This window comes from Camellia sinensis, chromosome 14, assembly GCF_055761805.1.
Source record: "Camellia sinensis isolate YWXY chromosome 14, ASM5576180v1, whole genome shotgun sequence".
NCBI lineage: Eukaryota > Viridiplantae > Streptophyta > Magnoliopsida > Ericales > Theaceae > Camellia > Camellia sinensis.
The window spans coordinates 32014547-32086635 of NC_138974.1; the positions used below are offsets into that span (position 1 = coordinate 32014547).

Below are 72089 nucleotides of genomic sequence, written 5' to 3' on the forward strand. Positions count from 1 at the left end.
CCCCGAAAACTAGTCTACGAGCACAAAAAGTGGTCTACGAGAGAAAGGTGGTCTATGGCCACAAAAAGTGGTCTACAGACCTTTGTTGCCCTCTAGGAAAAGGCAACAAGGCATGGTCCAAAAACCAGGCCAAGAGGAGAACGTTAAGAGGTTCCGAGACAAGGCGCTCGGCCGAAGGCTTCGGAAACCGGAAACTAGTCTACAAGAGGGAAAAGTGGTCTACAGACCTCTCTCTCCCTCCAGACAAGGTCAACAAGGCATGGTCCATGAACCAAGCCAAAACACAAAGAGTTCAGAGGCCCGAAGGCAAGGCACTCAACCAAAAACTCCGAAAACTCGAAACGAGCACAAACATGCGCGATCATCGAGCACTCAATCGATGACGTCTGAGTCTTAAAGTCGGTCAAAAATGGGGTGTCTACAGTGCCGCTCAAGCGTAAAATGTTAGCTCCCAGAAGTTTTGCAGACATTGATGTTCGCTCGAGCGAGAAGAGTTACGCTCGAGTGTCCAGTCACATGTTTAACTCTCAGCTCGAGCATTCGAAGTCAAGCTCGAGCACAAAAATGAAGTAACCAATACTTTTGCATACCAAAAGGGTCCGATCAAGCAGAGGGCCCTGTTTCAGAAATTTTAAAAAGTTATTTTGTGTTTCATTTTCTATTCTCTTCCATTTCTAAGCACTCTTAGGCATGCATTGAGCTTTGTATATGACCTAAAACAATAAGAAAGAGGCCTGAGGGAAAGAAATAAATTTAGAACGGATTGAATCGTTTGTGACCCAATATGTGTTATGTATTATGTAAGGTCGAGCATAAGAACAAATCCACCAGCAGAACACTGTGAGTAATATCTTAATAAAGATATTTTGAAGTATGCTATTTGTCCAATTGGTTACTCCTATTTGAGTTTCATAGGTTTGTTAATTTGAATTGTGGACAAATATTCGTTATGCCATATGATTGGATAAGGCCGTTGGATTACAATTATGATTATGATGTGATTGTGATCTCAAGTACAAATGCGCATTTCATAAATGATTGAGCCAAAGTCCATTTGACATAAATGATGGGCCAAAGGCTGTTTGACATGAATGATGAGCCAAAGGTCGTTTGACATGAATGATGGGCCAAAGGCCGTTTGACATAAATGATTGGACCAAAGGCCGTTTGACATGAATGATTGGGCCAAAGGCCGTTTGATGGGAATGATTAGGCCAAAGGCCGTTCGACAATAGTTAATTGGGCCCGAGGCCATTTTACATGAATGAATTGGGCTCGAGGTCGTCTGTTAGGAACAAAGTGGGCCAGAGGTCGTTTGATATATTTGGGCTTGAAGCCGTTAATGTACCAGATAGAAACATGGACGGGCCCAAGGCCGTTTGATACGTCTGTTTCAAATTTCATTCATGTACCTTCTTCATTTGATATTATTCACTAGGCTTTCGCTCACTCTCATTTATGCGTATGTAGGTAAGCAAAGAGATGTCCAAACCCAACCTCAGTGAAGTATGTGAGGAATGTCAAGTTTTGTGGAGTCAGCTCGAATGTTTCACGCACGAGACACTGTTTTGCTTCTTTTGGTTTGCTCTTTTGTTATCTTGGTGAACATGTCGCATCACCTTTGTATATAAGCTTTTGGTTTGGCTAACTATGATTTGAATGATCATGTATGTGTAAAATCCTATGTTATGTTCCCAGTGTGGGTTATTAACGAGTATATGTAAGACATTATGATGTGCCATGTAAACACAGCTCTATGGACAAAATTTTAAGTTTGTTTCTGTTTTGGCCCCTTGACTCTATTGAAATATGTTTCATTGGGTTTGAGGCCGTAGATAATCTCTTGATTACTGGTCGGTTATGACCTTAATCCATAGGGGCGGGTTCGGGTCATGACAAGTAGTCTCTAGCAAGCTAAAGTTTTGGCCCAATGGGAGATTGTGAATAAATGGATGTCCAATAAAAGGCAAGGCAGTGCATCTTGGTATGATACACGCTGCCCAACTGAATTGAACTCCTTGTGTGCCTAGAGCAAGAAAGCCACTATACATTAATGGTAATTTCCCGTTCTTTGGAGTTGCCTTGTGTGAGTGTCCGTCCATGCTGGTGTCTTTGATTTAATTAGACACTATACATTTCCTTTGTTTTGTTCATTTATTTAGTTATGCATTCGTTTTTGCAAGGAGTGTATTTGTAGACCGCCCGAACTTCCTCTGCGCACCCCCCTTTCGAAGAGGGTGCGAATTGGGTTCTAGCTACTACAGTTCGGACTCCTGTCACGGTTCTGAATCTAATCTCACAAAGTGCAATGTAAGACTGATAAATCACCAAAGAGTCCAAATCCGACAAATCGTTTTAGAAAATCGATTTTAATCAAAAAGCGCCAAACATGGACTACTTTGCCAGATTTCGGAGTCGCCACCTAAATATTTTATTTTGGGAAATTTAGGAAACCCTGACTCGTGCGTAAGGCCACGTGTCCGTCATCCACAACATGATTTTGCCACTCCGCAAAGTGGGCTTAAAACGCACATTTTGATGAATTGTTCCAATTCAAGTAATGAAGCCTTCATCCACAGGCATTCAGACAATTATAGCAATTAAGGAAATAGCCTCATGGCAAGCATGCTATCATAGCAGTTACTTACACACATGCAAGGATGCTAAAGCATAAACACTTACAGTGCACTCCGAGCCAAAACAACAACTAGTTAGAAATCAATGTATGATCCTAACTATGTTAAGTGCCTAACGCAACACATGCAAAATGTAACTAAATGGGCTCGGCTATCTAAGATGGAATATGAATGCAACGAGTTGATACATGTATTCAAATAGGTATTGAAGTACAATGCAGTTTGAATGATGCGCCGAGCCCGGTACATGCAAGACAAATGGATAATGCACACATGCAAGCATAAGGTATGCTAATCGAAAATATGCCTTAATCTAACCACTAAAAGCGAATAAATAAAAGGGAGAAAGACGTGGGGTTGGAAGATATTCACACACACACACACTTATTACAACATTTGCCCTCTCGACGGAGGGTCTGAATAAATAAGAGCTAAGCTAAGCTACTTATTATAGATCAATTAATTAACTATGCTAAGCTAATTAATTACAAACCAAATTGAAACTAGCTATGCTAAGCTAATTAGAATATTACAATAGTGAATTAAATTAGCTAAATACATTAACTAATTAATTAAAAAAATGACAAGCCAACTAGCTAAACAAAGCAGTTAAAATGGCCTCGAGGGGAGGGAGATATGCATGCTCGGTTCGCTTCGCCCGGAAATGCATCGCCTTGCCATAAGTTGTCTCCATTTGCACTCACGGTGACCTCGGAGCATCGAACACACTTTCAGGTTGCATCTGCCTCAAAATAGGAGCATTTTGGAAAAATTTGCTGCAAGTGGCCGGTCGGCCATTTCAACTGGTCGGCAAGCTACTACAACTGGCCTGCAGGCTAGTGTAAGTGGCCGGCCGGCCACTTTCTTTTCCAGAACCTCAATTTTGCTGCAACTGAGATCAACAGAGGCACAACAAAGCATTTACAAGGAAATGTGTGTGCAACCACTCTCATCATTTCTCAAGCTCAAAGGAGCGTAGTACTCGACTCTCAAGCCACCAATCACACGTCTCAATGCATGATGGCCAAAGAGCCAAGCTCGCACAATATTAGTGAATGCATAAACAACACATAAGAGCATCCACCTCTATCATGCATGATCAAGAGGGTTGGCGACCAAGAAACGCAACACATTTCATCACTTTGAGTATGAAACGTGCCACATTCCTTGTGTTTGGATTAACATCCGATCCAAACATGATGCAAAGCATACAACATGTCTATCTATCAATGCTAAAGTGGCACGCACAAGACTCTATCATGCAAGCAATGCATGCAAGACATGTTTAGAAGCTAAGGCATCAAAGGTAATGAAGTACATTACACATGAGGCATGCACTGCAATGCTTAAGTGATCAAACCAGATATGGACAGACCTAAGATGCTCCAAAATAGTGGCCAACACACTAAGATTTATGCACAAAAAGGTGAGAAATGCATGCTCATTCGTTGGCTCACAAGCAAGGCACAAAGCTTAACTTTCAAACGCATTGAAAGAGTGACATATATGGGAGCATAGCAGAGGTACAAGCACTGAAATCATATGCCAAAAGATGACATATCATGCAAACAACACAAGTATGGCATGCTAGAGTCCTTAAGCACGAAAGCTAGTGAAGTACACAACACTAGGGCTATAGAGTACAATGCTCAATGGACTAAACCAACCCTAAATAGACCTCATGCATGCCCAGTGTCACGACCCGAACCCGCCCCCATGGGTTAAGGACATAACCGGCCAGTAATCCTTAGATTACCTACGGCCTCAAACCAACCAGACATAACTCATCAAAGTAAAGGGGCCAAACGGAAGCAATTTCTAAAACTTTATCCATAGAGCTGTGCTTACATGGCACATCATAACAAACCATACATATACATATTAATAACTCACATCAGAAAATACACTAACATAAAGTTCTGTACAAACAGGATCATTCAAGTCTAGGTCAGCCAATCAAAACTATATACAAACGTATCCAAAGTCCTCACCAACATAACAAAATAAAACAAGATAGCAAAAGGGCGAAGACTGGTCTCGTGCGTGAAACGTAAGGGCTGACTCTTCAAAACCTTGGTTGTTCCACGCAAACTTCACTGAGGCTGAGTTTGGACCTCTCTTGGCTCACCTACAAACACATGAATGAGCGTGAGCGAAAGCCCATTGAATAATATCAAATAAAGAAGTTACACGAACGGTACACCAAACGACCTTGGGCCCAATTCATATTTCTATCTAATATATATATATACATACATAGGTCAAGTAACTGCGATTCCAAACACATCGAACGGCCTCGGGCCCAATCTATTCATGTCAAACGGCCTTCGGCCCATTCGTTCTTTCTTTCATGTCAGACTGGCCTTTGGCCCATCATTTCTCTCATTCGTGTCAGAATGGCTTTTGGCCCATCCATTCTCTCATTCGTGTCAAACTGGCCTTTGGCCTATCCATACTTTCATTCATGTCGGCCCATTCATACTTTCATTCATGTCAAACTAGCCTTTGACCCATTCATACTTTCATTTATGTCAAACGGGCCTTTGGCCCATTCATGCTTTCATTTATGTCAAACTGGCCTTCGGCCCATTCATACTTTCATTTATGTCAAACGGGCCTTTGGCCCAATCCTTCATATCCAACGGCCTTCGGCCCAATCATTCATGTCCAACGGCCTTTGGCCCAATCGTTCATGTCCAACGGCTTCGGCCCAATCATTCATGTCCAACAGCCTTGGGCCCAATCATTCATATCCAACGGCCTTTGGCCCAATCGTTCATGTCCAACGGCCTTTGGCCCAATCATTCATGTCCAACGGCCTTTGGCCCAATCGTTCATGTCGAACGCCCTTTAGCCCATTCATTCATGTCATACGGCCTCTGGCCCATTCATTCATATCAGACTATCATTCGTATCAGACGGCCTTTGGCCCAATCACATGGCATAACAAATATTTGTCCCCAATTCAATGTAACAAACTTACAAGGCTTATATGAAAGTAAGCAATTGGACAAATAACATACTTCAAATATCTTTGTCAAGATATTACTCACAGTGATTGGCTAGATGATTCTCCCTGGAGCTCAACCCTACACATTCCATGAACACAATGGGTCACAAATAATGCAGTCTGTTCTTAATTCACATATTCCTCTTTAGGCTTCATTCTAATCTTTTTAACTCATTTACAATGCTCAATGCATGCCTAAGAGTACTTAGAAGTGGAAGAGAACAGAAAATGAAACACATAACACATTTACAAAATTTCAGAAACAGGGGTCCCCGCTCGAGCGGACCCATTAGGTCTGCAAAAGTTCTGGTTACAGCTCCAGCACGAACTTGGACACTCGAGCTTAAGGTCAATCTACATAGCTCCCCGCTCGAGCGTGAACTTACCTGCTCGAGCGGACATCATGTTTGCAAAGTATACTGGGAGCCCGTATTTTACGCTCGAGCAGCGGTTCCCCCGCTCGAGCGGACGTCGAGAATTCTGGGTTTTCCAAAACTTGTTCTTAAGCTCAAACTCGACCTCTAAGGTTCAAAATTCGTAATTTTGGGTTCCAAAACATGCATTTACATTATGGATCATGAGTACACAAGCAAGATGAGGCCAATTTCTCAAAATCATGGTCCAATTCTTCAAAATAAAACAACATTTCTTGGTATAATCAATGCTCATGCACTCAAATCTCATATGAGCTCCATATCTCCAATGATCAAACATGCATGTCAACAATATGGTGCAAATGTTGTTCATTCTCATGAAACTCAACAAAAACATGCTTGCATGTATGATCCAACTCTCAATCTTTTATAATTTACATGCTACATGTTAGATCATGAAAATTTATGGCAATTCATAGCAATTCTATGCATGCATGTGCATATCTCATCAAAACCAACACAACTCATGATCTAACTTATCAATTAGTCTTCAATTCACAATATTACAACTCAAACCCATGAATCAAGGGTTGATTACTCACCTAGGAGCTTTAATCTTCCAAACTTATGCTAAATTCTTGAATGTAGCTTCAAAATCCTCAAACTTCTTGACCAACCCTTCAATCTCCTACACTCTCCCTCTCTAATTCGGTTCTCTCACTCTCTAGAGAGCCAAAATCAGCCAAAATGAAATAAAAGAGAGGAATTGAGTGTTTAAGGGTCCTTTATATAGGCTCCCATAAGCACAATTGATTAAGATTAAATAATTAAGCACTAAAGCACCAATTTAATCTATTTAATTTGATCCGAATCAATTTTCAATTAAATTTCACCGTAGGCTCTAAAAATTACGCCCATCACAATGGCGTAGTCAATTTCGGGTTCTGCGGCCGATAGGGCCTTCAATTTAAATTCCGAAGCGGATAATCAAACAGATATTCCTACGATGAATAGATAGAAGTTCAAAACCATATATTTTCACATAAATGGCACACAGAATCATATCAAACACGTAATCGCATTCATAATAAGGACCAATTAGCATAATACGGAACAGGATTATCACACTAAGACAGTGGCCAAAATTCTCTGAAACGATAGCATGAAAGGCAAGCAAATGATGCTCATGCATTGACTCATCAACAAGGCATAAGGGTACAACTCTTAAACACAATTAAAGAGTGATAAACATGAGAGTTTAACAAGGTATATGCTCTGAAATTATGTGTTTAATGATGCCATATCACATAAACATCACAAATAAGGCATGCTATGAGGCCTAGGGCACAAGGCTAGTATAGGGGACTACACAAGAGGCATGCAATACATGGCACAAATGATTAAACCAGCTATGGACAGAGCTCAATTAGGCCAAAACAAAGACCAAAACATGTTGAAATGGTAGCCCAAAAGCCTAGACAAGCATGCATACGTGTTGGCTCATAAACAAGGCATAAGGCACAACTCACAAAAGCTATGAAGAGTGGAATATGTGAGAGTGTGACTATGCTATACACACTGAAATCATGTGAGAAATGAGGCTAAGGCATGCAATCACCACAAGTAAAGCATGCAAGAGGCTTTGAAACTCAAAGCTAGTCAAGGCCACTTAAACTACAACCATGCACAACAAGTCTCACATGGCCAAGACCAACCATCCAAAGTTATGGTGTTTCAGTAGGTGTTTGTGTGCAAAAGTGTGAAGAAACAACACTTTAAGCCCAATAGCACAATATAGTAAGAGAAAGTGAGAATTCTAGAGAGAGGGGATATTTTCTTAGCTCTGGAAATGTTAAACCCCTCTCAAGGGGGAGGAGGCTCCCCTTATATAGGCCAAGCAAGCCAAAAGGCTTGCTCAATCCCTCCATACACGTGTATGAAGGATGAGTTCAGTGAGCCACAGCTAGCTCAAAAGATCTATAAATATCTAAAAAAGGAGAAAAAGTGGCTGCCAACCAGTTAAGTGTCCAGCCGGCCACTTCCTCTAGCCGACCGGCCACTTAAAGTGGCCTACAAGGGACAAAAGTGGCCAGCAAGTGCCACAAGTGGCCGGCGAGGCCCTCCTCTCCCCAAGGCAAGAGGCAACAAGGGTTGGCACAAAAAACAAGGTCAAAACATAAAGTGTTAAGAGACTCAAAGACAAGGCACTCAGCCAAGACCTTCGGGCGCTCGAAACAAGCACAAACATGCGCAATCATCACGTGCACAAACGATGACATCTGAGTCTTAAGGTCGGTCAAAAATGGGGTGTTTACAGTACTCAATTAAGATTGATGCAGAACAAGGAAATGTATAGCACTTATACCATTTTAAAACTTTTTGGAAGTGTATTTGAATCATTTATTTTATTTTGGAAATCTTTGGTGTTGTTATATCTTGGTTTTGGAGGAGTGCAAATCGATTGGAACTTGTTGGAATTGTTCGTTCACGCTTGTTTACGTCGAAAAGTTGTATGGGAACTTAAAAATCTTGTTCTAGGGTCGATACCGGTCTTGGTGGTGTTGACACCTGCCTTTTGTTGTTGGCCTCAAGGGTCAACACCAGTGTGGGAAGGGTCAACCTTTGTCCTGGAATTGCTTGCTGAAATTTGGTGTCGACACCAGTCTAGGAAGGGTCAACACCTTGCCTGTTGCACTATTTGTTTTTCTGTCTGAAAGGTCGACACCTCTGCTCGAAGGGTCAACACTTGCGTGTAATTTTCAGCTTTTTGGGTTGGTTTGGGCTCTACTTTTGGGAGTTTTTGACTTGTCCTTTTATATGACTTTAGGGCAATTTTCTACTACTATAAATAGACCCAAACCACTTTACTCTCATTACTCTTTCCTCCTCTTTTCTTCTCAAACCGTGATTTCTCTCTTCTCTCTCTAAAACTTGACTTTTCGCACCTGGATCTCTAGATCTACTCACCTAGAGTGATCTTTTCACCATGGTCCTTTGAGAAAGATTGTAGATCTCGTCAAGGGCTTTCTTTTGATCAGAATAGTTCATGGTTTCGTCGACGGTCAATTTTGGGTTGTCATCTTTTCGCTTCAAGAGGTAGGGAGTTCTTTGCTCCTTTCTAATACCTCGTCTATAGATGGATGTGTGGTAGATCTTATTGCATAGAAACCACATTCATTATGGATTTTTTTGAAAGCCATGAAAGGGGATCTAAGGTTTGATATTTGTGATTGGAATTGTTGAGTTGTTTGTTGTTTGGGTTAATTGGGGAAATGATTTAATATATTTGTGAAGAGAGGGAGGAAAGTCCTAATTTAATATTATTGATTTAATAGATTTAAAAGGGAAGGGAGTTAAATAATCTTTGTATTTTGCTAATATGGGTTGTATAATCATGTTTATATCAAAAGAAAATAAAAAGAGAAGTAACCATGGTGTTGGTATTGTTTTAGACTAATCGTGTGAAGTTGAGTTGAGTTATGGTTTTGATACCAATGGAATTGGTTTTGTAAAATAAAGAGGATGGATTTGGTTTCAGTTTTGGTTTTGTAAAATGACGAGAATGAATTTTTAAAAAATGGTTGGAGTTGTGTGGATTGTAAAATAAATAAATAAAAAAAGTGGTCTTTTTGAAAGAAAATAAAATCATCACCCTTTGTAAATTGATAATGAACTTGAGGTCGGATTTTGGAAATTTTACATATTACCATTGTTATTGGACTGAAAGTCTTGCGAGAATTGGATTTTTGTTTTCGTTTCGTATTAGATGTAGAAATGAATAGATATGAGTGTAAATGGTGGAGTTGGATATTTGTCATCTCTCACCTATGAAAATATGGATAGTTTATCTATTTTGGAGATTATATATCTGTTTAGAAATATATGTTTTGGGCTATCGGTGGAGGATAACTATGACTGTTGTAGAAAGCATGAGGATTAGGTGAATTGAAACTAATCTCTTGTTGGTTGTCATTAAATATGATCATGTTTTAAATACATTGTATATGTATGATGTTTGGAAGAAGAAGGGGGATGTATTCCATGTTTGGGGGGTGATAGGAGACGGACTCTATTGAAATTAAGTTGGCCGGAGTATCTAGGGTGAAAGTCCCGAAACCGCGCGTATATATATATATATATACGCGGACGAAATTTTCGTAAAATGGCAAATTAAAGTGTTTGTGTAATAATTGTGTTGATTGAGAACCACTGAGTTGTAGCTTCAGTTGGGTGTCTAAAATGTAATGAATTGGCTCATGACTTGAGATGAAATAAATTAACTTGAAATAAATTGTCATGAAATGAAGTAAGACTAAAATGGCTTGAAGTATATCTTTGGCCTGGTATTTCGTTATGGGAAGGTGTATCCTTGGTTTACCGGCTTAAGGCAGGTAAAGCAGAACTTATTTATCATTATTATCTCAGTGTATCTGTGTATATTATGGGTTATGATAGTTATGGTTCTGGAAGGCCGAGTTGCCCCATTCGTTAAGTGGATAGTTGTTGGTTGCTTGTTGTTTTCCCTTTGTACTGAATGTATATATGTACAAATGTAAATGTGTTGAAAACAAACGTAAGTACTATATTGAGATTGTGAATAATGTGAAGGACATCGGATACTTGTGAACATGTTTCAAAAAGGCAAATCAAGTGTAAGTCCAAAAAGTGAGAGACAGCGTAGTGGGCTTGTGAAATTGTTTTCAAGAATTTGTTACTGTCATATGAGTTTTGGAAAAAGGTACCAAGAAGGAAGAAAATTAAATTGCTTATGTTGTTGAACGAAGTGAATGATTTTGAGAAGAGTTCTTATATAAGTGTGTTTCTGTGTAAAACGTCACATTATGTATATGTTATGATTTAAATCATTCATAATCATATCTATCTGTATGTTGTTATTATTTGGGATCCCTACTGGATTTTATGTTCATCCCACGTTGCTAATCCTTTTTTGGTGAACGGCAAGAAGTGTTTCAAGATCGAAGATCTTCTTTATGTGTTGACCATGGAGCCCTTTATTTGTGGGCAAAATGCCATTGATGTAAAGGGTTAAACCCTTTCCTTTAATTTAAAAGATGTAAGCCTATGAGCAATTTATTTATTTATTTATTTATTAACTCATGTTGCATTCACTTCATATTCGAATGAGAGAATCTTTAATAATGGTACTCGTTATTGTATTGAATTTCCGCGCATGATCTCTGAAATTGTGTTATAACAAAGAATTTGGTAATGGTATCCGTTGGCATAAAAAGTGTGTCACAACCCGCTCCCCATACCCAAGGGTTAAGCATCGTGATGACTAGTAACTGAAGTTACCTCCGACTAATTCTTAAACAAATTAGTAAACGCAAGCGGAAAAATATTTAAGTAAGGGTACCAAAATAATCATTAGAGCTTCTATTTTTATAACAAAATTTATTGACCAAAAGGCCGATATTTACATATAAAAATACCACAAAAGTGTCGTGTGTGTCTATTCCGCCGTCCCACGTCTAAGACTCTTCTGACTTGTATTGTTTCCTGAAAATTGGAAACAGCTATAAGCACATAGCAGAGTGAGAAATATGATACTAAGAGCATAAGGGCATAAAATCACCATGGATAATTATTGGCTAAACAAAGCTCGATATTAAAATACAGAGTATATAATACGAAAATCATTTGACAAAAATCATATAAACAAAATAATCATAACCACGGTACAAAACCGAACAGAACAAATGTATGGGCTCAAGAGGTGGCTCGTACGAACTCTAAAGGTGGCTTCCACCATAGTGTAGCAGTTAGCTCCGTACAGCACTTTGCTCCACACCAGAAATCAGTGTCAGTGGATCCATGACAGACAGAGGGTCACAAAGTGACTAATCAGAGGGCCAATAGTTATTTAAGTCCCCCAATGCATGAGACCTCCATGGTGGTACTTATAAAATAATTACTCAAAAAATATTTTAATAAACAGTTATATCCATGGGTTTTCCTTATTATATAAAATAAGGTTCATAAATTAAAAATGCTAATATAATTTATGAATCATAAATTGCGTAGAATAAATTATGGTAACTCAAAACATATGTATAATATATAATGGTAACTCAAGGTATAATATAACTCACCTTAAAATTAATACCTCACTTTTTTTTCTTTACTTCTAGTATTTCTTCCCCTTTTCTTGCTTCTGTTTTTCCTTCTTTCCATTCGCAACCCCACTCCTCCTTTTATACTAAGTTTAATACTTGCTCAACACGTTTGGGTGACACGTGGCCTCTGTAATTGCAACCATCATCATGCTATGAATCTTAACCATCAAATGGTAAGTGTAAATTAGTTCCTTATTTATACTTTGACCCCTAAATTTCGTACTAATTACATTGTTTTACAAAATTACACATAATAATACAAATAAATCGTATATTTCCCAATTGTAATTAAATAATAATAGTATCAATTTTAAAGAATAATTAAAATATGGGTTGTTACAAAGTGGGGCATGACAACTTGGTATCAGAGCGAGTCGGGGTTTGAATACTTTAGGCTCGTGGAGAGTGGTTTTTACCACATCGGGCTTACTATGCTTGGTGAGGACATTGCCTATTGTTAGGATAAGTCTTAGGATTTATATGTTGCATTTGTGTGAGCATGGGATTAAGTTTCTTGGATAGTACGTATGACCAGTGAAATTGCTTTGAGATTTTATCGGAAACACGCCTGATCAACGTAGTTTCTGATAGGAATTCCTTGGGAGTTACGGGATGAGTGTCTATTCTTGAGGAGTTGATTCGATTATACGCTTAGGTGTTTAATTGTTAGAAATTGCATGTTTTAGGAGGCAAGCGTATCTTGCAGCCTAGAGATGGCGAGTGCGTGCCTTAGGAAAGGTCGTTGTGTTGAGTATTAAGCTTGGTTTTGTTTTTGGATTTTATAAGATGTCTACACGAGGAAATAGAGGTCGAGTTGGGAATAAGAGTGCCGGTAGGGGCACAACGGTTCCTTTAGCACCTGTCGTTACAGCATCGGTTGTCGGTCAGGAAGTTGTACGTGAGATTATAAGAGCAGTGCAAGAGGCTCTAGCTCGCAATGAGGGTAATGGCAGGCATACCCTCAAACTTACTATGGAGTTTCTTCGCTCCAGTCCGCCGGAGTTTTGGGGGGAGGCTAAACCGTTGGAGGCGGAGGATTGGTTGGAACAGATTACCAAGACTTTTGATATGCTCAGAGATGAAAATGAAGGATTGAGGGTCTCTTTGGAAACTTTTAGTTGAGAGGAGATGTGAGTTATTGGTGGAAGTATGCTAAGAACACAATAGGTAACATGCGGGTTGCTTTCACAAAGGCCTTTTGGGCCAAGTACTTCCCTCCTTCCGCTCGGGAAAAGTTGAGGGAACAGTTTGTTGAGTTGTGCGAGAATGCTATTCTTTTGGCACAATTTGTGATACGGTTCACTAGTTTGTCAAGGTTTACTCCAGAGTTGGTTGCAATAGAGGAGCATCGTTGTTATGAATTTGAGAGGCGGTTGTGTGATGATATCCGGAAGAAGGTAGTAGGATCTATGTGGAAGAATTACTATGGTCTAGTTGAGTAGAGGTCGTGGTTATGAGTGTTGGTCAGATTAGGGAGGAGGCCACTTTGGCGACTCCTACTGTTCATAAGCACTCTAGGCTTAGTAATAAGTATATGCGAGCGCATGCTTAATTGCAGGCTCAGTCCTTGTCTTCGTCAGGAGTTTCGAACTCGTCAGTTGGGAGGCCTAGTGAGATTCAGGCTTCAAGTCAGTTGCAGAGTAGGGAGTCTCGTGTTTGTTTTAATTGTGGTCATTTGGGGCATGTTAGACGTTTATTCCCTTTGCGTGTGAATGCTTCTGGTGTTTTAGAACCTAGTCGGACTCAATCTCTTCAGTCTAGTCAAGGACGGTACAGATACCAGACCCGTGTAGGCCAGGCTTCGAGAGTTTCGTGAGGGTCTACTTTTCAACTAACACAGTGGTATTACCCTAGAGAGGGACTTTTGTATTAGAGGCCGGTGATTCAATGTGTGAATCTTTTGTTGTTGACCGGTGTATTATTGGGTGTTGATACACCGTGATTATCTGTTGTATATGCATATGTATTGTTGTTTGTTTACTCTCATGTATTGAGGTCATGCAGTGAATCTCGAACTCTCTTTTATACGTGTAACGAGAAATGGTTCATGGATTGATAATCTTAACAGTGTGGTATACGTGTTATTGTCTTATGAGATGGTTATGTGATGTCCTGTGAGCCCTGTTTTGTTTGGGAGTTAACTGTTGAGAATGGGTAACCCGTGGATTGGTGTAGTTAGTGGTGTTGTGCAGTGAGAATGAAATATAAGGCTTGAATGTATTGAGTATAGAGGAATGTGAGATTTGGATTCCTGGGTAGTGAGGATGGTACTGGTGAGTGTGGTTTAGTGTTTTAGTTTGTTAGTCAATGAGTTTGTCGTGATCCTATAGATCTTGTTAAGGATAATGTTTGCATTGTGGTTGTTATGAGTTGGTATGGGTTTGCAGTGTTATTAGATATTGGATGGAGTTTACGAATGTGAGGAAAATTTAGTGGTTAGATACTAAAGGTATTCTTTTGAAGGAAGTAAGGTTGGGTGCTTAGAGAACAAGTGTGGCATTGGTAAAAATTCTTTTGTGTCCAAAATTAGGTGTTTGCCATTGACCATATCGGTCTTATGTTTGAGAGGTGAAGGGGTATTTTCCATGTAGGCATATGAGTGGTGGTTTCCTTAGAAACGATGGTGGTTTGGCCAAATCTTGAGGAATCTGGTGAGATTCAAGGAATATGAGAACTTGTGTGTGGAACTCCATCTTGGAGTAAGTGGTGTTAGGTATCATGTCGATGTTTGGTACCGAGTGCAAAGTTTTATCCAGCTGGTTAGTCAGTTGGTTGATATCGGGGTTTGGTTAACACGTGGTCACCTTGGGAATGGCTTGGGTTGGTCTGCGAGGTTGTAAGGTTGTGGGTGCATTAGAGTGGATTGGCGAACAATAAGTCTCGTGTAAGTGGTTGTGAAGATTGTATGTAGATTGTCTTGAAATTATGAAAAATCTTCTGGTTTGGGTAACGTATTGTGAACTCTTCATTTTGCGTGTGCTATATGCCTTGTGTAGCTGAAAACTTATGGTGATGATATGCCGGAATGGAATTGCCAGATTGTGGATTCCTTTGTTTGGTGTTTGTGTCTTATTGTGTTGTAATTTCTATTAATTGTTATTATAGAAATGTTATGTTTATGTTGGTTGTGAAATCACTATAAGAGTGATGGGAATTGTTGGGTGATTATGTTGAGAAACGAACTCAGAAGATGAATTTTTCCTTGTATTGTAGCCTCGGATGGCAATGTTGAACTATAATATCTTGGATTTAATCTAAGTGTTAATAAAGGATTTCGATGCGTAGTTTATTTGATTTAATAATGGCTGAATTTAACAAAGTGTGATAATGTGAATGATTCAGTGTTCGGAGTAACACTTTATTTTATTATTGGAAAATGGTTGCAAAAATTTTAAGAATTTACTTGGAAATCGAGAATGTATTTTGGTTATGGAAACCTTCAAAGAAAATGAGAAAATGTGGAATTTTTTTTTTTTTTTACATGATTGTGTTGTAAATAATGTCACCTTTTTGTGGTTGGTTCACCTCGTGTTGCGTTGTGTTTTTAATTTCGGGGATGAAATTTCCTACGGTGGAGAGGTTGTAGCACTTGTACCCTTTTAAAACGTTTGGGAAGTGTATTTGAATCATTTATTTTATTTTGGAAATCTTTGGTGTTGTTGTATCTTGGTTTCGGAGGAGTGCAAATCAATTTAAACTTGTTGGGATTGTTTGTTCACACTTGTTTACGTTGAAAAGTTGTTTGGGAACTTAGAAATCTTGTTTTGAGGTCGACACCGGTCTTGGTGGTGTTGACACCTACCTTTTGTTGTTGGCCTCAAAGGTCGACACCAGTCTGGGAAGGGTCAACCCTTATCCTGGAATTGCTTGCTGAAATTTGGTGTCGACGCCAGTCTAGGAAAGGTCGACACCTTGCCTATTGCACTTTTTGCTTTTCTGTCTGAAGGGTCGACATCTCTACCAAAAGGGTCAACACCTACATGTAATTGTCAGCTTTTTGGGTTGGTTTTTTTTTTTTATCAGCAAAGAAAAATTTCATTAATAGCATGAAATTAAAGGTACAGGAAGATGACATGCATCGAGAGAGATTCGTAAAGTACAAAAATACCCCTACTACTACTACTCGCATCCATACAACCAACCCCTTGGCCTCACGATTTTTTAAACAAAAAAAGTTAAGAAGGACTTAACTCGAAAATAAAATACATGACTCCCACAAATTCAACCCACCAAATCACCAAAACCTCTTTTATTTTGGGTCCTACTTTTTGAGGGTTTTTTACTTGTCCTTTTATTTGACTTTAGGAAAATTTTCTACTACTGTAAATAGACCCAAACCACTTTCCTTTCATTACTTTTTCCTCATATTTTCTTCTCAAACCGTGATTTCTCTCTTCTCTCTCTAAAACTTGATTTTTCGCATCTAGATCTCTAGATCTACTCACCTAGAGTGATCTTTTCACCATGGTCCTTTGAGAAAGATTGTAGATCTCGTCAAGGGCTTTCTTTTGATCCGAATAGTTCATTGTTTCGTCGCCGATCAATTTTGGGTTGTCATCTCTTCGCTTCAAGAGGTAGGGATTTCTTTACTCCGTTCTAATACCTCGTCTATAGATGGATGTGGTAGATCTTATTGCATAGAAACCATATTCATTATGGATTTTTTTGAAAGCCATGAAAGGGGATCTAAGATTTGATATTTGTGATTGGAATTGTTCAGTTGTTTGTTGTTTGGGTTAACTGGGGAAATGATTTAATATGTTTGTGAAGAGAGTGAGGAAAGCCCTAATTTAATATTATTGATTTAATAAATTTAAAAAGGAAGAGAGTTGAATAATCTTTGTATTTTGCTACTATGGGTTATATAATCGTGTTTATAGCAAAAGAAAATCAAAAGAGAAGTAACCACGGTGTTGGTATTGTTTTAGACTAATCATGTGAAATTGAGTTGAGTTATGGTTTTGATACCAATGGAATTGGTTTTGTAAAATAAAGAGGATGGATTTGGTTTCAGTTTTGGTTTTGTAAAATGACGAGAATGAATTTTTAGAAAATGGTTGGAGTTGTGTGGATTGTAAAATAAATAAATAAAAAAGTGGTCTTTTTGAAAGAAAATGAAATCATCACCCTTTGTAAATTGATAATGAACTTGAGGTCGGATTTAAGAACTTTTACATATTACCATTGTTATTAGACTGAAAGTCTTGCGAGAATTGAATTTTTGTTTTCGTTTCGTATTAGATGTAGAAATGGATAGATATGAATGTAAATGGTGGAGTTGGATATTTGTCATCTCTCACCTATGAAAATATGGATAGTTTATCTATTTTGGAGATTGTATATCTGTTTAGAAATATATGTTTTGGGCTATCGGTGGAGGATAACTATGACTGTTGTAGAAAGCATGAGGATTAGGTGAATTGAAACTAATCTCTTGTTGGTTGTCATTAAATATGATCATGTTTTAAATACATTGCATATGTATGATGTTTGGAAGAAAATGGGGATGTATTCCATGTTTGGGGGGTGATAGGAGATGGACTCTATTGAAATTAAGTTGGCCGGAGTGTCTGGGGTGAAAGTCCCGAAACCGCGCGTATATATATATACGCGGATGAAATTTTCGTAAAATGGAAAATTGAAGTGTTTGTGTAATAATTGTGTTGATTGAGAACCACTGAGTTGTAGCCTCAGTTGGGTGTCTAAAATGTAATGAATTAGCTCATGACTTGAGATGAAATAAATTAACTTGAAATAAATTGTCATGAAATGAAGTAAGACTAAAATTGTAACAACCCTCACTACAACTTAGTCATACTTGCATACATTTATGTATGATCTTGTTTTGTTGTATCGCATTTGCAAATCTTGCCTTGCTTTGCTTGAGTGTTGCTTGCATACTTTGTTCTTGCCTGGTGTGTTGTCGAGGTCATCTTAAGCCTAGTCACCTTTGAACCCTTTTTACACTTAGAATTATCTTGGAATCACTTTGGTTGACCTCCAACTTCGCCCTGGCATATTGGCTGAGATGTCACTATCTAGGCCGAGGTGTGCAGCATCAAGGCCGAGATGTTGTCCTTGCACCTAAGTGATTTTGTTCCTAGATGGGTATGACCTAGACCGAGGTGTGGCACATCTAGGCCAAGGTGTGGCACAGCTTAGTCAAGTGTTGTCCTTCCAAGCCGATGTCACTGTTACCCTACTTGCCGAAGCTTTGTCCTTAGCCGAGATCATCACTTGCCGGAGTGCTCTTACCGTCTGAGCTTGTTGAACACACTTTGTCATAGTCTTGTCTTGTCTAGTCAGTCACCTTTTTGGAGAAGAGCCAACCAGCCGATGCCACGTGTCCCAGCAGAGGGTTAAGTCTGTGGCTGTCGAGAAAAAAAAAACATATCATTTTTATTTTGTATTATACCCCTTGCCTTTAGAGAGAGAAGCTCTAGGGTGAGGAGGAGAAGTTTTGAGTGAGAAAGTACACTCTCAAGCTTGATCGTTAGAGTTCGAACCGTTAGATTCGAGTTTTGAGGTTAGAATCTTAATCTACTCTTGTTGTTCTTATTGATCATTTAGTTGCATTGTACGATCGAATCTGTTCTGCATGCCATGCATTGATTTAAAGTTGGTTTTAGAAACATAAAATGGTGTTCATGTGTTATGGAAGAAAAGTCTTGTTTTGATCTGAGAGTTTGTATCAAGAACCATGTTTTTGTGTTTGTTTTCTTAAGATCTTCAAGTATGGGTACCCAGGTCTATGTTTTCGAACTCATAGCATGAAATCTCAGATTTTGCAATAACAAGTTATGATTTAAGCATGCATGTTCTTCATCTCCTTTTTCTTCATGTTCTTCGAAGGGAAACCCAGATTTTCCCAACTTCGCTTTTGACTGTAGCTGTCAGGACCACACCTCGGCGAGAAGGTGTGGAACCTCGGCCAAGACCTGGTTGGTGCCCAGTATGTTTTCCTATGATGAGAAACAGTGTTTGTTGTGGTTCGACTTAGTTTTAAGGAATGTCGGGATCATTACATCCATGTAAAGCTTATTTTGAGAATGCATTTCACATCCATCTTTGAGCATGTCTTCTTGTCTACTTGAAGTTCCTTCAGTAGTATTTGCCATATGATTGTAGGTCCTTGATCTTTGCCTTGAGCCTACACCCGAAGAACTAGGTGAGTGGTATTCTTAATAAAGCTATGTTATAATGTTTTGATAAAGCTTGCTTCGCTTCGTTTTGATAAAAGTATTTGTCAAGCATAAATGATTGTCCCTATTTTGTGTATCAATTATTAGCTTTGTTTTGGATGACGTTCTTGGAAAGTCCCTTGCACTGGAGGACTCTAAACTTTCGCAGTACAAGTCCTTTTCGTGTTAGAGGACTTTAAGCCTTTGTAACATAGGTCCTTTTGTGCTAGAAGACTCTAAACTTTTGTAGCACTCTTGTTTGAGATATCTCCCTTGCCACCGACGGCCTTGTGCGAGTGGGTTCATTTAATCGATTCTGGGTCGATTATTCCCTTGTTTTGCCACTGACGGTTTACCACGTGGGTTTGTTGTTCGGTATGTCACCATTTTGTATTATGTTGATGCTAGTAAGCATCCCTTGGAGCTTGAAGATTTGCTAGATGAACGTGGTTCATCCCTTGATTTGTAAAGTTTGATGTGTATTGTTTTGAAGTGACCTCGCCTATTATTCATGCAAACCTTTATTACTTGTACCATTCACTGAGTATCCAAGCTCACCCTCTCTATATATATGTAGGTGATGAGCAGGACGGCGGCGACGCCTAGATGTGTTTTACAAGCTTGTTTTGGATTTCCTGTTATGTCGGCTTGACTAGTTTTTGTGTCGGCAATCTTGAAGATTATGCTTCTCGACTTGTAATACTTGTATTCTACATACGTCGGCTTGAGAAGCCTTTTGATCAAGATGTAACATGTATTTTGGTTATTAATCAACTGATTGTAAAATCATATTATGTATGTCATCTCATTTGATCTATGCACAGTTCTTATGGACCACTTGGATTTTGATTTACTGCTTCCGCATTTGTAAGACCCTTATTTATACTCCGCGAGTGTGTGAATCCTCATAAGAGGCCTTGGTAATCTCGGATTACCGGCCATCATGGCACCATCCTACTAGGGGCAGTTTGGGGTCGTGACAAAAATGGCTTGAAGTGTATCTTTGGCCTGGTATTTCGTTATGGGAAGGTGTATCCTTGGTTTACTGGCTTAAGGCAGGTAGAGCAGATCTTATTTATCATTATTATCTCAGTTTATCAAGAAGGCCGAGTTGACCCATTCGTTGAGTGGATAGTTGTTGGTTGCTTATTGTTTTCCCTTTGTACTGAATATACATATGTACAGATATGAATGAGTTGGAAACAAACGTAAGTACTGTATTGAGATTGTGAATAATGTGAAGGACATCGGATACTTGTGAACATATTTCAAAAAGGCAAATCTGGTGTAAGTTTGAAAAGTGGGAGAAAGCGTAATGGACTTGTGAAATTGTTTTCAGGAATTTGTTACTGTCATATGAGTTTTGGCAAAAGGTAACAAGAAGGAAGAAAAGTAAATTGCTTATGTTGTTGAACGAAATGAATGATTTTGAGAAAAATTCTTATGTAAATGTGTTTCTGTGTAAACCGTCACATATTATGTATATGTTATGATTTAAATCATTAATGATCATAGCTATCTATATGTTGTTATTGTTTAGGATCCCTACTGAACTTTATATTCATCCCACGTTGCTAATCTTTTTTTCAGGTGAATGTCGAGAATTGTTTCAAGAACGAGGATCTTCTATGTTGGCCACGGGGGCTTTTATTTGTAGGTAGAATGCCATTGATGTAAAAGGGTTAAATCATTTCCTTTAATTTAAAAGATGTAAGTCTATGGACAATTTATTTTTATTTTTTTTTAAACTCATTTTACATTCACTTCATATTCGAATGAGAGAATCTTCAATAATGGTACTCGTTATTGTATTGAATTTCCACGTATGATCTCTAAAATTGTGTTATAATAAAGGATTTAGTAATGATATCCGTTGGCATAAAAAGTGAGGCGTGACAGAAGGTAACCATACCTGGCACTGTGGATCCACACACGATCATAACGTTGCTGGGGAAGGCTGGAAAGAAAGTAGAGCTGTTGTCGGAAATGAACAACCAGAACCAAACTATGCAAGCTGCTTAACCCACGCCAGTTCAAGGCATTGATCAGCATAAGGATGCCAAACGGCACAGCTTCTTCAATTGTCACAAATTAATCGCCTGAAACAAGTGGAGCTAACCAATTCCAAGAACATGAAGATGACCTTCAATGACCACAACTACAATTTGGGTCGTAAAACTGACACCACCAAGAGTAAAAAGATAGTCATGGATGATGTTCAGGGGCATCAAAAGCACCATTGTGGGAATGGTGGATCTGCTGCCGCTGCAGCTCTTGCATGTTGTGGTGGTTATGATCATGTGAGTATCTTGTGAGTTGCATCTTTCTGTCTTCGGTTCTTGGACTTTGATCTTCTTTTCTTTATTTGTTTTGACCTATTTTAAAGTCATTGTTATGAAGTTAATATTGTAGAAGCGGAGTTAATTTTATTCAAATCACGAATTTAACTAATATGCAATAGACAGAATATATTATAATTTTTAATGTTTGAACATAATTTTTTTTTTAAATATTACTTTAATATTTTAAGTCTCATTTTATATTCTTATGTGTAGATAACTCATAAATAAAATCAAATTATTTCATTGGATACGCCATAGGACTCAGTCATATTGACTAGGGGTGGGCGCGGGTCGGTTGCGGCCACGGAATCTCCAATCCGCCATCCGTCCGCCAGATTGGCGGATTGAAGAAAATTAATCCACATCCGTCCACCAATCCGGCGGATGTGGATTGAGCGGATTGACGGTTTGGCGGATGGATGCAAATCGGTTTGGCAGTTTAAAATTTTATAAATTTTCAACATAATTCAACTTGTGCACTTCCTCAAAAAAAAAAAAAAAAAAATATTGCAGTCATTGACTTAAAAAAGTATTACAATCACTGTATGTCTTATTCGAAGAAAGAAAGTGTGAAACTTTAAAACATCACGATCACTGCATGCCTCATCCACATATTACAATCATAGCATGATTTATCCACATAAAGTATTACAATCTGTGATTCTTAAAATATAATAACAATTTAAACCACTAAAACCATAAACAGAGCAGTATCTACATATGTTTTTGAAAATAAAAACCAACCAGCATATATCATATTTTCTATTTACTATTTTTAGAGTTAGATTTAAAAACTAAAAAATATAGATGAATAATACGTTTATTTTTTTCAATTCAAAAAATATATTTAAGTTGAAAACTTTTTTTCAACAGAATATTTAAACTCTTTTTCAATTGAAAACACAAACATAATATTTAAACAAATTGAAAATACAAAGTCTTATAAATTATTAGGGGTGCTCGCGATTTGGCGGTTTGGCGGTTCGGTTGCGGCCACAAAATCTCAAATCCGCCATCCGTCCGCCAAATTGGTGGATTGGAGAAAATCAATCCGCAACCGTCCGTTCGTCATCACACATCCGTCCAAAATGCTGCGGATCGGTTTGGTTCGGTCGGTTTTGGCGGATCGATATATCCGCTGCTCACCCCTAATATTGACCATTATGATTTATGTCCATTTATCATTCCACATGTGGTGTTTGTCTCGTCCGGTCTAAGTGATTTACCTACGCATTATATATGACCTTTGTGTCGGTGAATTGGAATCCAAGTCATATTTTTTATTATAATATATTTATTATCTATTTAGGCTTAGTTTGGGAAGACTAAATAAGTGTATTTTTTTATTTTTTTTGTATTATGTGTAAAAAAAATAGAGAGGAGATGTTGATTGATGTGACCAAAAAAAGATAAAAAGATAAAATAAGTGCACTTTTTTCTTTGTAGCCAAACTTGACCTTAGAGATCTTTTGAAAAGATTCACATGTACACATACACAGCTGGATTAAACTTTATTTCAAATCAGCTAGCAAACATAGATAATTTAAGATTTGACTTTAAGATAGATGTTTTCTTCTTACTTTTTAAAAATTAACTTTCTTTTAATTGAGGTAGCATAAAATGTAAAATAATTTTGTTACTTTTATATTACGGTGGTACTATATGCACTAATTAATATATACATTAATATATTAATATTACAAAAAATTAAAATTTTAGAGATCAAAATTTAGGAAAAAAATCATTTTTTAGGGACCAAATAATTTTGTTACGAAAAGTGTCATTATTTATATTTTTAGCAATAAAAATTAGACATTAGTGATGAATTATTATCTTTTTGGGACCAAATATTTTTGAGACCAAATTATTTTGTCCCTAAAAGTCTATTTATTAGTGACATTTTCAAATTTTGTCACTAAAAACCTCATTTTTTACTTTTCAGGACAATTTTTTAACGACTATCCTCATAACGGTAAAAATTGATCCCTAAATGTCTTTTCTAACAAATTTTTTACTTTTAGAGATCAAAATATTTGATCTCTAAAACTCTTATATGTTGTCGTGCAACTAGTATTATGATATCATTAACGATCTTATTTATTATACAAATTATAAATATTCAAAATTTCTAAAATTATGTCATATCATCGATTAGTATACTAATGCATATTAATTAATATATATAATATTATTCCTTACACTAAAATAAAATGAAATAAATTATCCTCAGCACCACCTCCCTAATACCCTCGCTATTGGCTCTCTTTATCAACCCTCGAGCAGTTGTGGTATTCTCATGAAATTTGAGTAACAAATTATTGACCAGTTCTTTAGCTTTGAATTTATCAAAAAGTCCAACTTTTTGCTGGGTTACACTACAAGAATTTACACAATTTGCGACCACTTTTGCCGACCAAAAAAATTTTGGTCGCAAAAAAATTCCATTTGCCGACCAAAACTAAATTTGGTAGCTAAAAATTCAGATTATTACCGACTAAAATTTTTGGTCGCAAATGAGTAATTTTTGGCGACCAAATTACACTAGTTGTCGCCAAAAATCTGGGCGGAGAATGACATTTAAAAGGGAGCTGTGTATGCTACTTTAGCGACTAAAAAAATTTGGTCGCTGATACCAAAACGACGTCATTTTGGTATCAAAATTCATTACCCGACCATCAGTTTGGTAGGGGATAAATTTACTAATTCAAACACACAATGAAAAATGCTATTTACGCGCCTCTTTCACACCTCAGGCGAATTCGATCAAACCTCATTCGCGCCAATCACCTCACTTTACCCTCAACCTTGCCATCCTCGGTCAGCGCCTCCCCACCATCTGCGCCTCCGTCCCTCTTCGCCATTTCTGTTTCGTCTTGGGGATTTCTGATTCATCTAGGTATTTTTTTCAACTTATAATAGTTTCTCTCTGTTTATATATCTGTGTCTCATTTTTTCTATTTGATTCCTCATACGCGTCTTGTTCTACAATCACTCACCCACCAGGGCCCTCACCATCGCGATTTGTCGGAGCATCTCCTACTCGCCCTAAAAATCAATTTCAGGTATAAATCCTCTGTATCACTCTCATGAACTCAGTCTCTGCCTGTGTCTCCCTCTCACTGTCAATGTTTGTGTTGATGTTTGGTACTGGGATATGTTGATTATAAGATTTCGTGTTGTTGTTTGTGAACTCCCCCAATCTGTGATGTTGTAGTGTTTTTTTGCTGCTATTTCTTTAAGTATCCCTGTTTAAAATATACCTAATGAGAATATAATTTTTTGGGTGCTTTTGTAAGTTATTTGTAATTTGATTTCAGAACAAATTAGTTGGTTAATAGAATTTATTCCTGAGATTTTTTAAGTACCCTTAAATGAGGCACAGGCTGTACAAGGACTTACCGTATATACCATCCTTTAGAAGTTGGAGTTGAATTTTTAAGAAGAGACTGGGTAGCACATCTTATTTTAGCTTATTAATTTCCATCTGATACAACCCCAATTCATCCAAGTTCAACCCTTTCGCAGTAGTTGTGGTGGTGGCAGAAGAAGCAGAAGCAGTGCAAAATGATCCATTAATTGGTAGAGATATATTCCTGTAAATACAATGTAAAAGATAATAATTAATAGTTCATTTTTCATGTTAATCAAATCACACCAAAGAAAAAGCATTTTACGTATAAAACTCGAATATATAGAAAACACAAACCTTGCAACATTTGGAGGTTGAGTGACACTCAAGCTCTTGCTACAGTAAGGATTACCACTAGCAAACCAATTCCCATTTTTGTGGTTTGATTTAGATTGAGCCAATGATATGACAATGTCTTGCTTATTCAACTGGTGTTCCCTTTATTTGATCAGTAATTCCTTGAAATATGCTTTCACGAACCGCGGCACTGTTAAGACTATGATAGTTACTCTCCTTGAAATTTACTCGGCTTTTCCTTTACTTTTCAGTCATATAGAAAAGGAAAACTGACTAAAAGTTTGAAACAAGGCTTTGAATAAAGGCATGATTGGTAGACGAATCAATATTGAGAGTCGCAATGAAAATATGAGGAGTATCAAGTACTATGTATCTTAATCGGGTGATGCAATGATGAATTTTAAAAAATTCATCAGCCATGAAGAAAGTGTTTTATAGCAGCCAAATTAGCTATGATTGAGTTGCTAATATGTTATGAACATGAATTGGCTGATATGAAAATAATTTAAATCCCATATCAGTATCAAGAGACCAAAAAAAATAAACTAATAATATCAACCTACATGTCTATCGCTACTCTAAATTTGATCTTATAAAACAATAATTAATGTAGGGGTTGATTCTTGTTTTTCTTAAAGATCAGTGAATGGTTTAGGGTTTAATAGATTGTTAAAACAAGACTTCTTTACTAGCTAAAATTGTTGCCTCATGAGCAACCACTTCCCTAAATTATCAAACTTCTAGTGATCGAAAAATTGTGATGACATTTAAGGGGGGAAAAGGACTAGGACACAAAAGGTGTTAAGTAAATAGTGAAAATCAATCGCCATTAAGTTGTTGATAACATGTAAACCTGTAAGGACTAATCCAAGGATCAAGTTGCATTAAAAGCTGCCTAGAAGGAGGGCTTTTTGGAACCCAACTCAGATCCCTTCCATCAATGTAGCATGAAAGTGGCATACCGCCTTGGTTCTCCATCTCCACCTAATCAAGATTGATGTTGTTAGATGTAGTATAATAAATTATAGCACAAAAAATTTACGCACCCAAGTAGAAACCATAATTAAAAGATGATGGTGCAGTGCTCAAATTTATAATTTGCACCTGAGTGTTGGGTTGGCTTTGTAAGGAAGAATAGCTACCACTCAATGCATTCTGGCGAAAAAAGTAGACAAAGAATCAATTGCAACATTCTGAACAAAATTTGACTAAGTGGTATCATATGAACAAATATTAGATGTAATGCTGACACCATCCTACTTGGTATCATAGGAGATTAATGTGCACGAGCAATGGAAACTCACTTTTCTTCCTACCACTTTTTCCAAAGACTGTTTCAAGTTTCTCTCGCACCACATGAGTTGATGTAGAGAGGGTTCTTGCTCTGGGAGCAGTTCATAATCCCTACAGAACATCGAAAAAAAGAAGGGATCAATATCACAATATTAAAAGAAATGGAAAAAACAATTGTTAGAATATCTACACAGAGAGGAACCTAGTTCTGATGAACCTCACCTGATATTAGCCTCCAAAATTTGTAATTCTAATGTCCTTTTTTTATTTGTAGCTCAAGGTTCTAAAGTAGAAACACAATCAGAGTTAGTATTGAACAAGTTTATCCTAAATTAAAGATATTGTGTGTATATGTGTGTGTTGTAATGTTGTATGTATATATGTTCTGGTGAAGATTTACTTACTTCAACTCTACATTCAGTAGATTGGAGAATCCATTTGGTACAAGAAAGCAACAATGCAACATAAGCCCATAAAATTTAATTAGAAAATATTCATTTAACAAAAACAAAACAACACAAAAGTGATTTACAAATATGAATCATAAGCAACATATTAAACATCAACAAGATTTGAACTGACCCTTGGAAATCCAATTATACTTATTGCACCCTTAAATTTAGCCTCTTATTTAATTATTTAATTTGTTTAAATATTTAATGAATTAAAATTATTGACTATTTTTCATACTTGAACTGGATTATAATTATTTACAATCTGTTTGATTTCATATCTTTCTATCTATAGTAGGATTTGAATTTGATTTTACTAGATTCACATTTAATTGGACTAGGTTATAGCATGTCTCTCAAAATCTTAAAATTATGTTGATTTAAAGATACTGTTTTTCCAAAAAACAAAGAGCACTTCAAATGTCAAGATTTTTTTTATAATAATTTTTATTATATAGAAAACGCGAAAAACTAAATAAATAAAACTCGATACAACTTTATAAATCTATCGAATGAATTAAAATCCTTCCTTTGTTTAGCCATCAATTTGGACCATCATCCTGGTAACAATTTATATATATATATATATATTTTGTAGATGGGACAATTTTTATAATTAATGAAACTAAATATGTATGGTTTTTAAAAATTATAAAAAAAATAAAAAATAAAAACAAAGAAGGGAATGTTCCTATTGTTTGTCAAACAAATTTGTAACATGAGTGAACAAATAAGATCGGTCTTGTTGTTTATTTATAAAAAACAAAAACAGACATGGAGAAAGAGAGGAAAAATTGTGTTTCTTACAACTTAGTTTTGTTTGACAACGCATGAAAAACTAATAGTCGAAACGATGTTAATTAGAAATCTTAAAATTATCATAAATAAACAAATAAATAAGAATTGTAAGAGACAAAGACAGAGAATCTAACTGTTTTTCAAGATATTGAAGCTTGCTAGTATCGCCTTTAATGCGGTCTAGTTGGTGTATCTTTTCCTGCTTCTCCTACATGAATATGAACAGGTGATGAATTAAATTACACAAAAAATAAATAGTAATAATCCATTTTAGATCTGCAAGACATCATAACTACCGAAAATTATAAAACAAAATCCAATTTCCAACCCTAACATAAAAATCGGAACACAAAACAAAACTAACATAAAAATCCTGGCTACCTTTGACAATTTTTTTCAAAAGTATTATTATTATGTAGCTCTCTTTTGGATCCCAGAAAATGGTTGGGTTATGTGTCTCATTAAGAGCTTTGGGAAGACAATTGTAGCAAGATTTAATATATATATTATGAGCCATTACTTTACATCTCATTTGGGACATCTAGACAAGATATATAGTTATTATTTATTTTGCCTCATAAGTAAGAGTTCAACTTAGACCATTTTGTCGTGCTTTGAACCGGATTTGACATATTTATATATTTGTATTTTTCATAGCCATTCATAATCTCGTGCTCTTGATTGGTTGTTTTTTATTTTTATTTAATGTGTCGATCTTCATTTCTTAGTTCAAATAAAATGATACGAAACATGATACCAGCAAATTAAGTGTTATGAAGATAATTTTTTATATGCATATTACCTATTTACCTCTTGTAAACTCTCTCTATTGTGAGTGGGAGTTTTGTACACTTATAAAGTAATTAGCATCTATGTTTTTTCGGCTGTGAAGCTGTGACTTTTAGGAAATGATTGCATGGGTTAACAAATAATAATAATCATAATATGTAAAAGAAAGAAAGGAAGTTCCAATAAGATGCATGGAAGTTCCAAGCTTCCTTGCTTATTACACACTAATATTTCCTATAATATGCGACACATGTTACCTCGACCTAGATTTGATTTATCACTGGATAATTTTTCTTGTGTTTTTTTTTGCCTATTATGCAAATCGGCACAACAAAAACCATGAACACACCATATTTACAAAAATTTATGCTAATGATCACCCAATGATTAGTATTAGTCTTGATATACGTGCTAAATATGTATCAAAATATGTAAAAAGTGCTTAGTATTCTAACTATTTTGGTATTACCTCCCCCTAAAGACAGACCATAAGTTGTCGTTAGCATGATCCGTTGAAAAATAAGAGTGGATCTTATTATTTTATATATATGATAGGTCCTATATTTATACATATGGTTCGTACGTAGGAGGTAAAAAGAAAGGGGGGTAAATATTCATGTATCATTGTCTTTGTCATCAAACCAAGACATACTCTATGAGGATGAACTGTCTAGTACAAAATCTGACTCCATTTTCATTTGGCAGACTTAGCTCTAACAGCATTACACTCTGGAAGGATGTTAGCAAGTTCTGACTTAGCAAGTTCTTTTGAGGAATATTTAGCAAGTTCTGACTTAGAAGGATGAACTGTCTATCTGTAAGGATGTTAGCAAGTTCTAAAATTCCAAATTTTTACTTAGCAAGTTCTAAGATAATTATATTAAATTCCAAGTTCTAAAATTCCAAGTTCTAAAATTCCAAATGTTAGCAAGTTGTAAGATAATTATATTAAATTGAACAATCATAATTTATAAATAATAGACCAAAAATAATCAATCTTTGTCTTTCGCATAAATTGAGACCTTGTAATTAGAAGTATGTAAAAATTTTCAACTAAGCTAGTCCACTTGATTAATTGTCATAGTGACTTAAACATGTTACTAGTCACAAGGGCATATTAGTTATTTTGAGGAAAGCAATGCCAATGGTCCATTTGGGCACACCAGGAAAAGAATAGGTTGTGAAAGCAAATAAAGCACAAACACTTGTGTAAAAAGAGATTGGTATCGTCATACACTCATTTTCCAAAGGCACAACAAAGAAAATGTGTTGTTCCAAAGAAACACTTGGTAGCTTGTTCTACAATGTTTCCAGCTCCTCCTTCCTCCTCTTCCTCTTCTTCTACTTCACCTCCATTTTTCTTGCCAAACTCTTCCACTATTGTGGCAGTCCAATCTTCCACTATTCTGTTCTGCTGATCTGTTTCCCCTGCTGTTGGGTTCCTCTGCTATGTTGATCCATAAAAGAAAAAAAAAAAAAAACTCAGATTATTGCTGCTACCTTTGCTAGTCTGTTAAAAAGAGGGTCTGAGGGTTGAAGCTGTTAGTCCTGGTAATTGTCTGCTAGTCTGCTAATAGTGTTGCTGATCTGTTAGTTTGCCAATATTCTTGGAATTACTCTTCCATTGAGTGTAGCTGGCTGCTTTTGTTGGGCTACTTGAACTAAATTCTCGACATACATTAAATGTGTTTAGTCTAATTATATGAAATTGCTGAGATATGTTGTATGTTTTCCAAATTAATAGTGTAATTTATTTATTTACAACTCAAATGTTGTTCATGTATGTAGAATCAGCTCTTTTACTCTGCTGATTTTCAACGATTCGCTGTCCCTTGTTGGTCTGAATCTGTCCTTCCTGTTACTGTTAGCATATTTCATTTTGTAGTTTCTAACACTTTCTGTAATATTATGTAGATTACTTATTGTAATGGTTGTCTTTAACCTTTCAGATGGCCCAAATAGACAAGGGTTGGATGACAATAAAAAATAGATTAAGTAGTAGGGAGTATCAAGAAGGGGTGAATTCATTTATTGAATTTGCGATGAGAAATGTAGGCTTGGAGGATAAGCTTCGGTGTCCATGTATTGATTGCTTGAATGACAAAGAACATACGATCCACGTTGTTAGGATTCATTTGATTCGAAGAGGGATATCTCTTTCTTACAAGACCTGGGTGCACCATGGGGAACTTGTTCCCGTGGTTGAACCTCTCATACCGAATGAAGGTCACCATGACATATATAGTGAAATTGTAGGCGAAGATCAGGATGATGGGGATGATTTGGCTACTATGTTGGAAGAGGTTTGTAGGGGTTTTGCATTGGATGATGAACGGGATGAATTACCTGCTACTTTTGAGAGTGTGGATGGGTGAAACTTTGATAAGTTATTTGAAGATGCTCAACGTAAACTATACCCGGAATGCACAAGGTTCACTGTGTTGTCATTTATTATTAAGATGCTTCACATTAAGGTGTACAACAAGTGGAGCAATAAGTCATTTGATATGGTTATGAAAGTTTTCAAGGACACTCTACCTGAGTGTGATGAGACTGTTCCATGGACCATATATGCTGCGAAAAGATTCTTACGTGACTTGGGTTTGGGCTACGTTCCCATTCATGCTTGTAGGTATGATTGTGCACTATTTTGGAAGGAGCATGCAAATCTTGAAAATTGCCCCAAGTGTGAAGAGCCTAGATACAAGTTGGACAACGGAAAGGGTAAGAAGATCCCTCACAAGATATTGAGGTACTTTCCATTGACACCAAGATTGAAGAGATTGTATATGTCCAAGAAGACCGCTACAGATATGAGATGGCACAAGGAGAAACGTGTGGATGATGGAATCTTGAGGCATCCAGCTGATGCTGAGGCATGGAAAGACTTTGATCAGAAACATCCTATGTTCGCCATGGATCCACGAAATGTAAGGCTAGGGCTCGCCACCGATGGTTTCAATCCATTCGGAAATATGAGCACATTATACAGTATGTGGCCCGTTATCCTAATGCCTTACAACCTCCCACCATGGAAGTGTATGAAAGAGCCTTTCTCCATGATGTCATTGCTTATTCCTGGACGATCGGCTCCTGGAAGAGATATCGATGTTTACTTACGGCCATTGATTGAGGAGTTGAAGGAGTTATGGGGGGATGGGGTGCGAACTTATGATGCAAAAAACGAAGAGTCATTTAGAATGCATGCTGCACTGATGTGGACCATCAACGACTTCCCTGCATATGGGAACATGTCCGGGTGGACTACTAAAGGTTATTTGGCTTGTCCCACTTGTAATGAGGACGCATCATCACAAAGGTTAACAAGTAAGATAGGGTACATAGGTGCTCGTCATTACTTGCCCGAGAACCACAGATGGCGAAGGAGCAAGTTGTTTAACGGACAAAGTGAGGTTAGGTGCAGACCGTTGGAGTTATCAGGGGAGCAAATATTAGAGCAAATTCAGACTGGGACATACAAGCCGTTTGGAAAACATCCAAATAACAGGAAAAGACAAAGGGACGAAAATCCAGTGCTGAATTGGGCAAAGAGAAGCATTCTGTTTGAATTGCCTTACTGGAAGACGCTTAAGCTTCGACACAACCTTGATGTCATGCACATAGAGAAGAACATTTGTGACAATTTGATGGGGACACTATTAAATGTGGATGGGAAGAACAAGGACACAGAAAAAGCACGGATTGATTTAGCAAATTTAAAAATTCGGAAGGAGTTACACCTACAGAGTCGTGGTGATGGGTCATTTGTGAAGCCTCCAGCTGTGTACACATTATCCACGAAAGAAAGACAAGGCTTTGGTGCTTTTTTGAAATCAATCAAGTATCCTGATGGTTATGCAGCAAACATCTCCAATTGCGTGAATATTGACAGTGGCAAAATCTCAGGCCTCAAAAGTCATGATTGTCATGTGCTTGTACACCGACTACTTCCGGTTGGGATGCGCGGGTATCTTAACAATGAAATTGGTACGACTTTGTTTGAGTTAGGAAATTTCTTCCAACAACTGTGTTCAAAGACGTTGAAGGTGACCGATTTACAGAAGCTAGAGGATCAAATCATACTTGTACTTTGCAAGCTTGAGAAGATTTTCCCTCCAGCTTTCTTTGATGTCATGGTTCACTTGGTTGTTCATTTGCCGCGCGAGGCAATACTGGGAGGGCCAGTGCAATATCGATGGATGTACCCAATTGAACGGTAATTATTTATGCTCTTACCATATCACTGTCTTCAACCTTTAATGGTAGTCTATATTTTGGCAATGTAGTATGGACATAGTAAAAAAAAATTCTCTTGCAGGCTACTTGGAATGCTAAAAGGATTTGTTGCCAATAAAGCTCATCCTGAAGGATCAATTGCGGAGGCGTACATTTCCAAAGAGTGTACAACTTTCTGCTCGATGTATCTTAATGGATTTGAAACAGTGTTTAATCGAGAAGAAAGGAATGATGACGGTGGTGATCACGGCTTGGGGTTAGCAATCTTCTCTCAAAAAGTTCGTCCATTTGGTCTAATCAGTAGGGCACCCGATGTGCCTCTCCACGAACGAGAGATGGCTCAGTGGTTTGTCTTATACAATAGCTTTGACGTGGAACAATATCTACAGTATGTTTTCAGGCCTCAAAAAAGTGTTTTTCGCCATAACACGTATTGTCTGATTATTCGTACTCATATGTCTTACTTATCGACTATTCTTATTAATTAGGGAACACAAGAACATTTTGCAAAATGGAGGTACATGTGACACCACAGAGAGGCAACGGGATGAATTTCCTAAGTGGTTCAAAGAACGTGTAAGACATACCTATCTATCCAACATGTGAGCACATTATGCTATAACCAACTTGAACAAAGTAACATAACACATATTGCTTATGTAGATAAATCAGTTGCGGAATCAAGGGTCGCCGGAAGCAACGGATGAATTGTGGTCATTGGCCAACGGTCCCAGTGCAATAGTCAACACATATTCGGGATGCATTTCTAATGGTGTTCGATTTCATACCATCGACCGTGATAACCGTCGTAAAACTCAAAATAGTGGGCTGGTTGTAGAAGGGGAGCATGAGGGTCATTCAATGCGTTTCTACGGTTACTTGAGAAAAGTGTGGGAAATGACATATTTTTTTAGACATCGAGTTGTTTTGTACCAATGTGAATGGTATAACACCGGTAGCAAGAGGACTTGTCTCACGGATACACATGTCACAAGTGTCGATGTAAAAAGTCGATGGTATGAACATGACCCCTTTGTATTCCCAGCTCAAGTAGAACAAGTATTCTACGTTAATGATACAAAATTAGGTGGGAATTGGAAAGTTGTAGAACGATTCCACCATCGAGGAATATGGAATGTGCCAGAGATGGATGGTTTACCTGATGATGCTCTAAATAGTGTGTTACAACAAAATGAAACCACTGAGGTTGTACCAATTGTGGACGGAAATGGTATGCAAGTTGAAGGCGGTGGCGATCAAGGGGTTTTATGTAGAGATGATATTGAAGGTGAAATTATTCCAAATACAATGGTTTCACAATCTCATAGTCAAACACAAGTCGAGGGTGTTGCTGATGCTTTCATTTGTGATACCGACGAAGATGACTTCATTGAGGACGATGATGAGCAAGAAGAAGACGAATTTGACATTGTTTAACTATATAAATCGTGACATAGAACCTTGATGTATTTACTACATACTATTTGAGGACATACTACAACACTTTTTGTTATATATGTTGCTGCTGTGCTGTCCGTTTAGTTAGAGAGTTTGGTCTAATATTAACTTGTGAACTGCTGCCCTGGTTGTTGTTCTGTTCTGGTGCATTTGATTTAGAGTGTGTTCTGTGCTGTGTGTCTGCTGTAGTGTACATAACTGAAGGGCTGGCTGTCTGTAGTTCCTGTTCTGTTTTTGCTGTGATGTGTTGATCTGTGGTGACTGATTTGTTTTGTTGCTCATGGCTGTGTATCTGTTCTGTGCTGTGTATCTGCAGACCGTTGCTGTGTTGGATTTCATTTCTTAGTAGATGGATTAAATTTATGTAGATGGCTTCATATATATGTATGAAATTAATATTTTCATGGATGTTCATTTCTTAGCTATTTTATTTGTTAATTATTACTGTTGACGTATATGTATGTGTTCACAATAAAAAATTGTGCTTATCCATGTGCTCATTGTGCACTTCTCGTTTAATTATGTTAAAATGTAATAGAATGGCACCTGCAAAGAAGATGCGCCGTTTACCACCACCGAAGAGGGCATTACTTGAACCCTACTCACCCTCGACCGATACATGTATAGATTATCCGGACGGTCTTGCAGCAGATGGATGTGAGCCTATTGGACCATCTTTGTCTCAAATGAATGTGTTGTCAGGATCTGAGACTATTGCACCAACGCCGTCTCAAACTAATGCACCACATGGATTTGAGATTTGTGAAGCATCTCTGTCTGAAACGCAGGCACCATCTCCTCAAAGTCAAACAAGTGGCGCAGGTAATTAAATATGTTTCATCTACCTTCAATGTATCCATTGTTTATATTTTTACATTAGTAAATACACTAATAACATTATCAAATATGTAGGTGCATCTTCATCAAGGCGAGTGCGGGGACCAACAGTTGGAAAAGCAACAGCAAAAAGAGTTGCCAACAATAATGGGAACAAGCTCCACATTCCAATCACTGAGACATTCAATGCATTCGAAGGGGTGCTAGCGACCCCAGGAGCTAATGAGATTGGCATTCAGATTAGGAGGATGTGCCCCATTCAAGGCGTTAAAAGTTGGACTGTTGCTAATCCTGCAACAAAAGGGGCTGTTGTACAAGCTGTCCGGGTATGATTTAATTTCTTTCATAGTATGTGTGGATTATGGAAGAAGTGCACTTTTCATGTGCATGTAGGATGGGAGTTTGTTTTGTTTGTTGGTTATGAAAGCTTGTCATGCATAGTAAAACTCTGCATATCTCATTCTGACCCTCTGATAGGTTCATATGAATGTCTAAGAATGAATAAGAATGAATCCACATACAACTGATGTTACACATAACATTTTATTTGAAAAGCTCAACAATACATCATGTGCTTTCAGTCAGTTTATTTGAAAAGAGAAAAAAAATAAAAAATAAAAAACTTGGGTTTGATCATTTTTCATGTATGTACCGTTAGAGGTTGAAATATTGTGCAGGTATTTCTATTTATAGGTTCTTTGCTTTTTTGACATTAATGTCCCAATTAATATTACTATACTTTAGATTCAATGTTTGGGAAGACAAGTTAGATTCAATGTTTAGGAAGATAGTTAGATTCAATGTTTGGAATACCTATACTTATTAAATGTTATATATATATATAGCATGGTGTAGATTTATTTAATTTTGTAATTTCGTATAGAATGATATAGATTTATACTAAATTAAAAAAACATGTTATGTATATCAAAGTGGAAGAGGGGATTATAATTATTAATGAATCGTGTTTCATTGATACTCTAGAAGAATCATATGATAATAATATTTTAAAAGTTATCTTACTGAGTACTTTATTTAAAATAATAAATTAGGTACTACAGCAAAACTCTTGATGTGTAAGAATGAATAAGAATAAGAATGAATCACCAGATACTAACAATGAATCGTGTTACACATCAGTTGACAGGTTCATATGAATATGTCTATCAGTGTAGCTGGGCCTAACTTATTTTCGCTCTAAGGCGACAACGGCTTGTTCAAGAGCTTAAATCTCCTGATTCAGACATAATTGGTCTAATGATTATATTAAAGAAAATAAATCCAAAAAAGGAGAAAATGGCATATGAATATAATGTCCAAACAATTTAGCGCTTGTACACGTATACAAAACTCAACTTCTTGTGACTGATTAGAAGGTCTGTGTTATCTGTGCTCTTTAATCGATTTAGTGTTCAAGCAAATAACTTTTCTGGACTGCTCTACCCTTAGTGTATAAAGTATGAGATTTAGACTAGGATACACTGTGGTTGAATCCACACCTAAAGGATTTAAATTTCTCAATCCGTTATTTCATCTATAATATAAGCCAGATCAGATTGTGCTGTGGAGGAGCACTGATGCAATGAGTTGTGATGAGCCCATTGAGCTGGAGGCAGGGCAGCTCTGTTATGCTACAGTTTTTAGGTGTTGTTCTGTTTGCTAGTGAAAGGTCTGATGATCTGTTGTTGAACTATCTGGTGATCTGTAGCTGTTTAGTCTTGATTGAACTATCTTTTAGTCTATTTGGCTTGCTGATCTGTTCGTCTGCTATCAGTCGTTGTGCTAATATCTTGGTGCTAGTCTGGTAGGTTATGGTGACTGTTAAGAGGGTGTGATTGCTGAACTAATCTGTTGGTAGTCTGCTGTTAGTGGCTAAGAAGCTGAACTAATCTGATAGTTGCCGATCTAATCTGTGGGTAGCTTGCTGATCTAGAGGAAGCTGTTAATGCTGTTTTTGCTAAGCTCATCAGTGGCTGCGTACTGGTTGTGTTGTTGGTTGCTTTGTAGTGGTTGTGTTATACTACAACTGTGAGTGGTCTGAATCCATGGTTGATGTCTAAGGTTTTGTTAATAATTATATGGCCTCGGCAATATTTTTTGTTTTCAATTTTATGGAATTTTTTTCACATTATTTGCCAATAGTTAGAACTTGCTGTTTGATGTATAGTTGTTGTCGTCTTAGAAGCAAAGGCTTTCTATGTATAGTTGTTGTCGTCTTAGAAGCCAAGAGTATACTCTTGGCTTGTTCATGCATGGATCTCACACACTTCTTGATAATTATGTTCTTCTGTATGTGAGTTTTATTTGTAGAGTTGTTAAACTCTTGATTTTCATGTGCAGAGGCTTAATAAGAAGACTCACTTCTTCCAATCTTAGAGAATTACAAATTAATTCATTTCCTGAATATTTTATTTCATTCTTTGGAGGCTGCTGAATACTTTCTTAAACTATTTATCTGCTATGCTTCACCTAACCTAGTTTTGCTGCCGAGTGAAAACTTTGACTAAACTATATTTCGCAGTATTTTTTTAGTCTTTATTTCTTCTAAAATAAGCAGTAAGTAATGCTTAGATTGCTTATTTGAGAGAACCACTGTGTTGACTATTATTTCTTTTGTGGATAAAAGGATCATGGGCTTAAGAAACAACTTTTTAGGCTGTTAATTTGCGTTTAGTGTGAAAGGGAGTCTCTAGTTTGGTGAAAATACTGAATCTGTGACATTCAATCTACAGATTCTGAAGTTCACTTTATTTACTATGTTATGTAGATGATCGGTCTATTGGCATCAAATCAGCATGAAAGTCATGGCTGGGGAATTTGAAGTCACAAACTGACGTAGGATTAAGTTTTTAGACACAAATGTAACTACTAGCACAAATTTGGGGCACTAGAGCCTAAGGCCAAAACATCAAGCATAGATGGATTAGGCATTGGGTCTCCAAATTCATGTTTGTTGCTCACCCTGATGCAGACTTTCCAATTTTTTTTTTTTTGAATTTTACAATGATGAAAGTAACAGGTTTTTTGTTAACATGACTAAGCACTCAAGTTTGTGTACTTCTAAGGCTTCTATTCAGCAGCCACAATTGGAAATTCTGTTAAAAAGGTCCTAAAATTTTAGTTAGACTTGATTTGTCACTGAATGTTCAATTATCTTGGAGGAACATGATTTTCACTTATAATCTTGATAGACAAATTTATTGTTCAGTTTTCAATTTTCGAATGTTGTACTTGAAAGTATTTAGTATAATCAAATAGGAGGGTATGTTGGTCCTGATGCAATGTGTGATTGTTCCCAAAATAAACTCGAACACCATGTCTTTTGTTTTTTTTTTTAAACTGTGTGATTTGTTGTGATGTCCCTTTCATGTCGTGCCTTCTTATTTTTTTTTAGTTGAACTTTTGAATGTGATATGAGATCCACTAAAATTATTACCAAGCTGTTGATTAAAGACTGTAAAAGATCAAGAATATGTCTTTAGTTATTGAGTAGGAAAATTAACATGGAAAGTTTTTGTTACATTAGCAGACGTTTGTAGCTTTCTAAAAGGTGTCAAGTCTCTCTACAATGTTTTATACTGCATCTCCTCTAGATTTAGAGATGGAAGTACAACAATGACATGTAGTGCCAACATTTATACATTTAGATGTAGGCAGATAGACTGACCCAACATAAATGAACAAAAAGTACACACACAGACACACACATTTTTCGTGAAAAAGCAATTTCCCTTCTAACGAACCTAGAGGACCAGGAAGCGAGGTCCTAAAGTCTATATGTCCTTGCTACTGCCTTTTAAGGTAAAGGGAGGAAGGCTAGGGCATCCATTTCAAGACAATCTGATTATTCATTCAACTCCCTGAAGGATTTCCTTGTTTATTACGCCCTTCTCCGGCTGTAGGTCTAGATATTCACTATAAATATTTCGTCATTTTAACCGTGACAACATCGTTAACACTCAATTGCCACAAAGGTGATATCATTTTGCAAAGGTGATATCAAATGCCACAAAAGAAGTTAAAAAAATTCTTTCCAAACCTAATTAATTTTAGATAAGATTGTAACACTCAATTGGACACAAACGTCGAAAGAGTGTATGGTATAATGTACTTAAATATTTTAGCGTCCCTGATTCATAGGTTCTACTACTTTTGAATCGTAATAAAGATCAAATTAGTTCATAACAAAAACACACAAAAGCCTTATAACCAAAGTCAGAAAACTATGGTTGACATTACTAGATTGTCAAAAAAGTCTAATTAATTAACAACAACTGCTGAGGATGTCCTTTTAACTGTAATTTAAAACAATGAGAAGAGAAGCAGAGCAGACCATCCAGAGGTTTAACAAAATCCAAAAGAGGGTTAGAAAAACAAAAGCTTGGTATATAGATGGTTTTTGTTATCATTGAAAAAACAGAAAATGTTCAGTTGGAAAACTATTCCTGTGGCTGTGTTATGGTTTATTTGGAAACAGAGGTATGGCAGCATCTTTAATGGCACACAACCAGATCTGGTGGAGCTGTGTGAGCTCATCAAACTCAGGGCTGCTGCTATGAATTAGCTCACTCAAACAGTGGTTCTTCATGAGGATCCCAGTTCTGATGTTGTGGCCTGCTGCTGTATAGAGTTAGAAATGTTGCCTATTGCTGTTCTGTGGCCTGCTGCTGTGTGTCACAGGGGAGTTTTGAAATGCCTGCTGCTGGATTGTTTTGGGGGACTGCAGCAGAGGGGTTTCTTGCTGAATTGTGTTGGTTCAGTATTGTTTTCTTGTTGTGGATATTTTAATAGTGCAAGGGGTGATTGTTGCCATTGCTTGATCCTTAGGAATGTGTTTTGTTGTGGATTTGGGTTTTTGCAGTCCTTGGGAGGACTTGTTTAGAGATTGGTTTTTTTCTTGCCCAGGAGTAGATAAATTTTGCACCTAAGGTTTATGAAGTGATGTTCTTTCTTTTTCATTAAATTTTGCACCTAAGGTTTACGAAGCGATTTTCAATATTTAAATGTGTTCTTTCGTTTATGAAGTGATGTTCTGTTTCATTAAATTTTTCACCTCGCTGTAATTAAATATCACTGTAACTACATATTTTTAGCCTTCACATTACATAATTGCAAGTTTCTTATTTGGTTTGCATTGATTATAGGATACATTTGAAATAGGGGATAATTATGAGGACAACGCACTATCCCAGCAAGTTGTGGAAAAGAAGTGTAGCGTGTTACATAAAGATTGGAAGTGCAGAATGAAGAAGAAATGGGAGAAGCTTGTGGATGCGGGAACTAATCCCTATGCTCATCCATACAAAGGAATCAAATTAGATGATTGGAAGTATTTGATTGACGAAGTATGGTTAGATCCTGCAAACAAGGTATGTTATGATTTAGTTATATAATAATAATGTATTAATAACAAGCTCTGTGAAATCATATAGAATGAAGGATCAAATTATCTACCTATAAAAAATAAGTATTTGACCACCTTCGCAAGGCTTCGTAGTACTGTTATCATTGTTTAACTATATATGTCACAAACACCAACAATGTGGATTTTTGTATGTAACCATGACCCAAAAAAAATGACTTAGTACTTTAACTATATATGTAATAACCCGTACAATGTGGATTTTTGTAGCGTCGCTACGATGCCGGCAAAGAAAATAGGAGCAAGCTACCCTACAATCACACAAGTGGGTCGCGATCTTTTCCGGCAGCAATGAGTATTGCGGTGAGATGTATTTCATTGATTTTATTACTTTTATCCACACTTGTTTCACGAATTAACCATATTACTGAAGGAGTGTTCTATGTGGTGTTTGGCAAATAACAGGTGAAGGAAAATGGTGGAGTGTTGCCAGATCTCTGTAATTTCTACAAGCACACTCATCAACACAAGAGGACAAAACAGTGGATTGATCCTATATGCGGTGATTTACATGCAAGTATTCCAATCATTTGGACACTTATACATGCAACTTTTGTGTTTGTCTTATACTAACAATATTTATATTTTACAATTATAGGAGCAAATGACAAAGGTGCGGGATGAGTCTATCGAGGCTGGAACGCCGATGAGGCAAGAGGATATATCAAGAGTGGTTCTTGGTAAGAAGAAGGGATACTTAAGAGGATTTGGGGTTGGACCAAAGCCTTCTTCTTGTGATTCTGGGTTCTCAGCTGCATCACAAGCACGTGACGAGCAATTGAAAAGGCTTACATCCGAGTTGGAGATACTACGTGCGGAGCAGCAGAGCAACCGTGAGGAGCAACAAAAAAAAGAAGAGGAGCAACAAATGAAAGAGGCAGAGAATACAAGACAACGTGAGGACATGCAGCAGCAGCTTTTTGGACTTCAGAGCATATTGGCACAAGTTTTGGAAAATCGCAATCCACCAAATTCTCGACAATAGATGGCTCAGTGGTAATTGGTAAGTGTGTTAAACCATATTTGATTATATTTATGTTCAAATTAAAGGCAAATAAACGTTTGATGAGAATATCATATAGAAATAGTTGTCTTTAAACTAATTTTAGTTCTAAATTTGAAAGATGGAATTTACAGAATAGTTTATGTTGACTAGAAAAAAAGCTTTAATGCATTGTAATGTTCCACTGATCGAAGGATGAATAGTTAAACCAGAATTTGTGAATGTTCCATGGAAACCAAAATGTGAGAAAAAAGCAAAAAACGAGCCGGTTGGGGCAATATTGTTGGAAACAGCCTGGAAACAACCAGAGATCGTAGCGGTCACCTCGGCCTAGATCAAACAAACTTGTGAAAGCAAGCAACGGTTCAATAGGACGCATGATTGGTTATGTAGGACATAAACGTGTGACAAAGTAGGCAAAACCGGGGCGTTTGGGGTCCGAAACTGCTCAGAATTGGCTCCTCTCTATTTATTCTTTTTCCTTCTTTTCTCTTCCTTTGATGGTCATCATGGTGAAGTATTGCATCAATAAAATCTGTCAGTTGGCTGCTGTCTTCATCAGCAGCAGATTGGTGCATTGTGCTGTGTTGCTGTGTAACTCTGTGGCAGCAGTGTGGGTCTGCTCCTCTCTATTTCTTCTTTTTTATTCTTTCTTTTCCTTTAGTGGTCTGCATGATCTGTCTGGCTTCATAAAGATCATCCTGATCTGTCTGGATGGGCAGCAGATGGATATGTCTGGCTTCAGTGTGTGCTCCAGCTCTGTCTGGCTTTTTCCTGAGCTGTCAATCATCCTGATCTGTCTGGATGCTTGTTTTTGGAGCAAACTGGTGGTCTATATTCTGAAATTATATATTTTTACAATTTTTGTTCGAAGAAATGTCGAATTGTACATGCTTTGAAATTACAATGTTTAAGAAACTGCAAAAGTGCACACTTCCTGTAGTGAAATTGAGAAACTTCTTGATTTTTAAATATTGCCTAATTTCTAAATTTCTAATGCTACACATTAGCAACTCTCCCAAAAATACATTACAAATCATATATCATGGATTGTGGGCCTTATTCAAGATAATACATGACTGAGAACACCATGCATTATGTTGTATGCGAATTGTAGTGTTTGTATTTATTTTGATGGAATATGATCTTCAGGTAGTGATGTTAAATGGCATCGTTATAGAAGAAAGAATACAAATTAAATGTGAACTATATATGGTGGTGACTATCAACACCAATTAATAGTTTGTATTTAGATTAATCATCGATGCATCAAATTTATTAGAGAGCTGCTATAAATTATTTTTTGTTTGCTTGCAAGTTTTTCTATCACTGATCAATACATGCATGATAAATATAATATAATATATTAGTGGTTGGTTTAGGATTGAAATCCAATTGTCACATGAAAGGTTCATTGAGGATTTCTCGGAGTTATTGATAATATGGATCAATTCCAGTTGCCATGTTGGTTTCTGCTGTGTGGCACTAATTTGGATCTGGGATGGTGGCTGATCCAATTTATTCTATACACATAAGAATGGTATTGTTTTATTTACAATTTGATAATGATAGTCATTGAATTTGCTAATGTGACCTTTGCTTTCATGGACATAATTTGTTATTTGTCCAATTTTACCTGACATTATTTCTTTTATTTTATGGTACAGATGGATGAACTCGTGCACAAAGCTGAATTGTACAGGACAAATTGGCACTTTTTGGATTTTTGGAACGATTATATATTTTTGTATAGATGTATATAGAAAATATATTTTTGGATACACTACTGCTTATATTTTTGGATGGGTGTCTATAGAAAATATTTGGTAGACAACTAGTTATATTTTTGGGTTGATGTACATGGATAAAAATTTAAAACGTGTTTAATTTTTATGCTAGATGAAATATGTAGTTTCGAATTATTTGCGGATGTAAACTTATAATAGTTGCTGACTTTAATTAAACAGGTTCAGAAATGGTTGATATATGTATTTTGTTGAATGTTGATGATTCAATTTATTTGTTGGTTTGAATGATTTCTTTTTTTTACAGATTATATTGAATAAATTTGATGAATTATTATAAATTAAAGGTTTATTTTGTTGGGTATTGGCGACCAAAATTTGGTTCTGTTTTTATAGTTTTGGCGACCAATTGATTAGTCGCGGAATGTCCCAATTGGCGACCAAAAAAATATTGGTCGCAGAATGTCACAATTGGCGACCATAATTTTTGGTCGTGAAATGTCCCAATTGGCGACCAAACAAATTTTGGTTGCAGAATGTCACAATTGGCGACCAATTGGTTAGTCGCGAAAATGTCCCAATTGGCGACCAAAAAAATATTGGTCGCGGAATGTCACAATGGGCGACCAAATTTTTTGGTCGCGGAATGTCACAATTGGCGACCAAAAAAATATTGGTCGTAGAATGTCACAATTGGCGACCAAAATTTTTGGTCGCGAAATGTCATAATTGGCGACCAAACAAATTTTGGTCGCACAATGTCACAATGGGCGACCAAATTTTTTGGTCGCAGAATGTGACGATTGGCGACCAAAAATTTTTTGTCGCGGAATGTCATGATTGGCGACAAAAAATTTTGGTCGTGGAATGTCACAATTGGCGACCAAACTTTTTGGTCGGGAAAATTTCACTTTTCGCGACCAAAGTGTTTTGGCGACAAAATAAATTAGTCGCGGTAATTAAACATTTAGCGACTAAAAATTTAGTCGCGAAATCCAACTTTTGCCGACCAACCACAATTTTGGTCGCGAATTACTTTTGCCGACCCTCAATTGGCGACCAAAGTAGCGACCAAAAAAATTGGTCGCGGATAACTTTTGCCGACCAAAAATTGACTTTTAGCGACCAATTTTTTTGTTGCTAAAAGTGTTAATTCTTGTAGTGTTATACAGGGGATAATGCCAATGAGGCTTACAAGTTGGGCAATAAAAGATGTAATTGTAGAGTGATAGTTAGCTGAAAAATGGCGGCAGTGGGTGACAATGGCGATGTTAGACTACTTGCCATAACCCACCCCAATATTGTCTCATTGCCAATTTGCCACCAAACCCAGCAATATTGTCTCAATACCCAAATTCCATGTCTGTATCACAATCTCTGAAACCCATCAGCACCAATTTAATACCCAAATTCCATGTCTGTATCACAACCTCTGAAACCCAGCACCACCAAATCAACATCCAATTCCACAAACCTTCGGGGAAGACACGACTGTATTTAGTAACATTCTAATGGTGTATTGAGTAAAAAGTCGATAGCAGCTCGCGGTTTTACCAATCTTCTCTCTCTCGATGGTAAAACTGTGAGCCACCATCGCTCAATACACTATTGGAATGTTGCTAAATATAGTCATGAGCCACTATCGTCTTCCTCGAAGGTTTGTGGATTTGGATGCTGATTTGGTGGTGATGGGTTTCAGAGGTTGTGATAGAGAATACAAATGTGAACGATTATCGAAATGAGTCTTTAAATGGGCCCATTTCGCTGCACAGCAGTCATTCCAAATCCTATTAAATGTGGTACAGTGATAGTAGTGGACAGGTATGGAGCAATAGTGATGGCTACAGTAAATATGAAGAAAGGAAATATAGTGAGAGCAAATAAATAAAATGAGGGTAAAATTAATATTTTAAAAAAATTAATAGTTGTTAACTAAACAGTCACTTAATGGAGAGGACAATTTGTAATGTAACTTTATATTTTACAAAGGGGAATGTAATAATCATAATGTGATGTGAGAGTGGAATTCGTATTAAATTCAAATTTCAAAAGATATCAGTATAATTTATTCATAATTTAAATTTAAAAATTATACTAAAAACACATAAATCAAACATAAAAACATAAATGTCACACAACTTTATCACAATTTGTGTTTGACTTAAACTTATTGTGAATTTAAATAGTACAATTTTAAAATAAAATCAAAATAACCTAATGCTTAGTTGGTAGTGAAGTTGAAGTTAGTACACGTGGCACCGTGTGATGATATTACAAGAGACTTGGACGGGTCGGATTCATTCACGCTTCTCCAACCGGTATCCGAGTGATCAAGCCCACCAGAGAACCTGTACAAGAGTTCGACAGGGAATGGGGAGTCCCCCAGCGAACCCTCCAACAAGCAAGTTAGAAAGAGAAGTGGATTGTAGAGATAGATTAGAGATAGAAAAGCTTAACCTTCTTATTGTCTTCAACGTTTGCTTATATCCTCTGGTAATTATTTCATTGTCCCTTCCGGCCTGTCACCTTGGCCGAAAGTCTATGCTGTAGCTTCCCTTATTCAGGGTGAGGGCGTGTCGTCCCGACGGAGAGGGGTTATCGCAATAAATGTTGTAAGGGGGCCTCATTAATGGCGATGTGCCGTGGCAATAACTTTGCAGATCTTTGTCTACTGATGTGGCTTGCCCTTCTCTTGCCATGTGTCTTAATGTCATTGGTTCTTATTGCTACATGGGGCTTCAGTAGTGTTGGGCTCTAGTATTTGAGATATGTATTGGGCCCTAAATGGTGAGCTATAATCTTTATGGGCTTACCCATGTCAGTAGTCCCCCATTCCCAAGTGCAGCTTTAGTCCAACGAAGGGAATAATGAAGAAAATGAGGGTTGTGAGAGATCGGCAGGGTGAAGGCCAGCCGAGAGGGGTGGCCGACCATGAGAAGGGCTGACCGCGAAGGGTAGCCGAGTGGAGGAACCGACCAAGAGGAGGGCCGACCGCGAGAGGTGGCCGAGTGGAGGGACTGACCAAGAGGAGGGCCAACCGCGAGAGGTGGCCGAATGGAGGGGCTGACCAAGAGGAGGGCCGTCCGCGAGAGGTGGCTGAGTGGAGGGACCGACCAAGAAGAGGGCCGACCGCAAGAGGTGGCCGAGTAGAGGGGCCGACCAAGAGGAGGGCCGACTGCGAGAGGTGGCCGAGTGGAGAGACCGACCAAAAGGAGGGCCGACCGCGAGAGGTGGCCGAGTGGAAGGACCGACCAAGAGGAGGGCCGATCGCGAGAGGTGGCCAAGTGGCACGGGGCTCGAGAGGCGGCGTGGTACGTGTGGAAGTGTGACAACCCTCACCACTGATTAGTGCTAATCTATGATTAAGCATGTTAACTAACTGATTGACTAAAATTCTGAACTGATTGATTTAGTGTATTAGTTTAAATGCATTTCTATCTGTTGACCGTTAAATGATATGTTCGTGTTTTATGTTTTAAACTGCAAATCGAAGGCCTTATCGGCCGCCGAATCTGAAATTGATTAATACTTTGTGTTAATTAGAATTAATGTGATTTTATGGTATATTTAATTGAAAATTGATTTGGTATAATTAAATTTGATTAAATAAGCTAAATTTTATTAGTTGGACTTATTTACTCTTTTGCCACCTAGTGGGCCACTTCACCAAATGTTGTTTGAAGCTTAGTCTTGCTTCATTCTTCACTTCCTCTAAGAGACCAACGTGAGAGAGAGCTTGAGAGTTGGAGACATTGAATTCATCTAGAATTCTTGCTTGAAATTAGAAGACTTGAAGAGAGATTGCATGTTTGAGCTTCCATATTTGAAATTGAAGACCTAAGGTAGGATATTCATCCTTTGGTTTATGAATTTAAGTTGTGACTTGCATGGTCCATGCTAATTTTGAAGTCTAGAGCCAAGATATGGCTTAAATTGTTGAATTGAAGCTTGAATCATGCATACATGTGCATATCTTGAAATTTAGAGTTGTTTTCATGGAAATTATTGCATGCATGTCCATATTATTGTTATAATCCATGAATTCACCATGTTTTTGGAAGGATTGGCTCATTTGATCTTGTGTTTGAAGGTTTAAATTCATATAAGCTCATGCATGTTACATTTGAGTCTTGTTCTTGAAGTTTATTTGAAAATGGTGTTTAATTGAACTACCTTTGGGCTTGGATTCCTCAAATTGCTCTTCAAAACATGTTATACTATGAGTTTACAAGTGTTTTCCAGAAAATTAGCCCAAAAAGATCGATTTTGGTACATTTAAAGTTGATTTTGAGCTTGAAGGTTCAATCTGAAATTTCCAGAATTTGGACTCACGATCGAGCAGGGAACTCCACGCTCAAGCATACAACCTGTGTTCATGCAGTTCGCTCGAGCGGGAAATGCGTGTATCCAGTACTTTGCATGTGTTTACAGTCCACTCGAGCGAGGGAATGCACGCTCGAGCGAGGACTTGTGTCTCACGCTCGAGCGGGAATCGAGCGCCCATCGAGCGTGAATTTCATGCATCCAGTACTTTTACGATCTGCTCGAGCAAGGAATCTACGCTCGAACGGGACCCCTGTTTCAGCAAAATTTTGAAAATTGTTTAAAAGTGCATCTTTGCATCCTCATTCCATCCTAGGCATTCTTAGGCCTAGTTTAAGGCATCTTAATGAGGATTTTGATGTAGAACCACACCGAGTCTAAGTAGGGACTAAGTCTTCGATTCCCAAGTATGTGACTTAGTGTGTGTTCATCCTGTAACTGTGTAGAGTTGATATCCGAGGACGCGCACTAACTTATCTGTAGCCCAGAACTCTGTGAGTAACAATGTTGTAAAGATATGTTCAATTGAGATTATTTTCTGAACAAATGACTGTACTGCTTAATGAAATGACACTGTTTACTGAATGAATGTTTGTCCTATTTGCGAACTGTATTCGTGGCATCCATAGCAATATACTGTTACTACTACTATTACAGAGATCTCTGTCGGTTCGCATGTTTGGAACCACTACCGTTTACTGATATGATGGCCATCAATTGACTGTTCGGTCTGATAAGACCTACTATACTGTTTGCTATTGGATGTACCACTTATGACTGCTATGATCGAATAACTGATATACTGTTCAAATGACTGTTTTAAATACTGAAAGGACATTCATTCTTAACCTCTATACGTATATGTTATTCACTGGGCTTTAGCTTACTGTTTATATATATATGTAGCTGTCCAGGCACCAGAACGGAGGTAGGAGCGTTGGGTTAAGCTTCCTTTTTGTCAAGCCAATCAATGTGCCTCACAGCGAGGTTCCAAGCCCTTCAAGCTAGGGCTTTTTAGGTGTTTTAGTTCACCCTTATGTATCTGTTTTGTAACACTGTTTAAATTTGTACTGTACTGTTCTAATAGGGATTAGGTCCCTGTCCTGGATGATTGTATATGTATGTACATATTGTTTTGCTTCTGACTGTGAGTATGTTTAAAAAGTCTTTTTGCATACAGACTGTCACAGCTCATTGGACATCTTTTATTATTATTTTGGCTTCCGCCAGCCCCTGTACTCTGTATTACTATCTTTACTGATAAGCAGGCCTTTGGTAATCACGGATTACTGGCCGGTTACGGTGCTAAACCCATAGGGGCGAGTTTAGGTCGTGACAGGAAGTGAAGTGGAATAGACAGGGGAGGGGAAAGGGGCGGTGGATCGTGATCGTACACGTGGCAGAATTTTGTAATGGGGGAGGTTAGGCGTTGGGCAATAAGTGAAACAATAGGTCATTATAGGGTGTTTGAAGAGACAGTTTTGGCGAATTTTTGAAAAATTTTCAAACTAGCGAAATTTAATAGGGACCCTTGGAATACGGGCAAACCTTGGGCTTTTGGGATTATCCATTTCACGTATCTCTTCGCAAACAACCAAAATATTCTAAGTGTAAACTCCTTCGTTGCCAACGATACACCCCTATAACACTTTTTGAATTTTCTTGCGCCCGCATCCGAAGCGATTCACAGACATACAAAAGAGATGGCATAAGAGGAAGCAACCACCACAAGGGTTGATCCCCTAGGCGACGATGACGCGGTTGACCTAGCAGAACAATACCGTACGGAGCGTAGAGAGAGGGAAGGAACGAGTCAAGTGGTACGGGCTCGCCCCAGGACAATAATCTCGGTCGCGAAGCCTATCAGTCAGGTGGAGCCAGACCATTGGCACACCAAACCGGATAAATCTATACTGATAGCAGAGGAGTTGGAGGAAATAAGGAAAAAGTACGAATACCATCAGAGATAGGGCTAAGATTGCCCACAACCACGGAGAGAGCATCAGATGTGCGGCCAGGCGAATTTAGCCTCTACGAAGAAGCATTACGAGGAGGGTTGAGGCTGCCTCTATCCCAAGTAGTGGTGGAAGTGCTGAAAAAGCTAGAAGCGGCGCCAGGGCAACTGATGCCGAACGCTTGGAAGATAGTGATGGCATGCGCGAGTGCTTGGCCGCAGGCGACCGAAGGGGCGGCGATGACAGTGGAGGAGTTCTTCTCCTGTTATAAGGCCTCCAGTCAACAGGAGACCTGGGTGACGTTACAAGCGGTGGCAGGGAGAGGTCTAGTGGCAGGTCTTCCATCGTCAGTGAAGGGGTGGAGGCCGAGGTGGTTCTTTGTGTTGGAGAACGGTGGAGTTAGGGTGCGTACAAAGTGGAAGGTCCCTACCAAATCAGCCAAGCCTAAGTTAGGTGTTGAGGTCGAAGACCAAGTGAAGAAGGTGAGGGAATAGAGGGAAGAAAAAGGGCTAAGGTGGGATGAGCTAGTCCTGCCTTCAACATTGTTCGCCCGAAATTGGGACCACAACCATTGGGGGAGGACCCAGCAAGGGAGGAGCTAGAGGTGCAGAGGAAGGCACAGGAGGAGGAGGAGAGGAGATTGTTCGCCCAAGCGGACAAGTACAAGGAGACCCAACTGGGGCCTGCTTCGAAGCCGATTGCAAGGGAGCGAATTCGACTGCGCCCCAAGCCATTGGGGGAAAAAGACTTAGGCAGTTTTGAGCCACGACCGCCCCCAGTTGATCCAGTGAAGGAAAAGGCAAACAAGGAGGGGGAGGCTTTGAAGAAGAAGAAGAAGAAGAAGAGAAGTGTTGCCCCTGAGGGGGCTACAGATGCGCCTGGATTGAAGAAGGCGAGGGTGGGTGGTGAGGACACCCCTGTGGTGGAGAAGGCAGGGAAGGAGGGAGTGGAGGCTAACCCAGAAAAGGTGGTTGCCTCAAAGGTGCAGGGGGAGAAAGGTTAGGGGGACCAAGAAGAAGAAGAGCACAGGAGTGCCACGCCCAAGATGCAAGTGGAGAGTGGGTCAGCTGGTCCTGACGGAGGTGTAGAGCAGCAGGCCAAGGGGGGTCCTGCGCTCCAAGGAAAGGGGGTCAGGCTGCCGACTGCTATCTACCATGCTCGTGCAGTGTCTAGGCGACTAGAAGGAGAAGAAAGCCCAACCAGGGCGGCTGCAGATCGCCTTTTGGGGGTGGTGGACGAAGCAGCCGTGCACTCTGCGGCCAGGTTCAATGAGGCTGAGCTGCTAAGGGGGCTGTGCTCTGCCCAAATGAAGGCGACCAACTTGGCAGGGGCTCTGCTGAGAAAGGCGGCGGCTGCAAAGGGTAAAGTGAAACTTGTGAAGGCAAAGTTGGAGGAGGCGAAGGCCCAACTTGAAAGTTTTAAGAAGAAGAGCACAGGTTGGAGGAAGGCTGCGCGAAGTGCGTGTGCCAAGGGGTTGGAGGAGGCTCAAAAGGCGAAGAAGATGGAGGTTTTGGCGATCGTGCAGGGCAATGCTGCAAATCGTGCCCATGCTGAGCTGTGCGCGGCCAAGGTGGAGCTGGAGGACGAACGTCGCAAGGTGGTGTCGCTCGAGTTCCAACTGGCTGGTGAGCAGAAGAAGCTGGAAGATGCTCAAAATGCATGCACGGTCGCCAACGTACGTTTTGAAGAGGCCATGACTAACAATGAAGATCTGCGCGCCCAGTGGATCAAAGAAAAGGAAGAAGCAGACCTGAAGATCGCTGGGTTGGAGCGAGATCTTGTGGATGAACACGCCAAGGCTGTGGTAGAAAAGGCAGCGCTGGAGAAGGAGTTGGGGGAGGAGAAAACCAAGTCGGCCTCGGAGAGGGCAGTATACCCCGATATGTGCATCGCAGTAGTAGAGTAGTTCAAGGGGTTTGCTGACTTTCAGATGGCTATCGATGCTACGATCGCCAGCCACCTGGCGAGAGAGGGGGCTGGGGGGGCAGCTCGTAGGGAGCGACCGCTGGGGGCAGGAGTGAAGATGAAGTGATCTAGAGCTTCCAGCGGTCGGACTTCTATAAGCACGAGATGGCTGAGTACTGGGACAGTGGCTGAAAGATGTTTAAACGCAAAGCAGAAAAGCTGTTCCCAGACTTGGACCTCAGCAGTGTAAAGATTGATGAAGACGACGTGGCCCAGACCCCCCTAGACGAGGGCGTGGAAGAAAAAGACCTCGTGTGAAGTGAAGAGGAATGACGAAAGTGTACAAAATTGTACTTAGAATTTTGGTTGTTTTGTTATTGTTGTTGTTGTTTTTTTTTTTTTTTTTGCTGTAATAAACATGTGTATAAGTTTGTGATTGAATAAAATTATAAGGTTGTGTTTGTCACACTGCTGTCTTTATGTTTGTGAGTTTGAAATGAACGAGAATGGTTTATTCAAATTAGGCTTGACTTGTAAGGAAAGAGGCTGACTTGTAAAAATTGATACGTAAGAAGACAATCTGACTTGTAAAGGAAGCATGTAAGAATGTCAAAAGTGTGAAGTTTCAAATCATGCCCAAAAATGAAGTTGTAAATCATGTTGTAAGGGTGTTGATAAATGAAAAATTAAGTTGGGAAATGAAAGCCAAAAATGTAAAGAGTGTTAAGAGGTGTAAAAGCATGGACTTGGAATTTGACTAAGTATGGCCACTATGCCGAAACCATGAAGTTGGCACGACTGGCCTTGGCCGAGCTCTTCATTCGTGCTCAGTATAGGTTAAGCTACGATTAACTGGCTCTTCAAGTAACTCAGTGGCTTAAAGTAGCTCAGTCTGGCTGAGCTCTCTATGCTCAGTCTGGCTGAGGCTTTAAGTAACCCAGTCTGGTTAAGCTCTTCGTGCTCAGTTTGACTGAGGTTTTTCATGCTCAATCGGGCTGAGTTCTTCATGCTCAGTCTGGCTAAGGCTATAAGTAACTCGGTCTGGCCGAGGTCTTCGTGCTCAGTCTGGCTGAGGTTTTTCATGCTCAGTCGGGCTGAGTTCTTCATGCTCAGTCTGGTTGAGGCTTTAAGTAACTCGGTCTGGCCGAGGTCTTCATGCTCAGTCTAGCTGAGGCTTTTCATGCTCAGATTGGCTGAGGCTTGTTATGCTCAGTCGGGCGGAGTTCTTCATGCTCAGTCTGGCTGAGGCTTTAAGTAACTCGGTTTGGCTGAGGTCTTCGTGCTCAGTCTGGCTAAAGCTTTTAGTGACTCAGTCTGGCTGAGGTTGTAATCAGAGCGTTATTGGAATACCACACAAATAACTGAGATATAAGCTTACTGTCATTAAAGTGTAGCCCATTTGATCAGAAATTTACATCATGTGAGAGAAGAACAAGAACATTCAAGTGTGTGGATTGCCGGAAAAAAAATACAATAATTAATCAGTACAAGAATGGGAAATTATTGAAAATAACGCTTCAAGTGTTCGGCGTTCCACGGATGGGGGAGGTCTCGACCTTCCATGTCCTGAAGTCGGTATGTACTCGGACGAGGTCCGGCTTTAACAACATAAAGTTCTTCCCACTTGGCTACCAGTTTCCCTTCAGTCAGATTTTTGGTGGCAAGGGTTGCTTCTCGTAAAACAAGGTCCCCCAAGGCGAACTCCCTCGGTCGGACTCTGCGGTTGTAGTAAGCTCTCATTTTCTGTTGATATGAGGCGCGTCTGACTGCAGTGGTTTCTCAGAGCTCTTTAATTAGGTCAAGGTCTGCCCGACGCAACTCTTCAGTTAGTGCTGGATTGGGATGTAGAACCCTTGGGGTAGGCAGACCGATTTCCACTGGGATGACTGCCTTAGCGCCGTATGTTAAGCGAAAGGGGGTCTCCCCAGTGGGAGTTCGGGCGGTAGTGCGGTAAGCCCAAAGTACATTTGGTAATTCCTCAGCCCAGAGTCCTTTAGCAGCTTCCAGCTTAGTTTTGATGATCTTCAGAAGAGAACGGTTAGTGACCTCAACTTGGCCATTGGCTTGGAGATGGCCTGGGGAGCAGAAACATGGCTGGATTTGAAGCTCGGCACAAAATTTCCTGAACTTGGCATTGCCAAATTGTTTACCGTTGTCGGAAACGATGGCTTGAGGGATGCCAAATCTGTAGACGATCGACTGCTAGATGAATCTGGTTGTGTTCCGCTCGGTAATTGTGGCAAGGGGTTCTACTTCCACCCATTTAGTGAAGTAATCGATGGTGACAATGGCGAATTTGGTTTGCCCTCGGCCAGTGGGCAACGGGCCAATCAAGTCGATTCCCCACTTGGCGAATGGGTAAAGGCTGTAGAGTGTGATCAATTCTGTGGGAGAAGCATGGGGGATGTTGGCAAAACATTGGCACTTATCACATTTGAGCACGAAGTCTGTCGCATCTTGATTAAGAGTAGGCCAGAAATAACCAGTGCGAAGTATTTTGTGGGCTAGGGTCCTGACACCCGAATGATTGCCACATACACCCTCATGGACTTCTCTCATTACGTAGGTTGCCTGAGCAGGATTAAGGCATCTCAGGTATGGGCGTGAAAAGCCCCTTTTGTACAAAAGACCATCGGCAAGAATGTAATTGGACGACTGGGCCCTGACTTTGGCGGCCTGCTGTTTGTCATCTGGCAGTTCCCCCGTTGTCAAAAATAGAAAGATGTCAGACGCCCAGGGGATAGGTTCATTTTGGAGGAAATAGACTTGCTGCTGGTTTAGGGAAATGGCACGGTGGGCCAGGTACTCGAGGTGGACACCGTGGCTGAGGTCTGACTGATCTACCAAAGCCAACTATGCCATTTCATCGGCCTTGGAGTTTTTCGCTCGAGGGATGTGCTTGATGTGGAAATTATTGAAGAGGCGAGCGAGGGGAGTGCAATATCTCTATAAGCCCGCATGGAATCTTCCTTGGCATCGAATTCCCCCGTGATTTGTCCGACGATGAGCTGGGAATCGCTGAACACTTGGATATGGCTGACACCAATGTCTCTGGTGAGGTGAAGACCTGCAATCAATGCCTCATATTCAGCCTCATTATTGCTGGCATCAAATAGGAACTGGAGAGCACACTTGAAATATCCACCGTCAGGAGCGGTGAGGATGAGGCCAGCCCCACTGCCTTCCTTGCGGGATGATCCGTCGATGTTGAGGGTCCAAGAATGGGGGTTTTCTAGCTCGGTAGGGGTTGGTGGAGGCGAAGGAGCTGTGGTTGGAGTGGGATTAGTGAATTCCATAATGAAATCGGCAATAGCCTGCCCCTTAATCGCTGTCCGAGGCCGGTAGGAGATGTCGAACTGGCTGAGCTCGACCGACCACTGCATAAGTCTACCAGAAAGCTCTGGTTGTTGCATTATCTTCTTCAATGGTTGATCAATGACGACCACTATGGAATGGGCTTGGAAGTAAGGACAGAGCCGTCTGGAGGTGATGACCAAAGCCAAGGACATTTTTTCTAACAGTGGGTAATTCTGTTCCGCTCCTCTAAGAGCCCGACTGATGTAGTAGACTGGTCGTTGGACAGAGTTGTCTTCCTTGATAAAAGTTGCACTGACTGTGGTGTTTGACACGGCTAAATAGAGGAAGAGGGGTTCGCCCGTGATTGCCTGAAAAATGAGGAAGGGTTGGCCATGCACTGCTTCAACTGCTGAAAGGCCTCTTCGGATTCAGCCGTCCACTCAAAAGTTTGCCGAGGAACTTTGAAGAAGGGGAGGCACTTATCTGTTGCGCGGGAAATGAAGCGGTTTAGGGCGGCCACTCGGCCAGTAAGCCGCTGAACCTCCTTAACTGTTCTGGGAGACTGTATTTCAATCAAGGCCTTGATCTTTTCAGGGTTAGCTTCAATGCCCCGTTGACTGACCATGAAACCCAAAAACTTCCCAGATCATACGCCGAAGGCGCATTTCTCCGGATTGAGCTTCATTTGGTACTTTCGTAGGGTGGCGAAGGTCTCCCGCAGGTCGGCCAGATGATCAGTGGAGAGCTTGCTCTTGACTAGCATGTCGTCGACATATACTTCCATGTTTCGGCCTATCTGGTAATGAAAGACAGCATTGATTAACCGTTGGTAGGTGGCCCCAACATTTTTTAACCCAAACGGCATCACACGATAATGGTAGGTACCTCGGTCGGTGATAAAGGAGGTATGTTCCCGATCAGATGGGTGCATCAGAATTTGGTTGTACCCAGAGAAGGCATCTATGAAGCTGAGCATTTGATGACATGTCGTGGCGTCAACCAGCAGATCTATGCGATGGAGAAGATAGCTGTCTTTGGGGCAAGCTCGGTTGAGGTCGGAGTAGTCGACACAGAGCCGCCACTTACCATTATTTTTACGAACCAGAACCACATTCGACAGCCATTTGGAGTAGTCCATATTTGTGAAGAACTGTGCTTCAAGGAGCTTATCTAGTTCAGAAGCAATAAGGTTATTGCGCTCCGGGTGAAAGATGCGTTGTTTCCAGCGGTAGGTCGGAAATGGGGCTCAATGCTGAGACGGTGTATGGTGAAAGAGGGGTCAATACCTGGCATATCGGAGTGGGTCCATGCAAATACATTGTTGTGCTCAATCAGGAGGGCGGTAAGGTCGGCCTTGGCCTAGGGGGATAGTTAGCTGCCGATCTTGGCAGTTTTGGCCGGGTTGGTGGGATCAATGAGGACCTCGACAAGCTATTTCACTAGTTCCCCTCTGACCAGCTCGTTCTCGTCTCTGACGTCAAGTCCTTCAATGATCATAGCCTCCCTCAGCTTGACTTCTTTAAGTGAGGCGACATAACATTCTCTGGCCACAGTCTGTTCTCCTCTCACTGTGCCGACCCCAAGATCGGTGGAGAACTTGATGGCAAGGTGGAAAGTGGATGTGATAGCTTGGAAAGCATTTAGGGTGGTACGGCCAAGGATGATGTTGTAGGCAGAGGGGCAGTCGACCACAAGGAAGGTGAGCAACTTGGTGGTCTGTCGAAGGTACTCGCCGATTGTGATGGGAAGATCGATGGAGCCAATGGAGGTGACCCGGTCGCCCGTGAAACCGACCAAAGGGGTTTGGAGAGGAGACAGACTTTCTTCCCCAATCTTGAGCTGGCAGAAGCAATTGAGGAAGATGATGTCTGAAGAACTATTGTTGTCGACGAGAACCCGTCTGACCTTGTAATTGGAGAGGAGGGCGGAGATGACGAGAGGGTCGTCATGGGGGTAACAGATGCCTGTGCAGTCGGCGTTTGTAAAGGTGATAGGCTCGATCCACTGCTTAGGCTGTTTGGAGGGTCGGTCCAATGTGGCAACTTCTTTGTCTGAGCCCTGCCTTATTTTTCTAAGTTTTGCCCGCTGGGCCGAGCGGGATGGTCCTCCACAAGCAAGCCCACCGGAAATCACTCTGATTTCTCCAACAGGTGGGGCGGGGTTACCTTGTGCTCGAGGCTGCTGTGGAGGACGATCATGACCTTGGTTAGGTTGTGCTGGTTGTCAGGGAGGGGTGTGCCGGCGGTTGTTTCTGATGGGTTCAGTCCATTGTCTCTGCTGAAGGCGTGTTTCTGTGAATCGACTGAGACGACCTTGACGAATAAAGCCATCGACCTGATCTTTAAGGTTAACACACTCTTCAGTGTTATGGCCGTGGTCCTGGTAAAAACGACAGTATTTGGACTGGTCTCTCTGATTTGAAGGAGTCCGTGATGGTTGGGGCCATTTGAGGGGGTAGTCACGCTGGATCTGATTAAGGACTTGTTCCATGGGTGAATTGAGGGGTGTGTACCGCTCAAACCGGCTGGGCGGTCGGACTGGTGCCGATTGGTCGGCTCGGGGGGGTCGGTTGGTATAATGAGGTGTTCGGTTATTGTATTGGGTGTTTCTGGTGTCAGAATCCTTTCTCTTCTCCCTGGTGGTGGGGTTTTTGGCTGCAGGGTCTTGGCGAGCGGCTAGGGAATCTTCGGCGTTCATGTATTTTTGGGCTTTGGAGAGTAGGGCTGCCATGGAGGTCGGAGGGTTTTTTGAGAGGCAGAAAAGGAAGTCAGATGATCGCAGGATCGGCCATGAAAGCTGTAAGGATGACTTTGTCATCGTTTTCCGCTACCTGCAAGGCTTCAGTGTTAAAGCGGGTAACGAAACTGCGCAGCGACTCCCCCTCAGTTTGACGAATGTTGAGGAGTTAGGTTGCCGGACGTCGCTGGCGCTGAGCTCCAATGAAATGACTGAGGAAGAAGTCACTAAGGTGCTAGAAGGTGGAGACAGAGTCCGCCGGCAGCTAACTAAACCAAAGTCGAGCTGACCCCTTGAGTGTCACGGGGAAAGCCCGACACATAATTTCATCAGGGAATGCATGAAGGATCATAAGGGTTCTGTAGGTCTCCAAGTGGTCGACTGGGTCCGTCGTACCGTCAAAAGAGTCGATGTTGGGCATTTTAAACTTTGGGGGTAGAGGTTTGTCCCTGATGAAAGCAACAAATAGGGAGTTGGCTGTGGTAGATGGTTTATGTTGTATGTTTTACATGACCCCTTGGAGCTAGAGCTTCATGGCTCGGAGTTCTACGTCCCAGAGAGGGATGTTGTCACCACCGGAGGACAACGGGGGCTAGACGCTGCTGGCCTCTCCTTCAGGGGTCAGTGCCGGGATCGATGGTTGTGGGCCCCGTGGTGACAGGTTTATACCTGGGGGAGGGGGTTGTAAGCCTTCCAAGTTAGATGGATTAGGCTGCAAAAATTGTGAGGTTAGCAAAAATTGTTTGTTAACTAAACAGTCACTCAATGGAGAGGACAATTTGTAATGTAACTTTAAATTTTACAAAGGGGATTGTAATAATCAGAATGTGATGTGAGAGTGGAATTCGCATTAAATTCAAATTTCAAAAGATATCAGTATAATTTATTCATAATTTAAATTTAAAAATTATACTAAAAACACATAAATCAAACATAAAAACATAAATGTCACACGACTTTATCACAATTTGTGTTTGACTTAAACTTATTGTGAATTTAAATAGTACAATTTTAAAATAAAATCAAAATAACCTAATGCTTAGTTGGTAGTGAAGTTGAAGTTAGTACACGTGGTACCATGGATCTTCAATGAACATCAAACAACCCATCTGAGTCAAAACCATAAATCTCCAACCTTTTTTCTAGCTCAAGAACCTCTCTAAATAGAAAAGTGAAGTCAATTTTCAAAAACTTCAATGAACATCAAACAATGGTAGGAAAAGGCAATGCATTTTCAACAACAAAATCATAATTTTTTGTAAATAGTCCATAGTTGCAAACACCCACCAACCTCATCCCATCTCCTCCACTCAACCAACATCCACCGCCCAACACCTTTCCCTCTCACGGCACCCATGGTGGTAGCCACTATTACAATTTGGGTCTTGGCTTAGTTAATTGGGTATACGTATGTATATAATATATGTGTGTCTATAATGATAAAGAGAATCTGAAGAATGATGGTGGTTGCCATGGTAGAGAATGATAGACATAGATTTTAATTTATGGGTCAACTTTATTTGAGTTAAGAGAATGATAGACATAGATTTTAGAAGAATAATGAAACAAAAATGAAAAGGAAAGATGAAGAAATGATGGAGATAAGCTAGAGAGAGAGAGAGAGAAGTAACGTCTTAGGTTTTCAAAAAACTTGGAAAGAAGAAGAAGGTAAGGAATTATCCAGTGTGGTTGAGGCGGAAAAATTTTGGTTTCATGATCATGCAACACACGCTCTGTTGAAACAATCAGTTATTTCCAAAATTACACTTTGGTATGAAGTCTAGGGATTTAAGTATTACAAATGAAATTAGAAAGGGATTCCGTGTTTTTTGGGTAAACTAAAATTAATATTTAAAAAAATTAATAGTTGAGAGTAGCAAAAATTATTAGTTAACTAAACAGTCACTTAATGGAGAAGACAATTTGTAATGTAACTTTAAATTTTAGAAAGGGATTGTAATATTCAGAATGTGATGTGAGAGTGGACTATATATATGTGTGTTTTCAAAACTCTCCAAAACTTCAATACTAATTTTTTCAAGGAAAGTTAACATTTTCTCTTCTATGTGGCAGTTTTTGAAATCTCCCTAACTCATTTCTCTAAATTTTAATCTTTTAATATAATAAAAATTTAAATAAAAATTAAAATAACGAAATTTAGGTAAACATATGATTTGTTAATCTATATCTATCAAAAACATTTGTATCTAAATCCTTATTTTGATTTATTCCAATTTTTCCTCTCCCTCTATCACATATATTAAAAATTAAAAATTTTGAAATAATGAAATTTAAATAAGATATGATTTTTAATTATTTTTCAATCTATACTGCACTATATATATAACCAAATGTAATGTGTTCTAAAAAAAATTTTAAAATGATTATTCTTAAATTTTTATAATTTTAATATTTCTCTCTTCTACTTAGCAATTCTCTTTGATTGTCTTTCATATTTTCTTTTTTGCTTCATTTTTTAATTGTTAAATTAATTTTCCAATGGAAATTAATTTCATAGCCTATAAATAAGATCTAAATTTCAAAGTTAACCAAATGTAATGTGTTCTAAAAAAAAAATTTTAAATGAATATTCTTAAATTTCCATAATTTAAATATTCTCTCATCTACTTAGCAATCCTCATTGTCTTTCGTGTTTTCTTTTTTTTCTTCATTTTTTAATTGTCAAATTAATTTTAGCCTATATATAAGATCTAAATTTCAAAGTTTAAATTTTATTTAATTTATTCTACTTTCTCATGTTTATCTTATTTTATCTTTAAATTCGAACATAATTTTTTTATTATCTTCATAACTCCTCTCTCTTGAAGTTTATCTTCTATTTGAACTTGATTGTTGTAGATTCTCATATATTTCAACTTAATCTTTTCAAAGTTTATCTTCAAGTTAAACTTTATTTTATCTTTTAAAATCATCAATTAATTATCCATATAAATTTTAAATATGATAGAATTCCAAGTATAACTTTTGTCTAAATTTAATTTTTTCAATATAAAAACAAATGTCTTAAAAAGGAACCACAAAAATAAAATTGAAAAGCAAAAAAAATCACAATCAACATTGAGCCCTTTTCGACTCTTTTTCATGGTGCCTTGAAAATCTTACATTAAATTTCAAGTCACAAGTGAATTTTTTTTTTTTCCAATTGTATCTACTTTACATTTGAAATGTGTACTTATATGAGTTTTTGCGTTTGTGGGAAATGAAATTTATATTTTTCTTTAAATTATGTTTTTGTTTTTGTTTCTTTTTCTTTTTTCTTACAACCTGTATTTTTTTTATTTCTTTCTTTTTTGGCTAATAATGTGTCATTTAATTGAGATTTCATTCTTTTTTGAAGTGCTACTATTATTAATTTGTGACTCTTTCACTTATTGACTATTTGTGTTTAATTGTTTTAGGTGCAAATGTTACATTGGAAGTGAAGAGAGCATCAAAATTTATTTGAATATGAGTTTATGTTTTAAATTTAATCGTCAATTATTTTTTGTTATTGATTGTCATATTGAAATAACTTATGATTAAATTAATTTTCAAGAACACATTTCTTTTGAGACATAAACCAAATTTCTTCTTTTTTTAAATGTCTTTTTATGCAGATTCAAAACTTAAGCAAATTCAAGCATTCTCATATTTAAAATGTTAGGTTTTTTTAAATAATTTAAATCTTTCTATTCTTTATGTTTGTCGGTTCAACTTTAATGCATTTCTAAACCTATTTATGTTTAGTGAATCAATATAAAATTAAAGGCAAAAATAACAATAATAATAATAAATAGCATGTAATATTTTTTAACCAGTTACTGAATATAATGGAAATTAAAATTAATTTTATTTTAATTCATTATCTTGTGTGTGATGATTAATATAATATCTCTTATTGATTGGAAAAAAAAATGAAAAAATAGCATTCTTTTATTTAATATTAGTTATTTTGATTATTTATAATTTTAGTATGCTTTTTACTCCACTTTTGATTGTCTTAGCTATATCTTATTATCTATTTGTTATGTGGTGATTTACATAATTTATGATGGTTTTTTAAAAAATTTCATGTTGTGAAGTATTAAAATTTTTGAATGATGTATTGTAAGGTTTACATACACAAATTAAATAAAAAATATTTTATTCATATTAGAGAATGCAATTAAATAGATTCTTTTTTTTAAAAAAAAATTTAATATTATTCACTTTGTAAAATCCTGTGTATCATACGGGTGACTACTAATTTCAAAAGATACCAACATAATTTATCCATAATTTAAATTTTAAAATTATACTAAAAACACATAAATCAAACATAAAAACATAAATGTCACACGACTTTATCACAATTGGTGTTTGACTTAAACTTGTTGTGAATTTAAATACACAGTTTGTGTTTGACATAAACTTATGTGAATTTAAATAGTACAATTTTAAAATGAAATCAAAATAGTCTAATGCTTAGGTGACAACTTTTTATTTTAGTTAAAAAGTCAAAAAATTATTAAATTAGTCAAAAAGTCAATAATTCATACCAAAAAGTCAAAGATTCTCTTTTCTCTCTACATTTTACACTTCTTTTCGTAAAAAATTAAAAAATCATCCCAAACATATTAATTTTTTTACCTCATAATTTAACCAAATAATTAAAAAGTTACTAAATTAACTTATTCGGGGTTAGTTGGTAGTGAAGTTGAAGTTAGTACACGTGGTACCGTGAAGCAAGACTGAAGAAGTAAATCCCAGTCTCTTCGAGCCCACATCAAACTCTAGAAGATTATCCTCCATCTGAAGCCCTCCGATCACGATCGACGTCCTCGGGTTGGCCCCACCATCCACAAACCCCAAACACCACACATCCGCATCCTTCTTCTTAATCCTCACCATCGAATTCGCACCAAAGATCCTCCAGAACACATCATCGCTCTGCATCACCAGATCAACGGTCGGCACAGCCGGTCCCACACGCGTACTCAGCACATCCGCTGCTCCGTAACACACACTGAATGGCTTCACAGGTTTCGTTACCGTAAGGTTGAGCCCAGCGGATTCCTTCACAAACGCCTCATTAAAAGCCTTGTAAATCGACGTCTGGAGAATCGTGTAAGGAGCGACGGTGCTGATCTTGGTCCCACCAAAACCATTCTCATCAATGGCCAGCAATGTCTTATTGACCTGAACCTCCTTTCCGTTGACTTTTATAGCGTTGACTCCAATAAAATACTCATCAGACGGGTGTAGGTAGGTTATTATGGTGTTCCATACCGGGTTCAAAACGAGCGGAGTATAAATAAGAAACCTCGCAAGGTCAATTTTGGGAAGAAAATGGTAGGGCCCACCGGCGTTAAAAAGCGCGACTCCCGAAGCCGAGGGAGAGCCGGAGAGGCAGAGCGCAAACAAGAATGGCGAAGAGAGGGCGGTGCTAACCTGCGCAGGGAGCGAGATGTTGGAGCGGCCTAGACCGGCCAGGCCGGTGACCCCCTTGGCGAGACCCTTGAGGAGAGAGGTTTTGGAGCAGGAGAAGACGAAGTCGGGGATTCGGGCGAGTCGACCCGGATCGGTGGTGGTGGGCAAGGCGAGCGAGTCGACCAGTGCCTCTGCGATGATGGACTGGCGAGTGACGGAGTTTTCGGGGAACATGGCGCATGAGTTGTTAGCGCAGCCAGGAGAGGGGGGTTGGAAGCAGTTGGAGCAGGCGAGGGAGTGGAGGGAGTCGCAGAGGGGGGTGGAGCAGGGGATGGAGTGGTAGGTGGAGGAGGTGTAGTTGAGGGTGCAGTCGACCCAGGTGAAGGAGGCGCCGAGGTCGAGGAGGAGTTTGGTGGGTTGGAGAGGGGTTTTGAGGTAGATTGAGAGTGTGTATAGACGGGTTGTGTGGTCTTTGGTGATGGGAGAGAGGAGAGCTGCGAATGTTGAAGAAGGAATGAAGAGGGAGAAGAAGAGGAGGATGAGTGGAAGAGACGACATTATTGTAGGTTTGAATTTGAAGTACTCCACTGAGAATGGCATTGAGGTTGGGTTTTATGCACAAGTGTTGCGGCTTTGTCAACTCGACCGTGGAGGGCGGAGGTCAATTAATGAGCAAAAATGGTAGGCACATGAATTATTCAATATTTTATATAATAATAACATAGGCATGCATTCTGTAGCGATATATGAGTATCGACTGAAATATCTAATAATTTTTTTAAATCCTAACATTGTTTATTAACGAGAGAGAGAGAGAGAGAGAGAGAGAGAGAGAGAGAGAGAGTGTGTGTGTGTGTGTGTGTGTGTGGGGTTGGATTGAAGGAATTGGGTTGACTCGGCTGGGCTGGGGGAGTGAAGTTCAAGATAGGCTTTTATTGAAGTTGGATCCGTGGTTTTAATAGTCTGCGTCCACTTTTGACGCGTAGGATATGCAATAGCTAGCAAGTAAGCATTCATGGACTGAGGATATTTTATTTTATTTTATTTTTTTATATAAGAAAAATAGAAGAGGAAACAAAAAAAACTAACCAATGGCCAAACAGGCAACCAATTCAGGGGAGGGTTGGACTCTCAATCTTAAAGCGACAATCCTTTTTGCATGGCTTTAGCAATCTAATGGGCTACCTTGTTGGCCCCTCTACGACTCTAAGAACGATTCTAACTACATTCTCTACTTTTTTATTACTTAAAGTATAAAAAGTATACTTTTTATTTTATCTAATTACCTTAGTTATTGTATTTTTTAACCACACTCTTTATTTTAACTAATCATTTAAACTAACTTAATTAATTTTTAAAATAAAAAAAATACTAATTGTTGATATTTTACTAATATAAATTTGCAATAATAATAAATTTGTCCATACAAACATACAAAACCTGTAGAATGAGGAGAAAAAAAATATAAAATACAAAATAAATTATTCCGTAATTCGTCAAACAGAATTGAAAAAACATATAAAATTGCTACATACACACAAACACAGATATATATATACATACATAATATATAAAATCTCAAATCCAAGACATAAATATACAAAAATCTAAAATATATACATACATAATTGTTTGGAGAGCCTATAGGGCTCTTTAATTGTAGCCACCAAAAAAATATGATAGTAAAGTAGGTAGCCCAATAGCTAGCCCATTGGAGCTCAATATTAGACTTACATTGGCTAAAATGCCTAACAAACCTTGTTTAACTATCCCCTTGGAGATGCTCTAAGAAAAGAAAATAAGCCCTTCACATGCTAAATTTCTGAAGTCTTGGATGATAATAGTAGACTGTCATGGTGGGTCAGTCTCAGAAACGTACAAGAAAATGATAGTAGGGTTATAAATCGGTCAAATCAAGTTTTACTGAGTTTAAACTCGACTCATTTACTTATTGAGTTTGTTTACTGAGTTTAAACTAGGCTCAAGTTTGGCTTAACTAGTTAATATAAATGAAACTTGAACTCGAGCTCGACTCGTTTACTAAACAAGTTGAGCCCTTAACGTGACAAGTTAGCTCGTAAATTATTCAATTAATTTGCCGTTCTAAATGATAGTTTTGTTATCTTCCCATAGAGAGAACAACTTGAAATGAAATTGTATAAGTCTTTTTTTTTTCTTTTTCTTTTTTTGTTGGTGTATAAGCTTTGTTAAAAATAAAAATACAATAAAATTGACACCAGGGTTAGATGAAAAACAAATTAATTAAGGAAAGGTCACTACAACAAAATGCACATTTGGCGATCAAAATTGGCGACTAAAAAAATTTAGTCACCAAAAGTTGTGTAATTGGCGACCAAAAATTTTTTTAGTCGGCAAAAGTACAATATTTAGCTACTAATTTTTTTTAGTCGGGGTATATTGATTATTGGTGACTAAAAAAAATTTAGTTGCTAAAAATACTAGAATTGGTGACAAAAAATATTTCAGTCGCCGTACATTGAGTTTTGGCTACTAAAACTATTTAGTCGCCGAATAGAAAATAAAAAAATTATTTTTTATCAAAAACATATGTTCAGCGACAAAAAAATATTTTAGTCACCATATATTGAGTTTTGGCGACTAAACATTTAGTCGCTGAATGACAAGTAAATTTTTTTTTTTTTTTTAATCTTTGATAACCTATCTTCGGCGACTAAAATTTAGTCGACAAATGTGTTCAAAATTTTAGTGGGAAATATTTCATATTGGCGCCTAAATTTTTGCCCAAATCTATCAGTCTTCACACGGTTCTTTCTCTCTCTCTCTCTCTCTCTCTCTCTCTCTCTCTCACACACACACACACACACAGAGAATCATTCACCACCGCCCTTCATCTCAGCATCACACACGACCACACTGTCCGTCAATCTTCCACCGTCGAACATCGCCACCGCAGCTCACCATTGCCTCACCTCCCATCAACATTCAAGTTATTCTCTGTCCTTTTCCAATTGAAGTTTTTGACTGATTTCGATACATGTAAATATAGTTATGTATATATATATAACGTAATCTTCATTCAATTTTCTGTAGATTTTTTCGACATTGTGCTTGCTTTCTTTACCGATTGAAGTTTTTGACTAATTTTGACTCATATAGTTATGTATCTAGAGGCAATAGTCAGATGAAATACAGCCTTTTCCACTTCGATTTTGGGATATATTTTGAAGTTCTATTAAATGCCAGTCTGGCTCTGCCTTGGCTATTTTCTTGGCCTTAATGTGCTTTGCCCTTATCTATTTTCGAAGCACATTTTAAGAAAATTGACTTGCTTTTATTTTATTATTTTATTTTTCGTTTATCTATTTATTCTTTTGACTTCAGAAATCCCAAAAAACAGAGCTATGTTGTTTCTAATGATAGCTTTTGCTGTTCTTCCAACGATCTCATTCAAGTAAGTAGTTTTTCATATTCTTTTTGGCAAAAATTTACATGCTCATCTCCTTAACTGTTCATGTGTGATGATCAGATTGACCTTGCTTTACATGGTGTTTTGTTCTTGTGTAGTGTGTACAATGTCTATAAAGATGTTCAGGCAAGGAAAGGAAGCATGCTAGTAGGCTTTGGCAATGGTAAACCTGTTACTACTAAATGCTTCATCTGTTTTTTATTTTTATTTATTTTTCAAGTTGCTCAATGGATGTCGTCACTGTTCTTGTCAGCTTTACCCATTTTCTGTGCTCTTGGTGGGAGTTGTGGTGTGGTATGTAACTATCTTGGCTGTTTGTTTTTCACATGCTTAGCTTGAGGATCTTATTTGACCAAATTTCTTTCATTTTGCTTCTTATGTCTTGTGTAGGGATTATTTGTCTCCATATGATATAACTGGGAACTATCCACATTTGGTTATAGTGGGAACTGGACTCGCATTTAGGTTTCTTGTGGTGAGATATCCAATCCTTAAAGCTTGATATCTTTTGTCAATTTTAAACATTTTGATCTCTATTGCTCTATATCTAATTCATGGAGATTATAGTTGATTCACACAAGGGAAGATTACATGAGTGGTGAGATATCTGTCTTAATCCAATCCTTCAAACTTGATGTCTTTTGTCAATATTAAACATTTTGATCTCTATTGCTCTATATCTAATTCACGAAAATTATAGTTGATTCACACAAGGGAAGGTTACATGAGTAGTCAATCAACATTTTTATTCACACAAAAGTGGATTTCTTTTGATTCTGACCTCTATTTTTATACTTGGCATCCTGAGCATTTTGCTATTCATATGAAATCTTAGATGTTTTGTTTAAAGGTGAAGGAAATGAAGTACAATAAAATTAAATTGAACAAATACAATTGGGTTGGTTCTATTATTTGGGACACTTTTTGCAGAAGCACAATAAAATTAAATTGAACAAATACAAGCTAATGGTGCATGTTTTGGTAAATTTGTCTGATAGATGCTAGATCGTTCACATAAGCTTCTGGATCTCATTGTAGGCTATATAATATATGATGGTTTGATCTTGCAAGATTAAATTTTTGCGGGTTGTTGGTTGAGGCTAATTTTGTTTCTTGAGAATGTAAGGGATGAAATTCTGATTAAATGACAATGGAATGGGAATTTGGGAAATTGTTTTATGCCATATAACTTGCGATGACTTCTTCTGATGTAGAACCATAGGGTGTAGAATTATATCTGTTATAGTGTCTGGTTTATATGCTAGCTTGTAATTTAGATTTGGAGTATAATCAATCGCATAATGCTCTAGATCTCCTTATGGATTATAATATAACATAGCTAGTGTAATCAGTAATGATTATAAAAAAAGTTTTAAACTGTTTCATTTAAATTGCTAAAATCAATTAAATGGTAGGCCTATTTTACATGTATAGTATGTATTTTTATTACTAAGACACTGCGTAAGGATAGCATACTGTTATTGCTGGGGCCTCTGTTTATTGAATATGGAGTCAATATGGCCCTGTTCCAATTATTGAATGAAATTGCATATTTTTTCAAATGAAATTCTATAATTCTAGGTTTGTCTTACACTTAAAAGCTATCAAGTTGCTTCATTCTTTGCACACACACGCACACACACACATACACACACACACATATATATATTTATGTCCTTGATATATACAACCCATTATGCCTATGGGCAAGTACGAAGGACAATGTGATATGCTTTACAATCAGACATTCAATCTAGACCAAGTTGCATTTGCTGCTGAGGGAATTAAGGATGCTCAGCAAACAGTATGTTCCACATAGCTCCTTGATATGTTTTTATTTTATTTTTTTAGATAATTACTATTGGGGTCTCTTTGAACTCATCTATGATGTTTTGGGTTTTTTCAATCAAGAAATATTGGGCAATGAGCTATGAGGATGGATGCGCAGTTAGTGGAACATTTTGCATTATAGTTCTTGAAATAATACACATAGGCAGGCTTATCTATGGATAAGCTAAAATTTACATGCACATCAGTGTTACCTGATTTAATGCAATTTAAATTTAGGCTTGTGAGTATTGAAAACCCAGAGCTTAATGTCCCATGAAACTTACCCATAACACGTTACGTAGCTTTTACAATTGAAATGTTTAATATATGTGTCCTTTTGACACCCAAATGAGCCTGATCTAATTGATCTTAATCACATGTCTTGTATTTTAAGAGGGGCCACAACTTCAACTATTTAGCTGTTAAATGACATTTTATTGGTCTTTCTCCAACGTGGTTCAGATGATTAAATGACATTTTATTTTATTATTATTAAATATATACTTTCTTTCTTACTTTTTTTTTTTTTTGGGATGCTTGTATAGTTTTAGATTGTTCTCTTCATTAGGAGTCCTTGGTTTCGTCTTGGAGAGGGTGGTATTATGGTATGTTAAGCCGCTCTAAGTTCTCGAGGCAACTCTCTTGAGGTCTCTTTCTATTATTGATGTTTTGTTAAAGTGCTTGTATTGTAATCCTTTTCACTCATCAATAATAGTTCTTTTTGTTGATAAAAAAAATGTTTGCCTATCATCTTAGAGTATTTCAAGATGAGCCATTGTTTGTGTGTGTGATCTAAAGCAGGATTTTTGGCGTAGAGTTGGTTTCATAGCTGTGAAGAACTCTTACTAGGTATGTATCAAATAGTTGCTCTTATGTGCAAAAATTTATTGAGAACTAGGGTTATGTGTTTCTATAGACGCATGTTGCTTGTTATGAAAAGTGCTAAAACGTCACGTAGTGTATATGTACACTATAAAGCATACTCTTCTTTTTTTTCAAAAAAAAAAAAAATCTTCGTAGGGCTTCTTTACCTATTTGATTTTTGAAGCTGTTGAAAAATTGGAATTATCTTTTTCATGTTATATGAGGTCCCTAGGGAATGCATGTTGGGGTTTACCATAACTTTTAACATTGTTGGTGCAGAGCCTTTGTTTCAAAATCTTTCCATTTGTTTCAAAAACAATCAAAGTTGTATTTATAAGTGTTTTGAGATAGGACGATAGAAGAATTGGAGACAAGATCCTAGAATGATATTGCTTGATGAATGTAGTGCCAACATTATTAAATATGGGCACATTCTTTATTTTTTGGTTGGATTTACTTTACTGATTTTTATTGAATTTCATTATTATATCATTTATGAATAAAAAAAAATAGGTTCAACAAGATTTAGAATTCTAGACATACATATAGTGATAACTTAAAGAAGGGCACATGACGGAATAATTGGTTTTACATTGGATGGAAGTATCGTTTGGAAATTCACATTGGTGTAGTTTTTATGATACAATTCTATCAGTAGGTCTGCCAAATAGGGTGCTATAAATGTTGTTTGCATTCTGGAAATTTGAAGTTAGTTGTGTGTCCGTTCAATAACAGTGACTAAATGGTCCTTCTAGTTTACACATGATCTTTTTTTCATTCAAAATTTTAACAGAAGCATCTCACTGTATTCTCATTTACAAGAACTCAAGCTCTGCAACTAAGAGAATCTCCAGTGAGATGCTATAATTGATGCTGTCGTTAAATTATAACAACTCCCCTAAAAAAATCCTTCTCTAGTGGGTTGCCAAAAGGATTGCCAAACTAAAACTAGGAACTTAGAAAAACACCTAGAAATTGAAATTGATGGCTAGGATTCACTCAAGGTTTGGTGACACAACAAAAACTTTAAACACACGCCATAGATGTATTTTAAACACACTAGATGATAAGGACCTTGATCAATTCATGAGCGTGAAAATAGGACAATTTTGGTGAAGGTTCAAGTTTGAACCTACGTTGTCATGCTTTTCATTTTGGGGGAATTTTATTTCCGTGAAAATTAAAAAATATCTATTTACATATTAATGTTAAATGCTACAACATTAAAAGATAATTTTACAAACTTTCTCATGTATCTGAAATTATTTTTTGAACTTATTTCCCCTTTTATTTTGTGCTTTGATGATATTTGCATTAGTTAGAACTGGTATTGGATATAATTTATGATGGAGTTTAGGTTTACTTATTTGTGAATGGCTATTGTGGCAGCAACAAGATGAATCATTTTGTTTGGTAAACTAATTATTTAGACTCTTGGAGGTTGTGAAACTGTAGTGCCTTCAATGTTCAAGATTTGTGAAAATGCAGACTGCCAAAAGTAACAAAATTTGATGAAAACTGCTGGAGGGTTTTGATTCTGAAACAATTACAATCATATTGTATACTGGTGAGAAAAGAAAATTTTGGAAACATTGCATGTAATTGTCAAACTAGAGTTTACTAGGCAGGCATGAGGTTCAATTTGGAGGTTGCATAAATTTTCAACAAAACAAAAACATTAAAATGATCTTGATGGGATTATATACAGAGTATAATATATCTAAATTATTAATTTTAATTTTAGAATTATTATAATTTGCAGAGTATAATTTATCTAAATTATTAATTTTATAATTGTTATAATTTGAAACGTTAATTATATTGAATAAGTGTTAATGGTTAAATTTTTTTTTCTTTTTTTACAGATTGCTTTTGCGTGGGCTATTGTGGATGTGTATGAAGAGCATTTGTTCTGTATATGGAAGATATTTATTTTGGAACAATCCTTTGTTTTGGAAATCCAGTGTTTTTATATGTAATATTTAATTTAGATAGATTACACTTGGTTTGTATGGATTTAAATCATATTTGGAATATGATATTACAAGTTAAAGTTTTTGAATAGTTGATAATGAAATAAATATTATTGATAATGGATTTAGATTATAATTGATATATGTATTATTCTTTATACGTATAGGTTACATGTTACATTGATAATGAAATGTATATAATTTATAAATGAATGAAAAATATTCAATTTGTGCATTTTAAAAAAATTAATAAATAGAGCTTGAGCTTTTGGCGACTAAACATTTAGTAGCCAAAAAATAAAAAATGAACTAATTAGCGACTAAATAGTTAGTAACAAAAAAAAAAAGTGAACGTTATTTGCGACGAAAAAATTGGTAGCCAAAAAAAAAAATGAAAGTTTTTGGCGACTAAAAAATTGGTAGCCAAAAAAGAGTGTCATATTTTTAGCGACTAAAAAATTAGTAGCCAAAAAGGAGTGTCACATTTTTAGCGACAAAAAAATTGGTAGCTAAAAAACTGAAGATGGAAAATATTTTCTTTTTGGCGACTAAATATTTTCTTTTGGGCGACTAAATTTTTAGTTGCTAATTTGCGACTTTCGGCGACTAAAAAAAAATTAGTCGCCAATACTTTTCCTGACAATCATCTAGCGACAAAGCTGGCGACTAAAAAATGACTTTTGGCAACTAAAATTTTGGTTGCCAAAAGTGTACTTTATTGTAGTGGGTGGAAAAAACACACAATAAATTATTCTTTATACATACGGGTTACATGTTGCATTGATAATGAAATGTATATAATTTATAAATGAATGAAAAATATTCAATTTGTGCATTTTAAAAAAATTAATAAATAGAGCTTGAGCTTTTGGCGACTAAACATTTAGTAGCCAAAAAATAAAAAATGAACTAATTAGCGACTAAACAGTT

General features: G+C 37.9%; 4 protein-coding genes across 4 annotated transcripts; 2 read left to right on the forward strand and 2 right to left on the reverse strand.

Annotated features, from left to right (window-relative positions):
• The first annotated feature begins 31177 nt into the window (after positions 1–31177).
• Positions 31178–34391, forward strand: LOC114267713 (uncharacterized). Its single transcript, XM_082904733.1, has 4 exons — positions 31178–32934; positions 33037–33342; positions 33443–33530; positions 33618–34391. Exons 1-4 carry the CDS (start codon positions 31178–31180, stop codon positions 34389–34391), a joined length of 2925 nt encoding a protein of 974 aa, XP_082760859.1.
• Positions 32679–35871, forward strand: LOC145807672 (uncharacterized). Its single transcript, XM_082906265.1, has 2 exons — positions 32679–35234; positions 35325–35871. The coding sequence occupies exons 1-2, from the start codon at positions 34904–34906 to the stop codon at positions 35579–35581; spliced, it is 588 nt and encodes a 195-aa protein (XP_082762391.1). The 5' UTR covers positions 32679–34903; the 3' UTR covers positions 35582–35871.
• A 15883-nt stretch (positions 35872–51754) lies between these two features.
• LOC145806886 (uncharacterized) lies at positions 51755–57229 on the reverse strand. Its single transcript, XM_082904734.1, has 3 exons — positions 57065–57229; positions 54644–55267; positions 51755–51790 (listed from the first exon to the last, which is right to left on the reverse strand). The coding sequence occupies exons 1-3, from the start codon at positions 57227–57229 to the stop codon at positions 51755–51757; spliced, it is 825 nt and encodes a 274-aa protein (XP_082760860.1).
• A 5065-nt stretch (positions 57230–62294) lies between these two features.
• Positions 62295–63851, reverse strand: LOC114286965 (putative aspartic proteinase GIP1). The gene has a single exon (XM_028230188.2). It carries the CDS (start codon positions 63642–63644, stop codon positions 62316–62318), a length of 1329 nt encoding a protein of 442 aa, XP_028085989.2. The 5' UTR covers positions 63645–63851; the 3' UTR covers positions 62295–62315.
• Positions 63852–72089: the final 8238 nt, after the last annotated feature.

Coding starts and splice junctions, on each gene's coding strand:
- LOC114267713 (XM_082904733.1), top strand. CDS start 31,178: ATGCTTCACATTAAGGTGTACAACAAGTGGAGCAATAAGTCATTTGAT. Junction 33,343..33,442: donor GACGTGGAACAATATCTACA/GTATGTTTTCAG, acceptor CTTATTAATTAG/GGAACACAAGAACATTTTGC. Junction 33,531..33,617: donor CTAAGTGGTTCAAAGAACGT/GTAAGACATACC, acceptor TTGCTTATGTAG/ATAAATCAGTTGCGGAATCA.
- LOC114286965 (XM_028230188.2), bottom strand. CDS start 63,644: ATGCCATTCTCAGTGGAGTACTTCAAATTCAAACCTACAATAATGTCG.
- LOC145807672 (XM_082906265.1), top strand. CDS start 34,904: ATGTGCTCATTGTGCACTTCTCGTTTAATTATGTTAAAATGTAATAGA. Junction 35,235..35,324: donor AAGTCAAACAAGTGGCGCAG/GTAATTAAATAT, acceptor TCAAATATGTAG/GTGCATCTTCATCAAGGCGA.
- LOC145806886 (XM_082904734.1), bottom strand. CDS start 57,229: ATGGCTTTATTCGTCAAGGTCGTCTCAGTCGATTCACAGAAACACGCC. Junction 55,268..57,064: donor ACAGCAGCCTCGAGCACAAG/GTAACCCCGCCC, acceptor CTCATTTTTCAG/GCAATCACGGGCGAACCCCT. Junction 51,791..54,643: donor ACCTCACCAGAGACATTGGT/GTCAGCCATATC, acceptor AACATCTTTCAG/CCACTGTCCCAGTACTCAGC.